The sequence below is a fragment of the Peromyscus maniculatus genome, chromosome 14 (assembly GCF_049852395.1).
Source record: "Peromyscus maniculatus bairdii isolate BWxNUB_F1_BW_parent chromosome 14, HU_Pman_BW_mat_3.1, whole genome shotgun sequence".
Taxonomy (NCBI): domain Eukaryota; kingdom Metazoa; phylum Chordata; class Mammalia; order Rodentia; family Cricetidae; genus Peromyscus; species Peromyscus maniculatus.
In genome coordinates this window covers 71,499,197-71,570,992 of record NC_134865.1, presented here as the reverse complement: position 1 = coordinate 71,570,992, position 71,796 = coordinate 71,499,197, and the positions used below count along the sequence as shown (strand labels likewise).

The window sequence follows — 71,796 nt, the reverse complement described above, 5'->3', positions numbered from 1 at the left end:
GTTTAACTTCTACCGTCATTGGATGCCTGTTGTGCTACTCTAGACACTTTTCTGTCGCCGCAGAAGGCTTTACTGCAGAGTCCGAGGTTGGGGGAGCGAGGGGTGGGGGTGGGGTGGGGGTGGGCTGATTCAGGAGCTAGCGTCCCCTCCTTCAAGAGTCCCCTCCTTCAAGAGAGCGGGACTTTCTGCCTTTCCCAAGTTCACAGCTCCCAGGGGAGCTCGGGAGGAGGCTCTTCATCACCTCCTGGGGCAGAGCGGCTCCTCGCTTGCAGGCAGAAACAAACCCTAGGAGATCCCAGAGGAGACAGGCGGTCGCCCAGCCCGCTCCCCTAGGAGGGAAGCAGAAATAAAGTTTGCCATTCCAATACCCGCGACCCTCGGCAGACCTCTGGGATAAGTACAGGTTCCCAAAAGTGGGGCCCACAGCCCTGAGCACCGCTCAGGACTTGGCTTTGCCTTGGAAACCACTGTTTTCTTCCTCCCAAGGGAAGACCTAGGAGATCCGAAATCCGAGAGTTCTGAAATGGATGGAAGTTACAGGCTGGGAGGGCCCTGTCCCCCGCCCCCAACTTCCACCCTGTCTGAGAGTCCCACAGCTTATGCAGGTTACCGATGGGGAAATTGAGGACCTGATTCCTGACTGCCTGGTGCCAAGGCCCGTGTTCTTCAACTCATACGGGTGGGAGACCGAGAATGACATAGACTGACCCAGGCTAGGGAAGCCGCAGGAGCAGGCTTGAGCTGGGGAGACTTGGAAGGGGAGATGGCTGGGTAGAGAAAGAAGGGCCTGCCTTGCAAAGCCACCTCTGCCTGAAGCCAAGTGCTGATGGGAGGCGTCCACCTGGGTGCTTGGGTCGCACATTTCCTAAGACAACCCCCCCCCCACACACACACACACACTCACACGCACACATGTAGAGCAACCAACATAAAGACCTAAGACCAGCCTCACGCTCCCAGTCCTTCATGCAGAGTCTCCTTCCTAGTTTCGTAGAACCCGGGTCCTCCAACTTGAGTCTGACTGAGTGGGCTCCCTGCTCAAGCCCTATTTCATGTTCCTGCACAGGAGGGCATCCCTCTGAACCCACTGGTCTAAACATAGGGCATCTTCATCCTGTTTTGGAGACTTTGCCCTTTGGCCACACACCAGCCGTGGAATCTGGACATGGTCTTATACCTCTTTAGATCCTTCCAGATCCTGGGATCCAGCCTCATAAGCAGGTGCCCAGGACTTGAAGCATGCAATGGGCACCCCACAGAGGAGGCCTCCTTCCCTTCTCAGACACAAACTGTCAATCAAAAGCACAGACTGGCAGTCATGACTGGATCTTGATGATTTTTTTTACACTAACTCACTGTACCCAACTTGTCTAGTAAAATCCTTGAAGACGGAGGGAAGATCTTGCTTGGATTCCAACTTGGAGCTGCGGTATCAGAATGGGGACCGATTCTGCCCTCAGCTGCCCCATGTCCCTCACCACCAAAGAGGGATGGCAGAGGTGGGGGGAGCCTGACATCAGGAGGTGAGGAGGTTGGAGGAGACGCACTTCTGGTGTATGATGGGATACCTGGCCTGTGGTTTGTCTGAGCCCACGAACCTGCTGCATCTGCAAAGGTAAATATGTTCCCTCTAGCCTCCTGTTCCCCATTCCCGCAGGAAGGAGTCAGACCAGACCATTCAGGGCATATGTCAGCACCAGCACTGGTGACCTCTGCAGAGAAGGGGGCACCTCTGAGCCCTGATTCCATCTTCCTAGGCCATCAAAGTCTCCACTAAACTCTACATGGACTATTAGAAAGAATGGCTAGTTTCAGGGGACACAGAGAATGGGGTGGGGGTGAGGATTTGACCCAAAGTCAAATTCCCAGGAGGCACTGGCTTAAAGAGGTCAGGAACAGTTTCAGAGGTTTCCAGATCTTACATTTCCTAACACCCCACCCCCACCTCCGGCAACCAACACAAAGGCCTAGGACCCTCCCCCACCTGCAGGGTTTGCTTTGATGTAGGGTCTCACTCCTAGCCTCATAGAATCCTGGCCTTCCAACTTGGGTCTGGCTGGGTGGGTTCCCACTCAGTCCTTATCTGTGTTCCTGCACATGAACCAAGGAAACACCATCCAGTGAGAGGAAGGCTGGAGTCCACCAGGGCTGCAGAATCAGCTTTTGATAGCAAGTAAGAAAAAAAAAGAAAGAAAGAAAGGACAAGAAAACAGCTTTCCCCGGGTGAACCTGTTTGCTAATGAACTCGGCAGTTATCCAACCTGCAGTCTGGTACCTGTCAGCCATGGAACGAGACCTTCATTTAATCCCTCACCTGACAGCCAGTCCAGCCAGTCAGACAGCAGAGGGTTTGGATCCTCTGGGTTGAGGACACATTGGGGTTGCCCTCCTTTGAACCAGAGATTTGGATGCTCCTTCCCTGACCCCAAGCAGTCCCATAGTTCCCATCCTCAGAGTGTTTGTCTTTCCTCCCCTCTGGCTGCTTCCAGCCTTTATCAGTGGCCTGTTGGCACAACAGACCACAGAGTGCTGTGGCTTAAGGATGCTTTTCCTTTTGTGGGCGAGTTTTCATTCTGACTGATCTCACTCATGCATCTGCGGCCAACTGGCAGCTCAGGTGTGGACTAGACTCTCACTCGTCTGGAGCCTTTGTTGCAACATCTGGGCTGACTAGGCTCTGTTGCATATGGTCTCTCATCCTTCAAGAGGCTAGCCCAGGCTTGCACACTCTGAAGAGACAGCCAGCTGCATTGAGAGAGCCTCTTACCACTTGGGGCTTCGCTCCATCACTTCCACTGAAGTCGGCTGGCATGGCCAGGGCCAAGGCCATCCCAAGGCGTGAGGCTGGAAGGAGCTGCAGAGCTCTGTTACAAAGGGAATGGATTCAGGGAGGTGCCTGGTGGAGCCATCAAAGCAGTTGGAATATGGCAAACACCCTCTTAGACTGTTGGTGTGTTTCCTAATCTGTGCATGCGTGGGCATGAGTGCTTGTGTGTGTGCGCGTGCGTGCGTGCGTGTGTGTGTGTGTGTGTGTGTGTGTGTGTGTGTGTGTGTGTGTGTGTCTTCAGCTGGCAGGCTTGGAGATGGTCCTATTGTACCTGTCTCTCATCCTCCACCGATCACTAAGCTAGCCTGAGTACGTCCCTATCATATCAATATTAGAGGTGCATACTCTGCCACTCAAGTACTTGTCAAGACTGCTTGTATCATCCTATTGGCCAAAACAGGTCCCATGGCTAGATTGGTCAGGGATGAGGAAACACCTCTCACTCACAGATGGACTTGCAAAGATCTATGGCAAAGATTGTGGACACAGAGAGAGGTGAGGAGTTGGGTCTATTGATGTCATCAATCTACACACTCCATGCTCACAATCCCATTTATCCAGGCTCTTTCCACTTGCTAAGCATCCCCATCACAGGCTCGACTACATCTCTAAAGTAAGCAGTGGCACCAAGCTCAGAAGCCACTCTATCATGCTGCACATCAGGACCAAATGCAGCTCTTCTTGATCTGGACTGCTATGGACAAGACACCCATTCCCCGCACCACCAGCATACATGCCCTACCAAGGACAGGACAGCCACAAAAATCACTGGCACTAGGGGGTGGGGGAAGACATACCCTTTCAAAAGCCAGCCTGTGGCCATTTTGAAATCCTGCTATGAAGATGCTTCTAGTTCCTGTACCTGGGTGTGGAGACATTCTCCAGTCAGTCCCAATATCTACTCCATAGCCATTCTCCATGGTGCCTGCCTCTTGAGATACCTTCTCTTTTCTGTCACCCTCTCTGACACTTCTTATATGATGTAAAACATCCTTCAAGCCACCTCTTCACGCTGCTGCCTAGCCAAAGTCATTTTTATATTTTGAACCTCATGCAATCATTCAAGTCCTTGTGACAACAGAGCTTCCTAGACATTCGGTGTGCGGCTGAGTCCATTGCACGCCATAGGTCAAAAGACATAACAAGAACAGTTCCAACTTTTCAGCCCCCTTTCTAATCGTGTTTGCAAACTGGGAAGCTGACTTTCTGAGTTTCTGTTTGTTCATAGCACCTTATCTACACTCTTTCAGCTTCAAGTTGTCTGAGAGTTTCAATATACTGCCTTGAAACCTCTTTGCACAAGAACAGAGGTGTTATGGGACTTTTTATGTTGTTGTTTGTTTGTTTTGTTTTGTTTTTTTGAGTCAGGTAGCTTTGTATAGCTTTGGTGCCTTTCCCGGAACTCACTCTGTAGCCCAGGCTGGCCTCGAACTCACAGAGATCCGCCTGCCTCTGCCTCCGGAGTGCTGGGATTAACCACTGCCCTGTTATGGGATATTTTGATTGCACTCTGACACTACTGAGACTGTCAATAAAGTTTACTTTGAATCAGAGCTAGCTAGCTATTCCTGACCAAAATTAGCCATAGAGGTTTCGGAGGACAGAGGACATATAGAGAGCCATAGGAAGTAGTGGGGTGGGGCTTAGAAGGACTCTCGGTCCTTTTGGATTGAAGAAGGAGAGAGAGAGGAGTCACTGGTTACTTCTCTGCTGCTTCTCTGATCACTCAGGTTCTTACCCTGATATCTGACTCCTGAGTTATTTTTCTGTTGTTGTTGATTTTGGGAGACAGGGTTTCTCTGTATAGCTTTTGAAGCCTGTCCTAGATGGAACTCACTCACTCTGTAGGCCAGGCTGGCCTCGAACTCACACAGATCTGCCTGCCTCTGCCTCCCAAGTGTTGGGACCACCGCCCGACCAACTCTTTATTGATAAAGATATTTCTCTAACTCCTTATTGATATTGATATTGATCTTTATTGATAAAGAATAATTAGATAGGTGCTTCACAGGGATTTATTAGATGTATGTTGTATCTCCCCAGTTACTCTGGCCAACAGTTCTACCAAATGACTCACCAGTGTGTACATGTGTTGCCATTGTTTTCCTGGTCTCCTGGAGACATTCTCTTGCAATTTATTTTTTCTGCCTCTTCTATAACTCATTCTACCATCCAGTTCCAAAAACTATTGCGGCACATTTTAGGTTCTGTTATGGCAGCACATCGCTTCTGGGTACCAGTTTATTTATTGATCAGCTATTGCCACATGATAAAATAACCACCTCAGTGTTTTGAAATAGTAATCATTTGTTATTTGGATCATCCAACTCCTAGCTGATCTTGCCTAGTTTTGCTGGTTTGGCCTGGACTAACTTGTGATCTAGGTTAGCTCAGCTAGAGATGACTCTGTTCCCTGTGTCCTCACCTCCTCCTGAACACAGTGAGCCATCTCAGGTGTGCCAATCTGAATGCGCTGACAGAGGCACAGGATGACAAACCCAGCAAGCTCTTCTCAAGTCCTCTGAAGCCATTGCCATTCATCCCATTGTCCAGAACGTGCGACTGAGACCAAAGTGCAGGGCTGATGGTAGATAATGCTGAGTATGGCAGTGCATGCCTGCAATCCCAGTGCTCCTGAGGCAGGGGGATGTCAAGTTCAAGGCCAGCCTGAACTACGTAGTGAGGCCCTGTCTCAAAAGCACAAAACAAGCAAACAAACAAAAAACAGCAAAGAGATGGGAAAGGGCCTCTCCTCCGTGATAACCAAGGAACTGAGGTTACAGGGCACAAGTCATAGGCCCAGAAAAGGGTAACGAAGGGGCCATCCATGTGGCCTGCGGCTGCTGACAAAGCAAACGTTTGCACCTGCTCTTCTCTCTTCCTGGATAGCCTCGTACACCAGGAGGGTGTCCTCATTACTTAGAAGAGCAACCTGACGCTCAGAGGTGTACTTCCTCAGGATGGCAAGGGCTAACGAGTGCCAGAGCCCACATTTGGACGTGTTCGGGCCCATGTCCCGCACTTACTAAAGCACTCCACGGCAACCTTCCACATCTGCAGCTTCCATACTCATAGATCACACCCCTGGCTTGAAAATCCTTGGCAGGGAAAGTGATGCCTGCATCAGATCTATAGACTTCTCCTTGTCATTCTTGACTAAGCTGTATAAAACAAATACCTTTACCTAGGATCAGGTACATCACTGCACACGTCGTCACATGCCAATGCCACGTCCCTTTATATATGGAACTTGAGCATCTCCAGATTTTATGGGGGGGTCCTAGACCTAATCACCCATGGACTGGGCTATGCATGAAATGGAAGGGGAATCATTCCTGTGATGGTCATTTCCATAGGGTTCTGGAGTTGTGGGCGTTAAATGCACACCCTTGGTTGGGAGCAAACCGTGTGAATCTCAGAATGGCAGGAGCGAAGGGAGAAACGGGGCTCTGGGGAGGGTGGGGACACCACCGAGAAGCTGACTCAGGCAGCTTTGTCACTCAGGCTCAGAGTCAAGCTCCTAGGGAGTCTGATTGGCTCAGCATGCAGCATAGTGCCCACCCACTGGGCAAGGCTTGGTAATGAAGCAGGCCAACCCAGACCTAAGGGGAAGGACTCTTAAAAGACACGCTGACTGAGAGCACCACAGAAAGAAGAAAGGAGGAGGGGCTAACTCGGGGAGAGCGCTCATTTCCTCTTAGGAGGCTGGACACGTTGCTGTTGGGTGAACTCAGGGTCCGACTACCTAGGTGTCCAATCTTGACTTTACCACTCACTTGTCCTGGCATATAGATTCTATATCTTTCTGTGCCTCAGTGTCCTCACTGGTAAAGTATTCTCGTGCCATTACACAACTAACTACCTTGCTGGAAGGTTGTGCAGGGGAGATAACGCGCTCTCAACACAGACATTACAATGTAGACGCGGTGGCCATTCTGTTTTCATCACAGCGTCCAGGGAGCTGAGACAGCAGAGTGATGCCCTCCCTAGAGACACAGCACAGATGTCCGTGTGGAGCCCCGCTGGCTGAGACAGCTGAGCCCCATGCTGGGCTGTGTCTTTTTGGCCTGGAGAGGCACAGAGGCTGCCAGGCTGGCCATGCTCCTGGGCTCTGTTTAAATGGAGGAACTTAGAGAATTCGGGACTCACTGAGTCACCCTCTCAAGAAGGTCCTTCAAAGAATGGGACAAGTGCATACTTATGTCTCCGAGTCCTGGGTCTGTTGGCATGCCACTTGGGGTCTTCTGGGTGCCTGCCTTTGTCCTCTGGGTCATGGTTACTTCAGCTGGTCTAGGATGAGAAGGCAGCATGGGATGCCCATCAAACACCACACTCTGCTCCAGCAGCTGCGGCCCAAGCCCCCTCGATGTGTGCACTTGACAATGCCGTCCAAGCTCAGTTTCACCTTCTGTCCAGGAAGAGGCTGGCCCAGGGTCTCCAACTGCCACAGAACTCCCTAGACCTGCCGCAGAGCTCAGCCCAAATCTACTTCTCTCCGCCCCAAGGCCCTGTTTCTGACAATGGCCAGGTGACCCGAGGGTGCCTGCCACCTTGCCTCTCTGCCTAATCAGGCACCAGGGTTCAATGAAACCAAAGCCTCAGAGACCCAGTTCTGCTTAGGTGAACCCCATAGTAAGACAACCTCCCAATGACAGGGAAGGGTGCGTGAGGTCAGACTTTGAGTCCCTGCCCTGGCGTTTCTGGCCACGAATATCAGGGCAGCATCGTGATGGGGTCGTGGGGTGTGAGTGGTCAGAGGATGAGGCGGGCCCACTTCGCAGGATACTCTCACAGTACAGCGCTCTCCGTCCGACAGATCGGCAAGAGCAAGGCCACGCCTCCGAGGCTCTGGCTCACGACAGAGCGCCACAAGCCACCGGCAGGTTATGCCCCGAGGCTGGCTGTTCACTCATAATCTCATCATCTCCAGGAAGGAAATCAGGTTAGCCTGGCAGGCTCATCTTTTATAAAGCGGCTTTTTTTTTTTTTTTTTTTCCTTTTAGGTTGGTTCTGTTGCCTTGGGTGACACCAGTCTGCAGTAAAGGAATATCCTGATGGAAATAGACTCTAGATCTTACCAGTTCCTAACCCCTTCCTTCTTAACCTACCAAGCGAGGGGGGCGGGGCAGGGGAGTCTGACAGCCAGGGTGCGAATCCTAGCTCTATCACTGAGTGACTCCGAGCCTGTCATTTAGCCTCACCGTGCCTCGGTTTCCCCATCTGTGTAAAGGACACAGTAATGCCCCATTTTTAAGATAAAGTAACAGTGCCAATAAAACTGTCAGGACGTTGCCTCAATTGAGTTAGCACATGGGGTGCTTATGGAAGCACCCTGCACATCCGGAGGGCTCCCCAGCTTCCAGCCCTGAACTGGCTTCTTTGCTGGAGTCTGTAGTATTCCTGGGAAAAGCACTGTGCCATCCTGGACGGGGACGAGGAAGTCTATAATGAGCACTTCAGAAGATGTTTCTGGTTTTGTCTTGCTTTGAGCTTTGTCTAGCCTGCCCTGTTCACACACTTCCACCTCGGCCAGCCCAACTTCTTCAGGCTTCAGATAAGCACGCCCCTCCCTCACTGTCTCCTCTCTCGCCAGGCATCACCTCTCCTCCTAAGCCTCACCCTCCAGGAATGAGACAGGATGTGACTACCTCCACAGGGCTCCCTTAGATGGCATGAGGGGATCATTTCAGGCGGCCGTTGAAAATTACTAGGCAAGCGTTTCCAAGACCTTAAGCATCCGAAGCTGAGAGGCTGAGCAGACAAAGAGTAACGTGAGTGAGCAGTTCTCCAGGAAGGAGCAGGGCGTCTACTCTGGGACTTTCAGCTGTCACAAAATGCCACAATTTTATGCAATTTTTTAAAAAAATTAACATATTAAGTTATATATAGCAATGGGGTTTCATGATGACATTTTCATATCTATATGTATATATATACATGCATTTTGATCGTAATATATATTGTATCTTGATTATATACACCCTTCCCACTTCTGTTGATCGCCTTCCTCTCCCGAACTACTCCCTCTCTATTTTCATATCTTTTGCTGTATTTTACCCAGTGAGTTTAATTGGAGTTGCTTAGCTGAGCCTCAGTAAGAGATATTTGCAGGAGCATTGGCAACATACCAGTGGCTACACCACTGAAGAAAACATCTCCCTTCCCCAGCAACCATTAACTGTCAATAGCTCTTCGGAGAGGGGCGGGGGCCTTAGGAGATCACCTCCACCCATAACAGATTGATCGACTCAATCATGTGGAGGGCTCATGCAGCCAATCACAGTTGTGTGATGTTTGTGTCAGCCTTGTGAGCAAGAACCTACGAAGAGAAAACTCAACTTCTTCTTCAGGAAGAAATTCACAAAAACGTTGTTTGCAACGTGTTAGTCTAAGAACGCTGTTCTGAAAGGCGAGGCTGCCTGCGTACATGTCAGGCTGACTTTAACATTGTGGCCTCCCTCACTTGTGTGTGGACATACGTGCACACTGAGGTTTCTGTCTACGCAGAACACACATTCAACAGTGGTCCCATGAGAGTATAAGGAAGCTCAAGAATCTCTAGGCCTAGCAGCCTCAGTGAAGTAATGTCTCAGCACAAGACACTGCTTGTGTCCTTAGAGATGCTGGTAGTGAGAAACCTGCCACCACACCAGCCATATAAAAGCATAGAACATCCAATTATAGACAGGGAAAAGTATACAATAGTGATAACAAACAACCGTGTTACTGTTTTATGTATCTACTCTACTTTCTAAAATGTACTATTACTGATTTTTTTTTTTAAAGGAAAACAGGCTGGGAGGTGGTGGCACACACCTTTAATCCCAGCACTGGGGAGACAGAGACAGGCAAATCTCTGTGAGTTTGAGGCCAGCCTGGTCTATAGAGCGAGTTATGGGACAACCAAGGATACACAGAGAAACCCTGTCTCAAAAAGCCAAAGGGAAAAAAAAAAGAAAAAAGGGAAACAAAACCACAAATCAAGTTCAGGGCTGGTGAGAGGCTTCAGTGGGTAAAGCTGCTTGCCTCTAGACCTGATGACCTGAGTTCTGCCCACATGGTGAGAGAGAGAGCTGACTCCTGAAGTTGTCCTCCGACCTCCATACGTGCACCATGTCATGTGATGCCCCCTAAAACCAATAAATGAGTTAATAAATAATCACGATTTTAAAAAGAAACAAGTGTGCAATAAAACAGAATGCCACACTGTGCCGACATCAGCCTCTCCCCTTTCGTGTTTACTGCGTCTCTGGATTGCATCATCCTCTCTTGGGCTTGGTTTAATTTCGGGTTGTTTTGTTCATCATGGCCTAGGAGCAATAGGTTATTACACACATACACACACATACACACACCCTGAGAAGGAGGGAGGGAGAGATGCTATCATGATCATCATATACACACACATACAGCCTAGATATATGACAGCTTATGACATATAGGTTTGTAAGTATACCCTGTCATTTATACAATGACGAAAATTATATAACATAAAATTTCTCAGAGTGTGTCTTGTCACAAAGGCCCATGTGGCCATTAAGTAAAGAAATAGGAAATCGCTAGCTTGTTGTTATCATCCGGTTCTACAAGGTTCCTCCTCAAAGGTCTGTGTGTAAATCCTTAGTTGCCAAACTTGGTTCCTATCGGGAGTTGGAACTTTTAGGAGATGTGGCCTGTTAAAAGGATGTTAGGGCATACCCTGGAAGCAGTTCCTGGGACCTCAGCCCCTTCCCGTCTCTTTTGCTGCTTTCTTGGGGTTCTGCCTCAGTGCGGTCCCCAAAGCAACCAGCTGTGAGTGGAGACCTCCGGAACTATGAACCAGGCTAAGGTCTTTCCCTTCTTAAGTTGAATGTCTTGGGTATTTTGTCACGGGAAGGGATGATTAAATAAAAGGACACGTGCTGTTTGGGCCTGGACATCATCTCCTTACGGATTTTCTCCTGGAATAGCACCCTCCTTTGTTTTGAGGGGCTCACTCCTCCACCATGGGTACAGTCGTGAGGGAGAGGGATGGCAGGCACAGGGCTCCTGGGTGAGGCTCTTGGCCTGGAGCCTGTGAGCGTGGCTCAGCCACATGGAGCATCTCTTGTGTTCTCAGTCCCAAGGGTGACCGTGGAGGGCATCACTGGGCAGTAATACTCTGCAGTAACTGGTTACATGCCTTTTGATGAGTCACTCAAGCTCTCTGGGGCTCCATTTTTCTTTTTTTTTCTTCTGGGAAGACAGCCAAGTGTTAAAACCACGGCTTTGAGTAAACGATGCTGGATACAAGCAACACATACTTCAGGGATCCACAGACAGACCCTTCAGAAAGAGGCAAAGTCTTTATGACTGAGGGGTAATATACACTGGCATAATTTGTTTTTCAAAAGGAAATGTGACCCAGAACATCGAGTACACACCAGGAGTCCTCAGCTACTCAAGAGGTCGGCCAGGAGTATCACTTGAGCCCAAGAATTTGACGCCAGCCCATGTAACAACACAGTGAGACTCCCCCATCCTGAAAAATTAAATAAAACCCAGGGATAAAAATCTCATAAAATCCTGGAGTAGTCAATAGGGAGTATGGATGGGAAGGGCTGGGGAGCTGATACCTATCTATCATTCTACATTGACCTAGGTTGTGGGTCACCTGGGCCTCTATGATTGCCACACTTGTAATTCCCAATAACTCTGTGTGTAAGTGTGCATGTGCATGTGTGTAGAGGCCAGAGATCATTCTTCAGTTGTATTTCACTTGGTTTTTTTTTTCTTATGGAGCAGAGTTGGAGTTTGATAAATATATATTGGAAAAAAATTTAGTTAATTTATTGTGTGTGTGTGTGTGTGTGTGTGTGTGTGAGAGAGAGAGAGAGAGAGAGAGAGAGAGAGAGAGAGAGAGAGACTGAGCGCTTGTATGTGTACCACATATGTGCATGAGCCCATGAACATCAGAAGAAGGTGTCGAATCCTCTAGAGCTGGAGTTATAGGCAGCTGTCAACCACCATGTGGGTGCTGAGAACCGAACCCGGGGCCTCTCTGAGAGAGCAGTAAGTGCTCTTAACTGCTGAGCCATCTCTTTAGACCCTAATATAGACTGCTGCTCAAGAGTTAAGAGAAAGAGAAGCACTCAAAAAGAAAGTAAGACGCACCCCAGAACACAGTGTGGGCTTCTCTGAGAAGAGTCTCAGAAAGGAAGTCACACCCATGTGTGGATATAGGCCGCTCAAAGGAGAATCACCCCACCTTGGTGTTTGGAGACAAGGTCTCTTGCTAACCTTGGGCTTGCTAGTCTGGCCAGCCAGTGAGTTCTAGAAACCCTGCCATCTCCACCTCCCCAGTGCTGGCATTACAAGCACACACCACCACACTAGGAGTTTTTACATGTGTCGTGGGGATCAAATTCAAGTCACATGCTCGCATGCCAAACACTTTACTGACCTGTCCCCTCAGCCTGTTACTCATAGCCCTTCATATTGTTTATGTCTTTTCCATGGGTCTGCTCTGAGAAAAATGAATGAAAACAAACAGTGGGTTTAAAGAGTCTTGTAAACTGTAAACTGCTGCCCGCTTTTAAAATAAATAAATAAATAAATAAATAAATAAATAAATAAATAAATATAATGAAAGGCTTCAGCTCAGTCCTAAGAGACTGATACGTGGTCCCCTTGGTGGGGCTTATTATAATGCAAGGGTCTCAAGGCCATGATCGGGCCTCTGGGTGAGCTGGAGAGCAGCAGACACTCTACAGTATACAGCAGCATCTAAAGATGGTGGGGCCTTAAAGCAAAGAGAGGCTTCCATTTAAGTCTACGAGGAGCCTCTTCAGAGAGCAGCCTTGATCTCTAGGCCAACTTCAAGCATCCTCCCTGAGCAATCCCCAATCCCCAGCACAACAGAAACATCCGACTTGTATAACCCTTGAAGAAATGAACGGATTTCCACGTCACGTGACAAGGAGCATGCATGGAGGAGCCAGGTTCCATAAATTGAGGGTGATATTTCTTAACTCTGTGCCCCAGAGAGAGCTACAGGGAGACGTGGCCTTGGTTTAGGTTATGGGTCTGGCATATGCTTTTTTTTTTTTTTTTTTCTGGAGCTGAGGACCGAACCTAGGGCCTTGCGATTGCTAGGCAAGCGCTCTACCACTGAGCTGAATCCCCACCCCCCTGGCATATGTTCTAACAGTCACCTATTAGGGCTCATGAACAATCTCTCCCCGCCTCTCTTTTTCCTTTAGGTTCATAATCCAGATTGTACAAGATAGAAAAGACCAATCTTGTCCGGCCCCCCTTGTCCCATCTTATGAAGGAGCAAACTGCGGCCCAAGAAGGCAGTATCTGTTCTTCCTTTTCTCCTTCTACCCACCCCCTACAAAGGTTAGCGCCCTAGAGGATGGGTTCTCCTGGGATCTGAGGCTCTCTTGCCTTCAGCTTCTGGAGTATGTGGGGAATCAAGAGCCCACAGACCATTTCCTCTGCTTCTCGACTCCATCTCTGGCTGGAAAACAGAAAAACACTGGAAGTTTCCTCCTGCCTACAGCTCCGTTCAGATGTGCTCAGCCTCAAAGTAGTACAGGCTTTCTGACGTTCTTAAAGAACGCGTGCACACCTTCCCCAGCTCACACCCTCCGCTTCTGAGCATCCTCCTCCGGCCAGCCTCTCTCCAAACGCTTGAGAACTGGGTGGGGAGGCACACAGGCCTGCCACAGGAGGAGCGAAGATTCTGGCTCAGGCAGTGCAGCTCAGTGAGCGGCTCTTTGCTCCTCACCTCAGCAAATGCGGCCTTATTTCCCTCTGCATAAACTGCCTCTGCTTGGAGCCAACAGGAACTTTGCAAGCAGTCCTGTTCCCGAGGCTGGTGATTTGCCAGACATTAGCAGTGACTAAGCTACACCAGCCTCTCTTTGTTCCAGGAGAGGGGACCAGCTTGTCTTGTGGTAAATCAGAGGCCCGGAGGCAGCCAGGGTGAGGGGCTGATCTCTGAGGTGTGCCTGTATCCTCCTCCTGCCTCACTCAGGCTAATGAGAACACTGGCGCACCATGATGCTGGGGCTTCTCTGTCCTCCTTCCATTCCCCTTGCCTTGTTTTCCAAACAAGAAAGAATCACAGTGGGAAGACCAAAGTCTGTGTTGCCAGCCTTTTTAGAAGCATCAAGATTTCCAAAGACCACGGAGACCCTCCGCCTCTAAGAACCGAAGGGAAAGGCCACTGGAGTTTGTGGACCAGTAATTTGCCCCAGCCCAGGCATGAGGCCACAACATGACAGATCCAACCTTGTGAAGGACCAGGCCTGGGCCCTGGTTTCAGTTTAAAGACTCGTTATTTGTCCTGGCAGACAGATAGGCAGATCTACTCCATGCTGTGATCAGAAGAAACAGGACCAGAGGCAAAATGTCAGGCATGCAAGAGGCAAATGTAGGGGCCCTGTCCAAAAGTTACTACGGTTTTCAAGATGGTAACAGGGCATTATGGTAAGTGTAGGTCCTTCTGAGCTGGTGGTCCAGGTTTGTATACCTGTGAAATCTGTTCTGGGAGAAGGCATTCATTCATTCATTCAGCAAACAATGAGGGACTTCTTTGTGCTGTCTAAGGAACAATATGTGAGGTTGTCCTCTGACCTCACATTCAAGGTGCACACCACACACACTTGTGCAACCCTACAAGCATGAACAGGCACATTCAAGCATACGCACACACATTGCTTCTTGCCTGAGCAGTTATGCACCTGTGGTTTGTCACTTGACTTGACCTTTGATTCCCATCTAACATGGAGACAGTGTCAGCGTTCCTCACAGTGACTGGGAAGAATCTGTGGACACTGGCGGGGGTGGGAGGTGTTAGGGGAAGTGGGGTGGCGTATGTGGCGCGGGCGGGGGTGGGGGAGGAATGTATATCTGTGTTGGTCGTGGAGACACCCTACTGTAGCCTGTGGGGGACATCCTGTGTAGTTGGCTGCTGTCCACAGCAGGGATGGAGGCATGAAGGCCTCCGGTTGGCTGTCTCCCACAGAGAAGCCAGCCATTGATGGCTGCCTCCTCCTCCTCCTCCTCCTCCTCCTCCTCCTCCTCCTCCTCCTCCTCCTCCGAGGGAGAGAGGAGAGAGGAGAGGGGATAAATGAGATGAAGGCTTGCCCTGTAACTTGCACGAGTCCACCCCCTCCCCACACGAGTCTTGATTGATTGTTTGAGGTGATGAAATCAGGAAGGAGATAGCAGCTGTGAATGCAGAACAGCCGGGCTCTGTTCCTGCTGATTAAAGCAGGGAGGGGCGAGGAGGAGGAGGAAGAAGAGACAGGGTCACAGACAGACCAAGTCTACAGCGAAAGACCTAGTTTCCAGGGAGGCATAAGAAGAGACACATGGTGGCCCCAAAGAGCCTGGAGTGGTTATAAAAACGGAGACCAAGCTGAGACAGAAGGGCTGCAGCGGCTGTGTCTAGAATATGAATAGGAAAAGAAAACAAAACTCAGAACTCCCGCTCATAGGTCCCACCACCTTCCTCTCCAGAGCCACAAAATCACTTTGAGGAGGGTGACAGGTAATTTGCATGGTGAAAGGGTGCAAATTAATATTAATTCCGTGTAAAAGAGGATCCGGCCACCCCTTGGGTAGGAGTCGTCCCAGCTGCTGCCATTCCTAATGCTTTTGTTTTTTTCTTCTTGTACATTTGTTTATTTATTCGGTGTGGAAGGGGGTCTTGCCATGTCAGGGTGCACTTGTGGGAGTCGGGGGACAGCTTGCAGGAGTTGATGCTTTCCTACCACGCTGTAGGCCCCAAGGAGGGAACGCAGGTTGTCAGGCGTGGCTGAACATGGGCAACCTCAGCCAGGCCAGGAAGTCCAACCCTCCCGGACTGGTAAAAGAAGGATGGAAAGGAACAAGTCCCGTAAAGTGAGGCTTACTTCTCCAGTCTGCCCCGCGCCCCGCCCCCGCCCCCCGCCCCGCCCCCTAGCCTGCTTTAGGCTTTTGTGAGTTCTCCTTCCTTCCAGCAGCCGGTGGAGTGAGATGCATAGAGCTACCACCCATCCAAGCGGGACTCCGATCCCTCCTGTCCGTGCTGCCTGGTGGCTTCCCAGAGATAGACCCAACACCACACACATTTTTTCCCAGAGATAGACCCAAAACCACATGCCTTTGGTGGCTTCCCAGAGATAGACCCAACACCACATGCCTTTGGTGGCTTCCCAGGGGTAGACCCAACACCACATGCCTTTGGTGGCTTCCCAGAGATAGACCCAACAACACATGCCTTTGGTGGCTTCCCAGAGATAGACCCAACACCACATGCCTTTGGTGGCTTCCCAGAGATAGACCCAACACCACATGCCTTTGGTGGCTTCCCAGAGATAGACCCAACACCACATGCCTTTGGTGGCTTCCCAGAGATAGACCCAACACCACATGCCTTTGGTGGCTTCCCAGAGATAGACCCAACACCACATGCCTTTGGTGGCTTCCCAAGATAGACCCAACACCACATGCCTTTGGTGGCTTCCCAGAGATAGACCCAACACCACATGCCTTTGGTGGCTTCCCAGAGATAGACCCAACACCACATGCCTTTGGTGGCTTCCCAGGGGTAGACCCAACACCACTTACCTTGCCGGAGCAAGAGGTAGGCTCAGAACTATAGAAACCCAGTTTTAAGCTTGTACAACTCAGGAGACTTTTCCCAAGGCCCTGTGGGGTTCCTTGCATGTTCACCTCCATACAGTGAGTGTCAGTATGAGGTCAGAACCTCAGCGTCCCCTGACTTGCCAACAGTCTCAACTCAAAGGCTCTGCCTGCAGATGGGAGCAAGACAGGTTCCCCTACCAAACCCGCCAGCCTGCCTTCCCCTGCTCCCCACAGAACCAGCACTGACTTTGACGGTAGTCATCAGCCCACTCACCAAACAGGCATGAACCCAGCCCGTACCACTCATGTCCTTCACCAGGCCACGTGCTTCTTGAGGGCAGGGACTGGGTCTCCACAGCCAAATGATCTGGAACAGGTTAGTCACACCCCCAAATCCCTGTTTTCCTCAGTTTCTTCACTGGAATGTTAGGAGAATAAATGGAAGATATGAAGAGTTAAGCATGATTTCTGGAACCAAAAAGGTGCTTAATAAATGTTATTATTACAATGTTACTGATTTCTGTTATTTTTCATATCTTTAACACCCAGCACTGTGCCAGACCCAAAAGAAACAGGAAATCTAAAGAAATAAAATTGGAGGAAGAGTGCCATCATCAGTCACCCTGCCCACAGAGCTCCAGCTAAGTATTGGCATCAGTCAGTTAACGTCACAATGGGCTGTGTAACGAGCTGTTTCCAAACACAAAGAATTCACAAAGCCAACATCCATTCTTACTCAAAGGACTGCAGGTCAGCAGAAGTGAGCCTCTTTCCCAAAGGTGTCTACTATGAGGTCTGGGATGAAGGACCTTCAGAGAAAGTGGCTGATGTGGAAATTGCATTAGGATGAAGGCAAACAGTATATCATCACTTTTATGCTGTTGCTATTGGTCAAAGCAGGTCACGTGGTCAAGAAGACAGGAAATCCCTGCACCTATAACGCTATGGCAAGAGCATGAGTATGAATGAACTGCAGGGCCAATCTACCTCATCTACCAAAACTCAGTCAATGGTGGCTGGGCATAGGTCACTCCACCTTTGCATTCCTCCCCAAAGAGAAGTGTTTCCAGTAAGATCTTGAAGAAGGCGTGGATCTTGCACATAAAGTGAAATATAATTTCGAGGCATTTTGCAAGTGTAAAACAAAGCATAGACAGACAAATAGTTCCTCTGACTTTGCTTGCTGCAGCCAGGGATATTTGCAAATCTGTCCTAACAGAGCGTTTAGTTTCAAGAAGCAGAAAATTGAGCTGACAACATGTTTACGAGCAAATTCTAGGATCTGGAGGTAAGAAGAAAGAAACCAAGCCCACAGACTGTTTTCCTGGCATCGATGGAGTCTCTGCTGCATCCTAACAACGCCCCTTTCTATCAGCAAAACCCTTCTCCCATTTTACTCCTCAGTGTGGATGGGGCAATCACAACAGAGACGTGGAAGCGCTTGTGGCTCCAGACGCTGTGGCTTGTCTCTGTGGGGCATCCTCCCTCTTTGGAGCTTGGGCCTCTGGGGACCCTGCATGGTGCAGGAAGGAAGGGCAGAGGAAACAGAGCTGTGGGCCGGGGGCGTGGAGGGAAGTCTGTATTCGCTCCCTTTTCTCAGCGAAGACTGTTTACCTCCCAGCCTGTGTTTTTCACGGAAATGGAGACCAGCAGAGGAAAAACGCCCTTGTGAAACATTTCCATGAATTTATGTTGTTCATCTGGAGCGTCACAGGACTTCAAAGAGGCCTCTGGGGTTTTACATGGCCAGGGACACAGGCTGGCCTGCTGGGGGCTGTTTAAGGTCCCCAGCTACCCGGTAACTGGCCTGCTGGGTACCTCACGGAGAGCGGCATCCAAGTGAGGTAACTGCTGCCACCCTGGGCTTGCAGGGCCTAGGACAGGTGCACATGCCCACACCACACACATTCAGACCCATCTGTCATCTGAAAAAGAAATACAGGAACACCCCGGGGCGGGGGTACAGGGTCATGAGACCCTGGACAAGTCACTGAAAATCTCTGAGTTTCAAGTTCATGTTCATACAGTGATAAAACCTTGAACTTTTCGGGATTATTATGGAAACTCAGTGAGAAAATGAGGCTCGTTTTATTTTCTTTATAAATGGTGCAGGACCAGGACCTGGGCATGGGCATCCTTTGGTGTGACTTCCTGGCTGAAATGATCCATGGAATAAGAATAGTGCCAGGCCAGATATGGTGGTATCCACTTTTAATACTAGCATTTAGGAGGCAGAGCTGAGTAGATCTCTGTGAGTTTAAGGCCAGCTGGCTTACTTGGTGAGTTCCAGGCCATTCAGAGCTACAGAGTGAGACCCTATCTCAAAAGAACAGAAAGCTGCCGAGTGAAGCCGGAGGCTTATCAGTGAGGTTCATGAACCACTGAGGTGAGGGACAAGAAGAGACCTGAATAGTCAGGGCAAATACATGGGAGAAGATGCCTGAGGAAGAGGGAGGGACTCGGAAGGTAAGTAGGTGCTGAGCTAGATAATAGCACAGATACATGCATGCAGTGCAGTCCATCTCCAGTGCCTGCAGACGTCTGATTCCAAGACCCCCCTCAGCTATCCAAATCCCCAATGTTCAACTCTCCTATGAAAAATGGTTAGTGCTTATATATAACATGCATGTACTTCGAACCATCTCTAGATGCCTTCATACAATATAAATGTTATATAAATGATTGTTAGACAACATTGTTTGGAGAGTAACAACAACAACAAATACGTGTTTGGTTCATGCACAGCTTGTCCTTGTGCCGTCCAGTCCCCCGTCCATCCGTCTGTCCATCTGTCCACCCCCTCCAGTTCACAGTTGGGTCATGCTGTTCATGTAGGAACCTCAGACCACAGCAGCAGAGGCCAATCCTTGCAGAACTCCAACAAACATCTTATTACTAGTCCCTTGCTCTGACTGGGTCTCCTACCTAAGCAGTAAAATGGGTTCCAGTCCCATCGCCTGCAGCAGCCTCAGAGCTGGAGACACAGGACAGGGTGAGCTGAGCTCAAGAGATGAGCATGGGTTCCCAGCCTTCCCTTACCCCACCCCCACATCTTCTTTCTTTTTAATTTAGCAAAAAGCTTTCACCTCTTTTTTTTTTTTATCTGCAGTAGCATAGAGGATTTAGGTATTTTGCATTCCAAATGTTTATTCATGCTTTAGTTTAAACCCATAAAATGAATTCATACTGCTCGGTGTTCTACAGAAACCCCCAAATCCTGAATCCTATCGGCAGTCAGCCTAGGCTTCATCAAAATAATGTAGCACAATAGGATTTGTATGAGAGTATGGAGTGGAAGTGGGGGGGAGAAAAGCAGGATGGTTTTTGAGATATTAAACTCTTAGTCTTTTCCATTTTGGATGGTTTCCATGGAAACTGGTAAGTTTTCTTCTTTGTTCTCTCCAACTTTCTGGAGACCCCAGGGCAGCCCTCATAGCTTATTGGGTAGGTGGGTTTGGATCAGAGTTCTAAGGTCCAGGCTTGGAAAAGGAACCTCATCTGAAGCTGCCTCCTGGGACCCCATCCCCAAGGGGACAAAGGCTAGGGACTGAACGTACCCCTCACTGATCTCAGCCCCCTTTCTTCTCACATCTGTCTGTGGACCTTTCTGTGGAGCTGCAAGATGTGTGCTTGCTGGAAGTTGCAGTAAACTGGCAAAGTCCTGCAGGAGGCATCTGGGCAGGAGCAGGCGGGAGCAGGCTGCTCCCGCCCACGGTCTACCGGCTTTCTGGGATGCCTGTCTTGGATGCTCAAGTTCACTGCTTGAACTTTCAGAGGTCTTGTTGGACAGCTCCTCCTGGGAACTCCCTGCCTTCTGGGATCTCTCTAGGTTTATCTGCTATGACTCTTTCACCACAATAGAATCATGCCGTGTTCAATTATTTTGTGTCTGGCTTTCTTCACTTAGCATGATGCTTTCAAGCCTGTGTGCATTGTTGAGTAACATTGTTCCCCTTCGGGGCTAATGATAATCTGTTGTAGGGATGAACTTGTTTTGTTCATCCTTTCAGCATCTGGTAGACATTTGGGTTGCTTCCACTTTGTGGTATCCCTTACTCTGTGGTCAGTGAAGCATGAGCCTTAGTAGGACTCCATGGGTACGATGCCACACATACCAAGGGAGAAAATGCACCGTCTGGTACACTAAGGCCCCAGACCCATTTCCTTGTTTGGGGGAGAGGCGGCAATCCCAGAGCCCAGACACTGAAGTTCTCACTCTGACGCTTGAGTCCTGTGCCCATACTGGGAGCCTCTCAACACATCCATCATGTAGGGATCACAGGATTCTCTCAGGGATCTCGGGTGTGTTTCTCTTACCTGTAATGCGCAGCATCAAGACACCGTGGCTGGATGAAGGGAGTCATGCCCCAGAAGCACAGATTGTGAAAACCCACTGTACCAAAATGTTCTTACCAGGTAAACCCACAGCAGAGGGCAAGATCGTGGTGTCCATGGAAGGAGCAGACAGTGAGTGACTACTCATGAGCACCGGGTTTTCTTCTGAGTGATGAAAATGTTTGGAATTTGATAGAGGTGGTGGCTGTCTAGCATGTGATACCAAACGCCACTGAGTCACACATTCCTTCTCTCTCTCTCTCTCTCTCTCTCTCTCTCTCTCTCTCTCTCTCTCTCTCTCTCTTCCTTCCTATCTTTCTTTCTTTTCCTAAGGCAGGGTTTCTCTGTGTAGCCCTGGCTGTCATATAACTCCTCAAACTCACAGAGATCCACCTGCCTCTGCCTCCGAGTGCTGGAATTAAAGGTGTGTGCCAGCACCATCCAGCAAGTCACACATTCTTTAAAAATTTATTTTTATTTTCTGTGTATGAGTGTCTACATGTACATATACATACCACATGTGTGCCTATTGCCCATAGAGGCCATAAGAGGGCATCAGAGTCCCTGGAACTGGAGTTACAAATGATTGGGGTGCTGGGAACTGAACCTCCAAGTTAACCCAGCTCCTTAACTGTACTTTCCACTAAGCTCGGAGCCCTGTATAAATGCAGGCAAAACAATGGAGGAATATTTTTGGATCTAGTAGTTTCATCTTTCACTTCAAAACAGTATACTCTGTATGTTTAGTGGCTTAGATCAACCATGATTTATTTATCATGTTACTTTGTGGGTGAAGAATTCATGCCTGGTTTAGCGGAACTTCTGAGTTGTCTAGAACCCAGCTACTTAAACTGTGGATTGTGTAACAGAATGGGGGAGTGGGGAAAATGGCAGCAAAAAAGGGTTTCTAAACACACAAGCACCAAAAATCAATTCAAAGTCAGAAGTCTGATGAGGGATATTGAGGTGGCTCGTGGGGTAAAAATAAATATTTTGTTATAGGTGTAACAAATCGGAGGTGTTTCTGGCAGAGCTCACCCTGGTTGCATCACATGACTCCATTGCAGCCTTGGCTCTGCATGTGCAGTTTGCACTATTCATGCCATTATGTCATGCAACACTAAACCAACACTTCCCAAAATGCCTCAGGTTATATGCCTGATTATTGCATGTTATGGATTGCAGTGTTTTTTTTTTACCATACATACAAAATTTTCTGTTCTATTTCTAGAAATATAATGACTTAGTTGTGAAAAATAAAGACATGTACTATTTTCCTACTTGTAACATGAAATCTAAATGTTCTTTTAATAAAAAAAACTGAAGTAAATGCTGAGAGATCAGAGAGACAAAGGACCACGTCTCACCTCGCCAACTCCATGAATCCTCTGACCGAATGTCTCTGAGTCCTCAGCCGAAAGCTTTCCAGCCAAAAAGCTTTAGTTCCTGTCTCCTCAGGCCTCATATACCTTTACTCTGTCCAGCCATATCACTTCCTTTTTAGTGCTGGGATTAAAGGCGTGTGTGCTTCCCAAGCAAAGGCATGAGATCTCAAGTACTGGGATTAAAGGTGTGCGCCACCACTGCCTGGCTCTGTTCCTCTCCTAGACTGAGTCAATCTCATGTAGTCCAGGGTGGCTTTGAACTTACAGCGGTCCAGACGGGTCTCTGCCTCCCGAGTGCTAGGATTAAAGGTGTGTGCCACCACTAACTGGCCTCTGTGTTTAATCTAGTGGCTTGTTCTGTTCTCTGATCTTCAGGCATATTTTATTAGGATACACAATATATCACCACCACACCAACTGTCATTCCCCAGCACATTTCACTCTTGGATATCTTTGGTTTGGATTGTGTGAAGATGTTTGATTTCTAAATTTTTAAAAAATTGCTGTTTGAGGCATTAACTTGAGTTTCATGACAAAGACTGTTAAACAACTCTTGGCTTGGGATTAGGATAGGGTTTCCAACAACTTCTGGAATGATCCTACACACCCTTCTTTTATATTGTACTATGTATTTATGTGAAGTAGGGTTTCTCAGCATTGACAATTCTAAAATCAAATATTGCCCAATCCCGAGAAACAGGAAGATGCTTCCAAAGATAGAAGTGGAAAAATCTAAATTCTTAAGGCTGGGCCTGGATCCATTGCTTCTTATAATAGATCTTATAACATTGCTAAGATAAAGATTTCATCTTTCAGTGGGAGACCAAAAGTTCTACACTCATCCAATACAAGTAGATCTATGCTTAACTCCTAATTTGATTCTTTGAATAGTGTCTTAGTCAGTATTCCATTGCTATGAAGAGACACCATGACCATGGCAACTCTTATAAAAGAAAGCATTTAATTGGGCTTGTTTATAGTTTCAGAGATTTAGTCCATTATCATCATGGTGGAAAGCATGGTGGCATGCAGGCAGATATAGTGCTGGAGAAGTAGCAGAGAGTTCTACATCTGGATCCATGGGCAGCAGGAAAAGGAAAGACACTGGACCTGACTTGGGGTTTTAAATCTCAAAGACTACCCCAGTGGCACACTTCCTCCAACAAGGCCACACCTATACCAATAAGACTACATCTCCTAATCTCTCCCAAGTAGTGCCACTCCCTGATGACTAAGCATTCAAATATATGAGCCTATGTAGACCACTTATTCAAACTACCACAAACAGCTTGTTTTAACATTTCTATTTCTTCTTGGGTCAATTTTCTGGGGTTTATATACTGTCTATAGTTACTAGCATCTACATTCAGGGGGTTGTTTATTACATTTATTATTTGTGTACGTGTGTGTGTGTGTGTGTGTGTGTGTGTGTGTGTGTGTTTGTGTGTGTGTGTGTGTCCTTGCACATATGTATGGGGCTTTGTGCCACAGCATATGTTTGGAAGTCAGAGAACAACTTGCAAGAGTCAGTTCTCTCCTTCTACCATGTGGGTCCTGGGAATCAAACTCAGGTCATCAGGCTTGTAGGCAAGTGCCTTTACCTGCTGCATAGACATTGGGATGGTTCAGTATGTTTTTAAATTCCTGTTTAACTTGTGATTATGTCCTTCCTTTGATTTTTAACACTTTTTTACTAGCATAGACTAAAGTTTGTCTAATAACCTTTATTAAATGAAATATTACAAATCAACTAGAATAGTAAGGTGATAATGATTAAACAATATGGGAATGGTGTAAAAATAAATGGAGAATTGCAATGCTTAAGAGAAAACACCAGCAGCAATGTAAGTGACTTCAGGGTAGCACCAGCTCCCTGTAATATTTCTTCTAACTCCTTGACTGTTTTTAGTGCTGGAATTGAACCTGGGGTCTTGTACATACAAAGCTCTACCAGTGAGCTACATTCCCTAGCCCTACTTCCTTGACTTAAAAATAACTAGCTGTGAGATAGGCATGGTGGTGCAGGCTTTTAATTCCAGCAGGTCTCTTGAATTTGAGGCCAGCCTGGTCTACATAGTGAGTTCTAGGACAGCCAGAACTACAAAATGAGACCCTGTTTCAAAAAAAAAAAATTGTTGGTAAAGTATATAATTTACTGTTTGGAGTGTCTAGCTCAGTGGTGCATACTCTCACTGCTGGCATCGCCATCATCTGTCCTCCGATTGTCTCCATCTTGCAAAGCTGAAGCTGTATAGTCTTTCAACAGTAACCTCCCATTACCCTGCCCTGGTGTGTGCAGAAACTGCACAGTCTCCTTTCTGTGTCTATGAATTTGACTACTCATGAACTTCGTACAAGTAGAATTATACAGCATTTGCCTTCCTGTGATTGGCATATTTCACTTACCATAATGTTTTCAAGACTCATCAATGTCAGATCATGTGCCAGAATGTCTTTTCTTTTAAAGGTTAAATAATAGTCTAGTGTGTATATACACACACATACACACCCACACCCACCCCCAACACACATACCCCACTTGTTTTTTCTTACACCCATTAATGGACACTTGGGTCCATAAAAATAAGGTTTGTGAATACTTTGAATTAAATTCCTATGAACACGGGTATGCAAGTATCTACAGGAGTCACTACTTTCAATTCTTTGGGGCATTTACTCAGGAGAGAAATTGTTAGATAACAGCCATATTCTTTGCCAAAATGTCACAGAAATGAACTCTATCCCAGTTGTCAATATTGTTCTGAAATCTCTGGAGCTGGGCCTCCATAGTCCACATTGCTCTTAGCACTGCCATCTTCCAAGCTTACTATGGTAACCTGTTAGGCTCCAGTTATAGGTTTCAACCACTTTCTTAGTTCAAAGTCCCAAATCTTCCTCATTTCTCCCAAAAACAGCCTGGTCAGCCTGTCACATCAATATGCCCCTCCCTCGTAACAACTTCTTAGTTTGCTTTTCTCTTGTTATGACAAAACACCATGACCAAGGCAACTTACAAAAGAAAGCACTTAATTGGTGCTGTCAGTTCCAGAGGGTAGTGGAGTCCATGAACATCACTGCAGGGAACATGGCAGCAGGCAGGCAGGCAGGTATGGCTGTGGAGCAATAGCCAGGAACTTACCTCTGATCCACAGCATGAGGCAGAGAACTAACTGGGGATGGCATGGACTATTGTACCCTTTAAATCAGTCTCCAGTGATGCACCTCCTCCAACAAGGCCACACTTTCTAATCCTTCCCAAATAGTTCCATCAGACATATGAGCCTCCTGGGGCCATTCTCACTCCAACTACCACACTATTTCTCTTCTCTTTAATCAACTGGGTCCTCCACTAGAAAAGAAACAGACGAGGAAGTACAGGATGAGTTCTCACATGGTTGCAGATGGTAGGCTGACTGCAAAGATCCAGAAGTGTTTGGAAAGCTGAGTTAAAGTATTTACCTTGTTTGAACAGCTGCTCCCAGACCAAGCTCCCTCCCTGCAAAGCAGAAGAGCTCACTATGACTTAGCCAACTCTTGGCTCGCTGCCTATGTCTGGGCTTTCCACAAGGTGTTTGACCTTGATTGGAATCAGAAGGTCTTGACTATTAAAGAATATCAAGTAGTTTTTTAAAGCTGAAGATTCAAGGCTTTGGCAGAGAAGACAGGCAGTGAGATGCGAGCAGATGGCTTCACTTCCCATGGTGCCAGAGAAGTTTGGGATTGCTCCAACCACACTAGAGAATCACTTCAGGCCTGGAGCTATAAGCATCTCTCAAGAATTAGTCAATGTCTGATAGAACCACAGGAGTCCCCAGAGAGAAGGAGCAGGAAAGGGCTGGTCTCTGCCCAGGGGTGGAACTTCTGGGTGAATTGCTCAGAGAGAATGGAGGCCTAACCACCAACCTCTTCCATGCTTAGGTGCCTCTATCATCCTCAGATATTACCAAGCCTTCATGTGCCCCAAATGCTGCAGATACTACATATGGACCCACCAAGAAAATGCACCGGAAGTTCCCAGGTGGTGGAGACTCTGCAACCCTCTCCATAAGCTTGGCGGAGAAGGTACCAGAATCTAAACTCTGGAAGCTTTCACTATTACATCTGAAGGAACCAGCATGAGTTAGATCAAACAAGCTGTCAGATGCCTCGTGTCTTCTATGGTGACACATTCACATTGTACAGTTGGGAGTATTTTTGTGCACCTTCCCATGGCTAGCTATTGCATTCAAACATTCTATCTCCTGATTTACCCTCACAGTCACCTTGTGAGAATGGGTTCCCACTTCTCAGATGGATCTCACAGCCACCTTGTGAGGAGAATGGTTCCCACTTCTCAGATGGACATACTCGAACACAGACGTGGCACTTGCCAGAAGTCATATTCCTGGAGAAGGCAGGCCAGGATTAGAGGTCCAGGGTGACCCCCATAGAGTCACAGCAGGACCAATGAGTGGGAATGAAGGGCATGCCAATCCCGATCTAGCAGCAAGTGAAAACAAGTTAGAAGCCAATGGCCTTTCTTAGGATGCCAAACTATAATAAACCAACACAGCCAGCTCCTAAAAACTAGAGAATTTGAGCAGGTGGAGAAATCTGCCCTCTCCAAAGTGAAAAAGAGGCTAGAACACGGTGAATACAGAACCTCCTTTATGTATCCAGTACAGACATAGTCATGGAGACAGAAAGCAGGTTAGGGCTTGCTGGGTGCTGAAGCTACGGAGTGTCTGCCAGTAAGTCAAGGTTTTCTCAGCTGGGGGATCAAAATGTTCAGACATGAGGGGATAGGAGTTTATCTCCATAGGAGAACACTGGAAAAGGGAAATACGTTAAAAAGAGGTAGTGGCAAGATATTGTTTCAACTACATCAATAACCATGTAAGCTATACGAATCCTATCTCAATACATAAATAGAAAATTACAACATATATGCAATTGTATATACTAAAGACTATTGTACTTCTTTTTAAAACTGCATGAAGACTCTGTGATGGGCATGGTGTTAACTGTCACCTTGACATGATCTAGGAGCACATGGGGAAATGGGCCTCTGGGTATTCCTGTTGGGGATTGTCTTCTATTGGTTGAACTATTAAGGCCACTCCACGCAGTTAAAAGGGAGGTTAATTTTGTGGGGTAACTCACAAGTAAAGGGATAGGCAACAGGGTCTGGGAAACGTGTAGCACAGTCTGACAGTGTTCTCTGGAGAACTCTGCTCAGTCTACCTCCAGTGTTCAGGGTCCAGGAACCAAGAGAGCTGGCCCATCCAGATCTCGGGTCTTCAGAGGGTCCTCTGGGGGTCCTCTCTTGGCTCTGCCTTGTAGGCGTGACAGTTACTGAAGCCTCAATGGGGGTGGCACTTCCAGGTCAAAACTGGAACGGCTACCCACTACAGTCTTCTGTTAATTAAGGGAAAAGGACACATCCACTATGGGTGACATCATCCTCTGGGCTGGGATGTTGGACTGTGTAGATGGAGAAAGGGAGCTGAGCACCAGCATTCATTCATAGCTCTCTGTTTCTGATTGTGGATGCCATGTGACCAAGCTGCTTCAAGTTCTTACACCCTTGACTCCCCCACCATGATGCCCCCTTGAACTGTGAGCCAGAATAAGCCCTTCCTCCCTTAAATTGCTTTTGTTGGGGTATTTTATCACAGCAACAAAGAAAGAAACTAAGACAGCCCCCAATAAGTAAACAGTATCTCTGAATCAATAATGGCCAGAGAAGATTCTGGAAGGAAATACAAAGTGATAGCTACAGTTTATATGGTGGTGGGTAATTTGATAGCACATAGTTTGGAGATAAGGTCTACTGTAGCCCATGCTGGCCTCAAACTTAAAATAAAGCCAATTGTTTCTACCTCCAAGGAACTGTGATTATCGGAGTGTGCTATCATATCCAGCTGGTGTTACAAATTTTATACAATAAATAGAATTTCTTTTAGCCTCAGAATACTTTTAGAAAGAAAAGATAATCTATTGATGAGTTCCTTGTCATTGGAAACATTCCAAAAAGTTTGAGAACCATCAGATAGAGACATTCGTGTTAGCAGGAAATTGGATTTAACATAAGGTGGCACTTTTAACTGTGATACTATCGTTTTATAACTCTCTCTCTCTGAGTGTGTGTGTGTGAGTGTGTGTGTGTGTGTGTGTGTGTGTGTGTGTGTGTGTGTGTGTGTGTGTGTGTGTAAATGGATGGTCATGGCACACATATGAAGGTCAGAGAACAGCTTTCAGGAGTCAGATTTCTTCACCATGATTTCCAGAGGTCAAACTCAGGTTGCTAGGCTCCTTGTGGTAACTTTTCCCAGAACCATTTATTTCACCAGGCCCTTCTCTCTTTCTGTCTCTGTCTCTGTCTCTCTCTGTGTAGGAAGTCAGATGTCTTCTTCAATCACCCTCTAAGCAGGGTCTTTCACAGAACCTGGAGATGACTTGAGGTCACTGATTCAACTAAGCTGGTTGGCCAACAAGCTCTAAGAACTCACCTACCTATCCCTGCCTCCCCAGGCTGGGTCACTGCGTCGCTGCACCTGACTTTAAACATGGGCACCAGGACCCGAACTCAGGTCCTCAAGCTTGCAAAGCAAGTCATCTTTGAATACGCCATCTCTCTAGAAGTCCTTTTTATAAAGTTCTTGGTTTAGTTTAAGATCTTTTTGTTGTTGTTTTTGGTTTTTCGAGACAGTGTTTGTCCTGGAACTCTTTGTAGACCAGGCTGGCCTCAAACTCCCAGGAATCCTCCCGCCTCTGCCTCCTGGGTGCTGGATTAAAGGTGTGCACCACCACAGCTGGCTAAGATCTATTTTATTTTTAAAATATATATGGGGGGGGTGTGCACCTAAATGTGGATACTCCCAGAAGCCAGAGACAGCAGATCTCCTGCAGCTGTAGTGACATGCATGCTGGGAACCAAACTCAGGTCCTCTTCAAGAACAGTGTGTGTGCTTAACTGTTGAGCTAGCTCTCCTGCAGGCCCATTAGTTTGTTTTTGAGATAGGGTCCCGTCGTCGTCCAGGCTGGCCTCAAGCTAGCTATTTATCTGGCCTGCAACTCCCGAATTTCCTGCCCCTACCTTCTGTGTGCCGGGCTTACAGTCATGTGCCACCTTGCCATAATAAGGGATACGTTTTCAGGGCCTCCTGGTGCACGTTAAGCACATGCCCCACAGTGCCACATATTTTCCCGTTTGCTTTTAATAATCCACTATCTTAAATCTTGATGCTGATACTAATCTGTCTGGGGGAAGAAAGCCTACATTTATTACAAAATGAGGAACTACAAAGAAATACTGCAGTGTAATTAGTATACTCAAACTTATAAAGGGAAAGAAAATTCACTTAGAAGTTAACTCTGTTTCTACAAAGCCAAGACAGAAAGACTATGTTTTGAGAAAATGCTCAAAGACCTCATGGGGTTGGGGACTGGGCTGTAAAGGTGTTTGCTGAACAAGCTTGATTTGTCTCCATCCCTGGGACCCACATAAGGTAGAAAGAGAAAACCAACTCTCCAAGTTGCCCTCTGACCTCTACTTGTGTGCACTGTCACATGTGAATCTACACACACACACACACACACACACACACACACACACACACACACACACACACTCTCATCATGTGTATGCGTGGTTATAAAATTTTTAAGGATTACCAAAGGAGACCAGGTTTTCTCTTAAATCCTTGTAAAACTGGAAGTAAAATGTTAAGATGCAACATTTGAAATACTATCTGAATGTGTCAGTTCAGTGACCCCAAAGGTTGCTGACACATAGAATGAGTAATTCTTCTAAGGGAAACCGGCCCTTTTTTTTTTTTTTTTTTCCCAATCCAAGTTCAGAGACTGTCAACAAGATGGGAATCCGGCCAAGCCAGCCTCAGGACTGTGTCAGTTTTGGGGTGTGGCTTGCTCTGCAGTGTGAGCCGGTTCCTCGCACTCCCCCAGAGTGGAGAGCTGTCAGAGAAAAGCAGTGTGCTCTGACAAGCTGTTTCCTTCCCTTCTCCGGCATCCTGAGTCACCGGGCGCCCAAGACAGTTCAGTGCAGCCTGGAAACGTGTACACGCTCAGTGTCTTGCTCTTTTCCACTAGGGCTGCTGACCAAGCGACCCTGTCAGTTGGACCCAACCTCTTCTAGGTTCAGTGGTGGCTTCTCGTTTCTGTGCTGGGAGAACGAAGCCACGTAATTATCCATTTTTCTACCCCAACGTGGCTTCATGGTCCTGACAGTAAGCTCAGCCTCCGTTCTACCCACCAAGATGGAGCCCCTGAGAATGTTGAAGTCACATTTGTCACCTCAAAGGACACAGCAACTCCTATGGGACTTCCCATTCTTTAGGCTGCAGTTTTGATTGATTTAGACACCAAGTGCCGATGCCAAACCAGATTGGTCAGAATCCCAGAAAGCCAGGCCCAGGTGCTGGTCCGATCATCTTATTTTGGGGCCGAGATGGTAAGGGACCTGCCCAAGGCTACACAGGGACAAAGCCAAATCTGAGCCAGGCCCTAATATCCCCAAGCGGAACTCTGGTCTTCAGGTGGTGTCTACAGCCCCATAGGTCCAGCCTGTGTGCACACAAGGGGTTCATTACGTGACCCTCTGGGGCTAGGGCTCAGCTTCCTTCTAGCCAAAGCAGGGGCTTATCCTGTGGTTCTTCCCTTCTTAGCCCTCCCCACGTCTACAAAGAATGGGGAAGTGGCTGGGGAGGGGTCTAAGACCCCTCTGAAGACGGGAGTTTAGGAGCTGGGATAGCGCTATGCAGCTGTGGGTGGCTTTGAATTTCTGATCCTCCTGCCTCTACCTCCCCAGTGCTCAAAGTGCCGGCCGGGATCACAGGTGTCTGTCACACACCCCGCTTAAGATACTGGTGCTGAGTAGTAAGCCCGGGACTGCATGGATGCTCCATAAGCACTATACCACCTGAGCTACATCTCCATCTGCCACCTCAAAGATGTCATTTTAAAATGTCCTTTGTTTTGAGACAGGGTCTCACTATGTAGCCTTGGCTAGTTTAATACTCCATTAGACCAGGCTGGCCTTAGACTCAAGAGATGCGCCCACCTCTGCTTCACCTCGCCCACCCAGCCTAACAACACACTTCTTAAACCCAAAGGGAGATTAACCTACCAAAAGTTTGGGCAACCCCGGAGATACTTAATGCTGGACTATGACGGCTTTGGGCCATCTGCGCTCTCTCTCTCTAGCCCACGTGCTCACCTGCCGCAGGGCCCAGGGGAATTCTACTCCGAGGCAGGAAGTCCGGTCTTGTATAGAGCAAAGGACTAGAAGCTATGAGTTAAAACCTACACAGTTCGCAGTTAAAGAGATGAAAGGCTGCAGAATGTTTATTGAATACAGTGCCAGGTTTATAAATAAAACTTATGTACAATTTCCACAGAGTTGGTCCCCCATCAGAGAGAGGTGGTTAAATCTCCAAAACAGTTTATCTCAAGATTTACAGAACGTTCAAGTACATCTCTTTTTTCAAACAGCCACAGTGAAGGGTGACTTCAAACAGGAGGACCACCGTCATCCTTGCTATAGGTGTTTAGTGAACATTGTAGTAGGTCTAGGGGAAGAACACACATCCCTACCTTACTCAAAGGGAGAGATAGCAGAGAATGTCTCCTACAGGACAACTTCAAGGGATATTTAAAAAAAAAAAAAAAAAGTAGGTGACTGCCAGCTGAAGGGGGTCAGTTAAGACACAACAGTATAAATCTGGTCGCTACCAAAGAAAGTATTTAGGACACACAATAAATAATTCTAAGGGTTAAGATAATGGAACTAATAGTCGACTTGCCCGAATTTAGTCTTTGTTCAAGAAGAAGTTCCCAGGATGCTGAGGGGCAAATGATAGATGCTATCCCTCTTGTGTGCTAGTGACACTAGGCCTACTGGACAGCCATTCATTACAATATGGTTACAAGTTGGACATGCACTTATAAAGAGAATATAAAACTATGTACAACAGCTCGTCTTCAATGTGTTTTAAGTTGCTCAAAGACACCAATTAAAGTGTGCAAAAAATTTGTCAAAAAATCAGAAAAAGCCTTCCCTGACAAGAGTGCACTGAAGCCCACCTGAACTACCAAGTCGTTTGCCTTGCTCACCAGCTCCCCCCGAACAGACGGAGAACACAGCTGGGAAGAGGTGTGCCAGAGAGTCGGCGTTTCTTAGGGCCAGTCTCAGGCTAAAGCAGGATGCCAGCTAACTAGTCACTTTATACATATATATATATATAAATATATGTATATATTTATAGAGTACTTAAGTGAGGGAGTTTACAGGAAAGCGCTCTCCGACTTCAGGGGGACAGCCTTGACACCCGACTCTTTCCCTTCACGAACTGCTGACACCAAGCCCTGGGCTGGTTGTGCCCCAGGGTGTCAGAAGAAAAGGCTGGGGGGGTAGGGGTGCTCTGCCTCCCCCAGCTCCAAACTTCAGTTTCACGTTCCCTGGGGGTTAGGGTTTCTGGTTCCCACGCAGGATTCCTGACCACACAAGAATCCCGTTTCGAAGGCAGCCTCTTGGGACAGGCTATGGGGCTGCTAAAAGTAGAGTCTACCCAGCTTCTACAAAGACTTGGTAAAGGTAAGAGATAGGAGGTAAGTTTTAAAAGTCAGTCACCTCCGACCCCCTTTGAAACTACCAAGAGGTTAGACCGCAAGCCTGAGACTGGGTCCTCAACTGGGTGATTTAATCCTCTTACAAGACACAGCCACTGCCACTCGCTTCTTCACACCTGCAGCCTTCGGTGCTCACTGGAAGGGAACCCCCAAGGCATTCTCGGGCATACCTAATGATTCAGAAATTGAAGTCATCTTACAGCTCACCAACCTGTCTGCCAACCACCCAGTCTAAGGGCGAGCAGAAGCACACAAGCAATGTCTTCCTCTCCACAGCTCTGACCCACCCCTCTGGCAGAAAAAAAAACAAATTCTAAGGAGCTACAAAACGCCAGAAAGGCAGGGAGTAGGAGAGGTGGAGAAGCCAAGGGTCTACACATTAGCCCGAGATGCACCCATTTGGCTGCCAAGGGCTTCTCCGAGCCTTGTTAGAAGCCTGCCACTGTTCCGTCACCCCCACACTCGAAGCCAAAGCTCTCTGCTAATCAGATACAACCAGTTAACACCCTGAAAAATGTTTGAGGCCCTTGTTTCAAAAATGAGCTCTGTACTAAATACACCACACTTGGGGGAAGGGGGGCTTTCTAAATAGACCAGTACCTTATCATTAAGACATGAAATTCACTCTGGGCTATAGTTTTTGGTTTTTTGTTTTGTTTTGTTTTGTTTTGTTTTTTTTGGGGGGGGGTCTTTTAAGCCAGAGGCTTAAGCATTAGCTCTACTTACGGAGAGGAAACAAAAGTCAATTTAAAAAAAAAGTATAAAGGCTAAAGGGTATCCTAAATTAAAAACCGAATCAAAGGTGACTGGTAGTGTCTCTGACTGGATACTGCTTTTCCACATACCCACGAAGATTGAAATAGACACACTAATCATGCCTCCTGCACACATGGCCTCCTGTGGTCAGCAGCAGCACATGAGAACTCCTAAACACACGCTTGGGAGCGAGGCTGTTCCCTCACTACGCTCTCCTCTGCCTCAACAGATCCTTAAGTGTGAGATGCGTGTGAGCACCTGTGCACGTGCACACACACACACTCACACACACAGAGAAAACATAACGGGACTTACATGGCCATAGATGATAAAGCAATCACTGTCTGCCAGGTTTCCCGAGTTGATGCTAGGGAACTTGGGAGGGGAATCCAGTTTAGACTGGATGGTGGGCGTGTTTATATGTACGCTGGCCTCCCCTCCAACTGCCTTGTCCTTGTCCCCCTTCAGATCTCAGCTTTACAAAGCATTTAACACCACTTTTAAGTTAATGGTCTTTTTATTGGAAAAAAAAAAAAAATAAAAGACTAGCATTTACAACTTGGAATGGACGTAAATTATCATTTCCTGAACGGCAATGTTGATGGTTGTGCTCAAGTCCACAGCCACAGCCTACTCTGCTGGCTCCGAGTCATGGTTCACAAGGTTTTAAAACAGAGAGTCCAAAGATGCTCCCTTGGTAAACATTTCTTATTAAAAATTTGTGTGACTTGGTGACAGCCTTGATGTTGACTTCACTCTAGTTCAATGCACACAGCGCTAAACCATTCTCCTCGGGCATGCCACCAGGGTGTTACTGTCACCACGGGGTTGGAGCACTTGAAGGACAAGAGGGCCATCCTATTTCTGGGGCTGTGTCTCAAAGTTTAGCCTTCACCCATTTTCTGTACATCATCCTGAGGTAAACCAATTTTAAATGTCTGTCTGCAGTAAACTGGCTACTGACAATTTACCCGAACAAATTGTGGAACCCATCTGAGGTTTTGAATTTGTTTTTTCCGTTTTTTTTCAGTTTTAATACAAAGGCCTGACTGTGCTCAATTGTCAAGCTGCATGCATGAGAAACTGGCCAGCCCAAACAGTGTATTAATCGTTAGCAAATGGAACGTGAAGGAGTCCACTAAGTGCTCCCTCATAAGGTAGTACGAGTATTGATACTGGAAAACTGATGTGGGGGCTTGATCTTTAGGGGACAGGACCACCAACCAATACATGCAGATTTTGTGTGTGGACAGAAGGTACGTTTGACATTCAGTTTTGCTAGATAGAAACAGAATGAATAAATGAACTTTTTTCTTTTTTCTTTTTTTTTTTTGTAAGAGGTAAGTAAAAGATTTCAATTTGATTCTTCTAGAGGGAAAAGTAGTTGAAAGTGGGTCTTCATTTTGCAGTCATCATCTGTACGAATTCTGAAAAGACAAATATCATTAAATTTATCTTTATTCCACAACAATCGCTAACTTGATGTGTACAGACCTGAGGGCCACTGAAAACCAGGCTCAAGGGGTTTAGCCTTTACCTTCATAGTTGACTTGTCCGTCCCCATCGATGTCCGCTTCTCTGATCATCTCGTCTACTTCCTCGTCTGTTAGTTTCTCTCCCAAGTTTGTCATGACGTGGCGCAGTTCCGCTGCGCTGATGTAACCATTTCCATCCTGTCAAGAGGCAGCGCTCGTTACCAGGTGACGGGGGACCGCGGTCTGGGAGAGCAAGCGGCTCTCCACCTCAGCTTCCAGCCCTCCCTCGAGTTACTGCCAGCTCTGCTCCCGTCAACAACACTTCTCCGGTCCCCAGTGCCCATCAGGCCAAGCCAGAATGCAGTTCTTCAAAAGCAAGCAGACAGGTACTGAACATGGAGACGGGACGTCGAGTCAACATCTCCCTCTGCCGGGCCTCATCTCAGCCATGTCAACAAATGAGAGGCTCAGACACTCAGGCTAACTCTAACCAGCCAAGTTACAACTTCCGGCAGCGACAGCACAGAGGGCCACATTATGCACCTCTCCAAGGCAGGTGTGCAAGCTTACCTTGTCAAAGACTCGGAATGCCTCACGGATTTCTTCTTCGCTATCTGTATCTTTCATTTTTCTAGCCATCATGGTCAAGAACTCTGGGAAGTCAATGGTGCCATTCCCTTTAACCAAAAAAGGAAAATGCTCACATAAGATAAGCATCACACTGACACTCCTGTGCAGTAATAATCCCCGAACGCTGTATGGGATGCTCAGGCAAACGCATTCAGTGGGATTCAAGTGATAACTAAAATGACAAGCTATTATTTTCTTACGTCAACCTTCTGTAGCCAAAATGTTCAAATACCTCACAGAGCAATGTCACATGACTCAAGCTACTAGGCAATGCCCAGCACAGCACTTATAGGTGCAAAGCTGAGCCTGCATTCAGGATCATGAAAGTAGACTAGACAGTTCAAGGGAACGGGAAGCATGCAATTGACTGTCCAGGGAGAACACTCAGGCCTAACATGTCCTAGTGATGTACAAAATGCTTTAGTGTGTGTGTGTGGGGGGGGGGGCAAGAAAACAGCCTATCCCACCCTGGCCAGTCTCCCAAGTCTCCTCCAGCTGCACTTCCAGCCCTGCTATACAGGCCATTAGCCATGCTCCTACCCAACTTGGCATTTTGTTTTTGTTTTGGTCCTGAGGACTGAGCCCAGGGCCTCTCATATGCCAAGCACACACTCTGACTCCCGAACCCCCGTTCAGCATCTTCACTTTCCATGAAGGGAAAAGCTCAGACGCCATTTTCAGTTTAGGATCATTAATGCTCAGGAAACTGTCAGGGGAATCCACTCCACAGCCAACATTCCAAACGACTCCTCTAAAGCTAAGAGATAAATATTCCCAAAGGCAAATTCCAGACTAACACTAGCTCAAAGTAAATGGAAATAAAATTACAAAAACAAAAACAAACGGTAGTTATTTACAATTCATTTTCACTAGAACATTTAAAACAAATAACTTCCAAGGCTTGTGTGGATGGATGGCTTAATGCTCTGAGTTCAATCCCCACATGGCATAACAATGTAAGTGAATACAACATCAAAAATCCCCGAAGTCTTTGAAGATATTTATGTAAGACAAAAATAAATGACTGAGTGCTATCTATAAGCATGTGAAGATATCCTTAGGTATCAAGACAAGGCTTGATACAAACTTCTCCTACCGTGCCTCATACAATCTGACAGTCAAATATACTCTCTCTCCCGAGCCTGGCTTCCCAGGATTTACATAAAACAGAAAGGCCCAACCCATGTTCCCATATGGTTGATCAACCAGACAGAATTATGGATTATGTTTCCTAAACAGTACTGAGGAGGAGAATGGTCTTTGGTGGTATTTCAACGGGCACAGAAAACCCAAGTCTATCGCCACACTTGATGGTGCCCTATTTTCCTAAATGGCTCTCCTCTCACAGCGATCGTCTACAAAGTACAGCTTAGAGCCAGGCTCTGCCTTCTGAGCTCCTTGAAAATCGTAATCTACAGTCTTAAGGGATACACGTTCCTAGACGTATGGGACTTTTCAGCTAGGGGAGAGCACCTCCAAATCAGTTCGCTGACAGAAGGGGCCATGAGCTTTGCTATCTACTGTCGTCCTCTGGAGAAGAACAGCCAACTACTATGGGGAGCTGCTGGGTCTTCCGGCCCTGAGCCTTACACAGCTTCCCTTCTCTTAGATTCCACAAATGCAGTCTTCGGCCACCACTCAGTTCTGAGCTAACGGCAAAGGATGGGTACTCCCTCCACCGTCCTCAGGTTCCGCCTCCTCTTAGAAACAATAGCTTCTTTAAAAGGCAGGTTCTCAATTAGCAGGGAGGTGGTGGCGCACGCCTTTAATCCAACACTCAGGAGACAGAGCCAGGTGGATCTCTGTGAGTACGAGGCCAGCCAGGTCTACAGAGTGAGATCCAGGACAGGCACCAAAAACAACAGAGGAACCCTGTCTCGAAAAAATATAAAACAAAGAAAAAGGGTAGGACTTGGTGCAGCCTCAGGGGCCAGCTGATAAAAGATTAGAGCCGTAGGTCCTAGGAAGCAGAAAAAAAAAAAAAAAAAAAAAAAAAAAAAAACAACCCACGATCCGATCCAGGAAACGCTCTAGACCACAGCAGAGTAAACTCAACAGCAAGCCCACAATCTTCCATTCTGATGTCAGGAGGCTCTGAGGCAACCAGAGAAAGGAACTCTGCCTATCTGCTTTGCTCTAGGGACCTGAAAGACATTCTGTAACAAGCCTGAACTTGAATTACACAACACTGGCGTTCATTCGCAGTTCTAAAGCCCTTACCGTCAGCATCCACTTCGTTGATCATGTCCTGCAACTCAGCTTCCGTTGGGTTCTGACCCAGTGACCTCATGACAGTCCCAAGTTCCTTTGTTGTGATGGTGCCATCACCATCTTTATCGAAGAGGGAGAAAGCTTCCTTGAATTCTGAAAAGAGAAGCTGACTCTTTAGAATCAATGTTTTTACCCAACACTGCTGTGAGACACACTTCCCTGGGGCTTGCCAAAACAAGCTGTCCAAGTTATCAGAAACCACCTGGCCTTTATCTGCCGAAATAATGACCACAATAGACCTGTCGGTCTGGCCAACACACAGTGGCCCAGAAAGCAAACACTGTCCTGGTAACCACTTCAATAAAGCCACAATACCCTATTTTTTAAAGAAGCTAGCTTGAACATACTGAAATTGGTCGTCAGGTGCAATGTGAGACTGCCGGTTTACCAGTCACAGTAAAGTCCCTTCAAAGAAAGTCCTTTCGCATCACACTTTTATAGCCACAATGAACCCGTTTCATAGCAACATGGACACTAGAAAGGTTCCTTCCCAGGCAGTCAGCATGTTCTTCGTCACCTTGAGGATGGTTTTCAGAATCCCGGGTTTATTTTATGTGTGTGAGTGTCTGCCTGCATCTATATATGTACATCACATTCGTGCCTGATGTCTGCAGAGGTCAGAGGACAACATTGGATCCCTCGGAACTGGAGTTACAGGCCACTGTCAATTAACGCATGGGTCCTGGGAGCCTAGCTTGAGTCCTCTGCAAGAGCAGAAAGCATTCTTCTCCACTGAGCCGTCTCTCCAGAAAACATTAAGATGGAAACATTAAAAAGGTAAAGTTGCTGGGCATGGTGGCACTCTGGAAGTAACTGCAAAAGATCCCCGAGTTCAAAGCCAGCTTACTCCACCTAGCAAGTTGCAGGACAGCAAGATTTACATGGGGAGACCCTCACCTCAAAGCAAAAACAAGTAAATAAAACCTGACCCCCCCCCCAAAGAGTAAAAACTAAATTAATGTGACTCATTTCCCAATTATTGCAGCACTAATTTACCCGTTTTCATGTATTTTAATGTAGCAAGCAAAACCTTTCCAAGTAGATCACTAAGAGATGCGTGGCCTACAAACAAACACTGGAGTAGCAGCCTCGATGGATCTGGTTCCATGCACTGCTGTGCACACCAGAGTGTGTGACAGGCAGGCAGGGTCCACTCCACCTCATCTCTAAAACACCTGACCTCACTGTTTCTGCTTTAGCATTCTTAGAAAACCACGCAGACAGCAGAGGGAAGGGACAGCAGAGGAGACACAGAACCCAGTCAGAACCCAGTTCCAGGTTCCTGGGTGGGGCCTCCCCAGGCTTCAACTTACCAGCAATCTGTTCTTCAGTCAGCTGATCAGCCTACACGGAGAAAGAAAAGGTCATATTCAATCTAGGCAAGTGTGGTTGATAATAACCTAGCTTTCCTAATTATACTTTAAAATTGTGGATTTTTTTTTCCAAATCAGTATTTTAAAAAAACGAATGTTTCAAAATCATAAACACTGCCGTTTAGTAAAAGTTACTACAATAAAGGAAAACTGTTCAGGCTCGCTTAACAATAAAAGGCGACAAAGAGGTGACAGCATCTGCTGGCTTCATTGGCCAGCACTGCAATCCAGCCAGTCGTAATGTGGGAAATGGCGCCTCTAGTGGTCAAAGTACCACAGCACCAGCTGCAGCTGCAGCAGCAGCCCGCAGAGAAGGAAGAGCGCCACCTACTGCGCCATAAACACTGCAGTCCCTGGTTCCATCCAAGAGACCCAACCCAATGCCACCGACAAGGCAGCCAGCTCCAGGATCCTGTCCAGGGGCAGGCTTTTAGTGCACCTTGAGCATAGCTTTGGGCCCTCCAAAATCTCCACACTGGCGTTACATAATGGTATTGGGTTGGATTATCAAGCTTTTATACCCATTTTATGAGAAACAATTAAGTGAAAAAAATATATATACAGTAATGGGTTACCCAACCCAGTTTCATTTCTATGAAATGAATGCTTTCCAATCATTTAAATTAGGCAGTTATTTGCTAAAAGCCCTACCATTTACAATGGCTAATGCCTTCGGTCAAATTATCCTCTGATTGGGAAGCTAGGAAAAAACTGAATCTTAGGACTATTACGAAACTGCAGAAATGAAGTACACAGAAAAACACACTTTTGAGGCGATATGGTAGCCCTTTCCCCCTGTACAGGAGCAACTATTATTATTTCCCGGTATTAACACTGCCCATCTTAAGAACGACAAAAAGCTGCTTATTACCAACATTTCCATGTACTAAATGACCACAAAGTAGTTTTCACTTGCACTATTTATTTAGCCTCTGCACCCCTGAACCTGTGCCTCCAGCCAGGGGAACTCAAGATCTCAAGGAGAATATGTATTTTTATTTTAATGAAGCCAGTTACAAAATTAACTCTAAGAGAAACCCGATGGCACTGGAGTCCATTCTTTTCCGTGGAAACTCGCCTTGTATATTGATTTGGGAGAGGAAGAACTTTCTACTTTTTGTATTTTAGATGGTCTTCCCTTCCTATCCATTACTGGAAGCTACTTTTAAGGCAAATGGAGACACGATGATTTATGTAATGCCCAGCCACACCTCGTAGGAGAAACTGTCAGCTCACCAGGGAGAAGAGTCCCACCTCCTCGAAAAATTCTCTGACTAGAGGCCTATCAAGTGCATCTACCTTCCGGACAACGACTCCCCCTACCCCCAAGTCATTCTGGCCTTGGGTCAAAGGCGTCCCAGAACCCTGCCGGGAACGGTATAGCAGCCCCGCCAGGGCAGAAAACGCTGCTGGTGATGTCAGCTCTGCCTGGCGAGGGAGAAGGGGGCCATGGCACACGCACCCGGCCAACCGCACAGTCGCATCTGGCAATCCAGAGGCTGTAGAGAAAGCGGAAACGTGGAGATGGGCATTTCCCTGCCGCCCGGGGAGTGGCGTGAACAAGGGGCACACCGGGCGAGGGGCCGGACTGGGGTGCAGGCCCAAAGGGGCCCCAGGACGGGGGTGCTGCCTAGCCCCGGCACCTCCCACCGCTCCTGCTCCCCCAGGCACTGAGCCTGCCGCCGCCTCCTCCCTAGCAGAAACTTTGCGTCTCTAATGGAAACCGTGGCGCGCGCCAACTCTCTCCTCCCCCGCCCCGCCGCCCCAATTAGCGCGAGCCGAGAGCCTCCCGCGGGAAGGGGCCTCCCCGCGGACCCGGGCGATCGAGCCCGCCTAGCGCCGCACTAGGATGGGGGCCGAGGTCGCACGGCCCAGCCACGCGCGCGGCCACCCCGCGGGGCCCCGCCCGGGCGCAGGGCGGCCGCTTCCGCCCTCTCCGCCCCCCAGCCTTCGCCTTCCTGCCCCCAACCCCACCCTTCCCCGGCTCCTTCCTTCCCAGCTCACGCCCGCGCCGCGCCCCCCGGGAGGAAGGAGGAGACCGCAGACGGGGGAGGGTGCCCAACTGGGTCGGCCGGGGGGCTGAAGGTGGCCGAGGGCACCCCGGAGTCCGCGGTCCAAGCCCTGTGCGCCACCAGCTCGCCCCAGCCCATTCATTCTCCGCGACTGGGGACTGGCTACCGGGACGTCGCGGCCTGCCCCGCCCGGTTCCCCCGCCCCGCCGGCCCCGGCCGAGGCGCTGCGCTGCAGGCAGCCCGGGTGCGGCGCGCTGGATGCAGTGGGTGCGGGGCTGGGGGAGGGGGTGGATGCGGAAGGCCCCGGTGCAGCTGTGGCAGCGGCTCCAGCCCGCGCACAACCCACTGTAGAGTCCAGCCCCAGAGGCGTCCAAAACTCAAGAGGAGGATACCCGCAGCCAAAGCGGAGATGCAAACCCGAAATGCATCCTTTTTAACCGCAGCCGCTGCGTAACACCCGGTCAAGAGGGGTAGGGATTTGGGGTGGGGGGGGAACCTCAGCCTGGAAAAGGGGGAAACCCCACCACTCAACTACAGATCTGTGAAGAGAGCTTGGGCAGCTGCTACGCCTGCGACTGCCGATCCCGACCTACCATGGTGCGAGCGAAGGAAGGAAGAGCGGAGCAGGCGAGGGTGGCTGCACCAGCGCAGGGGCTGTGACCGCCGAGGTGCCTCCGCGGCTGCTACTGCTGCTAACGCGCTGCCTGCGCTGTGCGCTGAGCCTCAGCCGCCGCCCGACTGCGAGTAACGGCACCACGAACACGAGACTCCCAGCACCACTGCCGTAGCGCGAGCCTGTGCGCCGCGATATATATACGGTGCACCGTATCCCTCCGCCGCGGCAGTACCGCCTCGCGCAGGGCGGCGCTGCGGCAGCCGGGCCTCACCGCAAGGCCCCGCCCCCCCCCCCCAGGCGCGCCCGGCGCGGCCGGCCCCTTCCGCGGGCCGGGGTCACTGGGGAGTCCGGGACTCGAGCGTGGGTGCTGGCCTGTTGCAGCGAGGGTCCTGTGGCGATGGGATGCTCCCGTAGGGAGACCTGGGGCCGCCTCGGGCCAGTCACCTAGCCCCACTCCACCTGTGCGTCCGCCTCCCACCATTCCTGGTGGTGGCGGGGTTGCAGAGCCACCCTCCTGGGTCCCCACCCGCCGCTTGTTGCCAGAGCTGCGGGAGGTCTGGGGCGGGGGGCTGAGGACAGCCACGGCGAGGAGGGGTGGGGATCAGCCTCACACTTGGTGCTGCAGAGGAGAGGGCCCTTCCTGAGGATAAGGTGGATGGCCTTGAGGAAGAAACTGGTCGCATGTTTTACTTTTCTCATTTTTGGAGAACCGTCCCAGGCACAGTTGCTAGGTCTCTATCATGTTTACATGCTCAACCAGTCTAGTTTTCGTGTTTTTACATTTCCACTAAATTTTTAAAGATGCTTGAGGATTTGTCCCCTGCTGGCTTTGTTCTTTTTTTCCTGAGGCAAATTCTATCCGGCCGGCTTCGAAAATTAATGAAATTAATGTAGTGAGCAGCTTATGTAAATCTTAAAACCCATGCTTTGAGTTTTTCCTAATTGTCCTGGTCCTGAAAATTCGTAAATTCATATACACAAAGGAGGGAAAAGATACTCAGAATCCCTCTGATTACAGCTGGAACACGCACAGCCAATTGAATCTGGTAGGGAGCTAGACTATCTTAATTACAATCTTAATTATAATCCTTAAATAATGTTTTAATCTTTAAATTTACTATTCTCCATTCTCTGTAACCTGGGGGTGGGGGGACAAAAACTATTTCAGGTCTTAATTTGGAGCCTGGGACTTAAAAAAAAAAGTCTTAACAAAAATGCTGCAGTTTCTTTTCTTGCCAAGACAGAACACAGAATTTGATCTTTTGTTTGCAAGGCCAGAACAAGTTGCAGGTTGTTTATTCTTTCAGAAATTGTGGCAAACGTGTGATTAGCATGCCCTGCTGAGAAAGACTTGTGGTTATATTTCTTCCCTGGCTTTGGCAGAGTCTGCAGATAGGTGTTTTAAAATAATAGAAAATGTCCCTGCACATTGCAAATGCCAGAGGACTTCTTAGGATTGCCTCAGACAGGATGTCAGCAACTGTGGGACCGTGCTTAATAGTGTTCTGGAATGCTCCAGAAAGGGTGAACCTGCTGTTTAAGGAGAAGCTGTATGTAGCAGCAAGTTCCGGCTTCCCTCTGCAAATGGTTTAAGGACCATTCACAGACACACATACTATCCCTATGTTCGCAGAGAAGAACAGAGACCAGTACAAAGTGAGTTCAAAGCAGATTCAACAATCTAATGAGTTATAGGTCTAGATGGCCAAGCGCATTATTATAACTGTTTCATTTCCTAAGGGAATTTGTTTTGTTTTCTTCTATCGGGCTTTTCATAAGGTAGTTAGCTAAATGCATTTTAACATTTAAATAATGGCCTACAAATGAAATATGTTTAATTATTGAGGAGCCTTTTGTTTCTGGTAGTCTTACCATCCCTTATTTTAGTTACATAGTTAACAATCTATGGTTTTGCAAAACCAGTCAAATATTTTCCTGTGTCATTGAACTACTTCACTAAATAAAACGCTTTGAAACATTTTCATGACTTTGCTTGCTAAGCACCATTCATCCTAAAGTTACTTTAATCATCATAGAACAATTTTCTGTTTGTTCACATTTTACAAATGAGTGCTCTTTTGGAATTCTTTAACATATCAAAGCACATATTAGCTTTCAAGTGTAGTGGGTTTGTAATGAGGTCATGCTTTACACAGTTTTACGGCTAGTTTCACACACTGAAATATAAGAAGGTCAAGTGACTTGCCCAGGATCTTCCTGTGAGTCGGTGATTGGGCATAAACTAGAGCGTGAGTCTTTGCTCAGGGCTCTAATATTAGATTGTATATCAGTGAAATCAGTATCTGAAAATTTAAAGATACAATGTTAAATATTTGCCTATTTCAGAGGTCAGGTTCTTTGGCTGACAACTTCGGTCCACCGAGTGTTTGTGTCCCAGGGAATTAACTTCCTAATTTATGAAGAGGTCAGCAATTTTAAAAAGCCACATTATGGTAATACCATAATGTACCAAGAACCCAACAGCCTATGGAACATTCTGTGATTTTATGAAAACAGTTCTACGTGAAATTATCTAAATCAAATAATGTCAAATAGAAGTAGAAAGAATGCAGCCCCGGGCCAGGAATCTCAAGACTGCCCCGTGCCAAGCCCCAGCTTCTCTCCATGACCCCTTCAATCCAGCTCTCATGCTGCCAAAACCAGTACCACGTGGGAGACTCAAGTATTGCCAAGTTTGGCTGCCAGCTTGAGACGCAGCCTTGGCCCCTCTGGACCACAGCTTCTGTGGTGCTGACACTGAGGAAATACTTCCCAGAAGGTTTTTGCTTCTGCGATGCTGGTGTCTTCTTCATCATCACTGAGTTTTCTGTCCCAGATGAGTAGCGCCCATTGTTCAAGTAAAACAAAGATTTCACTTGCACAGATTCATTTCTTTTTTATTTTAGATTTATTTATTTTACCTTATGTGACTATATGTGTACCAGGTGCTTGCCTGTTGGATCCCCTGGAACTGGGGTTACAGGTGGAGGTGAGCCACCATGTCGGTACAGGTGGTGGTGAGCCACCATGTCGGTGCTGGGAATTGAACCCAGGTCCTCTGCAAGAGCAACAAGTGCTCTTACCTGCTGAACCATCATCTCTCCAGTGCTCCCACAGACTCCTAATTCAGATATATCACACAAACAGCTCCAGTAGCATCTCTAAGCGACTCCCAAACTTCCCTCTGGAACTTAGAGGCCAGGCCTTGATTATCTGCATTTTTCCCAGTAGTTTTGTCTTCCAAATTCTTACAAAAAAACATCCCATTAAACTCTGAGAACTCAACAGCTTTTCCAGGTCAAAATTCCAGATGCTTCCAGACCTTCCCCAAAGCCAAACATGGTCAGGTTCATCACAACAAAAATCCCTCTCTTAGGTATCAATTTCTGTTCTGTTTCTGTTGCTGCAGTAAACACCATGACCAAAATCAATTTGGAAAGGAAAGGGTCTATTTCAGCTTCTAGGTTATATACTTCATAACGAAGGATGCCGAGGCAGGAGCTCGAGGCAGAAATCAATGGAGGATGCTGGCTACTGGGATGCTTCCTCCCGCCAGTTACCTCAGTGCTCAGCCAACATTCCTATATGGCCTAGGCCCACCTGCCTGGGGATTGGCACCAGCCACAGACGGTGGAAACCCTCCTACATCAATTAGCAGTTAGGAAAATGCCTCCCAGACCAGTCTGATTCGGCCAGTTCTTGAGTGGCAGTTCTCTTTCCAGGTGAACCTCAGTGTGTATCAAGCGGACAGCTGAAGTGAACTATGGCACCACCCCTTTGCCCATGGTCATGGATATGCCACACGACAAGACGGAGGCCGGGGTAGGGAACTGGAATGCAGAGAAATAAACGGCCCCTGACTTGGACCTCATTATCTCCATGCTTTCATCAAACTGGACTCTGAAGTCACAAGCAGCCGGTGGTTAGAGACCTGGGAACTGAGTGCATGAATGGAGAGAGGAAATGCCCGATGGGATAAGATCATAGTTTTGTGCTTCAGTTGTTTCCACTGAACTCAGGCTCCTTTTTTTTTTTTTTTTTTTTTTTTTTTTTTTTTTAAGATTTATTTATTTATTATGTATACAGCATGTATGACAGCAGTCCAGACGAGGGCACCAGATCTCAATTCAGATGGTTGTGAGCCACCATGTGGTTGCTGGGAATTGAACTCAGGACCTCTGGAAGAGCAGTCAGTGCTTTTAACCTCTGAGCCATCTCTCCAGCCCCGAACTCAGGCTCCTTTAAAAAGAGGCATCGGACGTGTTGTATAATGTAGCGTTTTTGTTTTGTGTTGTTTTTGAGAGTCTTGCCATGCAGCTCGGGCTGGCCTAGAATTCTCTGTGTAAGCCAGGGTGCTCTCGAACTTACTACCCTGCCGCTGCCTCTGGATTGCTGGGATTAGGGCTATGCTACCAAGACCAGTCCTTTAAATCACATTGTTTTGGAAATAATTAAGCCACCATTTTCCTTATAATCTAAAGGCCAAATGCAAAATTACCTTTAATCAGTATTCAAATAGTAGTCGGCGACTTACCGTGCCTACCAAATGTGCTGGGGGTGGGGTCTCCATAGCCCAGATTTAAGACAACAGGCTCTCAGTGATTGTTTAGTTAGGGGAGGGCTGTGTGACCACAGTCAGCTGGCATGGCAGGTGTTTTTGGGTGACTCAGTTTGCCTAAAGAGCAGAGTTAGGGACAGGCGCAAGTTGGGGTGTCACCAAGGCCTTGATGGGCTTAAAACTGAACTGTAATGCTAAGTTAGATAAATTGATGCTGAGTGCAGGATGTATCAAAGAAACGGCCTCACCAATTCCAGAAGAGTTAAGATCCAGTTAGCAGGAGCTAGGGCGATGGCAAGGTGGGCGAGAGGACTTGCTGCACAAACATGAGGACCTGAGTTTGAATCCCCAGCAGTCATGTTAAAAGCCAGGCAGAGCGGCATGTGCCTGTGATCCCAGCACTGGAAGGCAGACACAGAGAGACGCTGGACCTCACTAGTAAGTCAGCCAGCCAGGCAGGCTGTTAACAGCGAGTTAAGCGAGTCTTAACAGAGAGTTGCAGAAGCCATCCTCTGTGTGTTCCTGTGCTCCACACAGGTGTTTGCACTCTCATGTGCATTCACAACACACACACACACACACACACACACACACACACACACATACACACACACAATCAAATAATAAACATAAAAGGATCGAGTTAAGTAACAGTGTGATTGGGTTTTCATTCACAGTGAATAACCTTTGTCCTTTCTTCTGGAGCTGAGCTGTCCATTACAGTAGCCACCAACCACGTGTACCTATGTAAATCAAGTAATTTCAATGAAAAAATACAGTTCTTCAGTTTCGCTAGTATGTATTGCATACTCCCGTGCAGAGGTCGGTTATTGTATTGGACAGTGCAGGATACATCCAACGCTGGAGAAACTTCTGTTGGGTGATCCCATTCTAGAAATTTTTAAAAAGGCAAGATGGATCCATATGTGGCCCCCAACATCTTAAATATCACATCCGTGATTCTTTGTTTAGCACAACGGACCATCGCCTTCCTAATCCACAGAACATGCAAGTGCCAGGTAGGTTTCAATATGTCGCACCCCTGCTCGGCACCTTTAGTGGCTTCTTTCCATTCAAACCTCCTCAGCTGTCATAGCTCCGGAAGTCACCGTCCCATACCCTGAGCTCGGTACAGTCTTAGCTCAGCAAGTGCCAACAGATTATTGAATCAGTGTATAATGCAGTCACTTCCGGCACTGGAGAGGACGGAAGTGGAAATCAAAGGGAACAAGGCAAATGATATCTCGTTTCATTGACAGCCTACCACCGGAATCACTCTTCCCTAATTTGGTGGCACCCCACAGGCCCCAAGAACACACTGGACTGTCCCTGCTTTGACTCTGACCCGTGCCCTCCACTGCCCTAATGGATACCCCAGAGGCTGATCTAGCTTTGTCTGCAGCTCTCTCTGCAGGAGGTTACATAACTAGCTCCGATCCTTGCTTCCTATAATGGAGGAAATAGGGCCAAAGGCAAGTTGGACTTTGGAAAAGCTATTTTTCTGCCCAAATCCAAGAGGCTGCTGGGATTTTATTTATCTTAAGTAGAGACTCTGAGCTATTGACAAATAAACAGACTCTAGGCATCGCAAGAGCATGGCTTTCCAGTGTCTTTTCAATTGTACAATGGAGTACGGCTGAACCCCTTCCTTGGCACATCCTCTTCTGTACGCCGAATGATGTGCAGAAATTCTGCCGTTCCAGTGACGGGCTACTCAGGGCTTTGTTTCATTTAGTTCTGACAAAGAAAACAGTTAAGAACGTGATTGTAAAGTAGCACTGTCTAGTCTACAAGGCTGCTTGCTTCCTTTGTGTCTCGGACCCAGCCATTTAATCTGTGACGCTGGTATAATGGCAACTTGACACCTTTGGGCTCGGTGTGAGGGTTACATGAGAGGGAAAACGTGTCGAATTAGTTTGCAAATGATAAGCTCCAGAGACAAATATAAGGTGTGCTTGTTTGTGACATGTGAAAGACCAGTCTGCTAAAGAGAGCAGAGTGGGTCAGAAGTTGATTCAGAACCAAAAAGCAAGGAGGGAATCTAAGTGGTCAGCAGTGGAAGAATTAAGGAGGTCTCCCTTCACTTAGCATCATCAACAGGCAGGTTCCAGGGATCAGAAGCCCTCGGCCGCCTAGCTCCTCACCATGCCACCACTGTTTGTTTGTTTGTTTGTTTGTTTGCTTGTTTGTTTGAGACAGGGTTTCTCTGTGTAGTTTTGGAGCCTATCCTGGATCTCACTCTGTAGACCAGGCTAGCCTCGAACTCACAGAGATCCGCCTGGCTCTGCCTCCCAAGGGCTGGGATTAAAGGTGTGCACCACCACCACCACCACCACCACCACCACCACCACCACCACCACCACCACCACCACCACCACCACAGTCCGGCCATGCCACCGCTCTTAAGGCAAGCTGCTGGGTCATCAGTGCCTTCCAAATCCCAAGAGATTCGTGACTCAAGGGAACTGATTTATGGTCTCATGTCCCCCAGCTCTGGCTCTAGCTGGCCACACACATGGTTTCAGGGTAGCACCTGTTTCACACCAAGTTGGAAACCTAGGAACAATTCAGACCTGTAACATGAAAACCTATTGTAAGTGGTCTAGTGAGTGCTTCTAATAGAGGCATTTCTAATGTTCCAATTTTAAAGAAAGGTGGGAAAACAAAAGTATTCAGCACTGTGTCTCTACTTTGTGGTCTGCATACACATTGTAAGCAATGTTCTGGATGGCAAGACCACAGGCTCCTGCCGAGCCATTCCTACCTTCTAAACCTTTGCTGAGTTAGGGAGTTGGGGTGCTGCTAGGCCACGAAATGAGCACTTTGATCTTGGAAAGAGCACAATATGCTAAACCAGTCCAGTCATACCTGTTTGAACCTCTGGGAAAAAAAATTTAAGACACCAGCTAGAAATTGCATAATGAAAAGAAAAAATATAACCATGAACTTTTGACCCTCCTGTGTATACCTCCTGTGCTGGGATTACAGGTGAGCACTGCCATGTTTCATTTTTTCATCCAGGGCTGGGGTTTGAACCAAGAGCTTTCATGCATGCTAGGCAAGCTCTCTATCAACTGAGCTACACTCCCACAGCCCCTTTTCTTTGTCTTCTTTTCCTTTTCATCCTCCTCCTCTTCCACTCCATGCTCCCAGTCTCTTTATGTAGCCAAGGCTGATCCCAAGCTTATCCTCCTGCCTCAGCTTTTTTCTTTCTTTCTTTCTTTCTTTCTTTCTTTCTTTCTTTCTTTCTTTCTTTCTTTCTCTCTCTCTCTCTCTCTCTCTCTCTTTCTTTCTTTCTTTCTTTCTCTCCTTCTCTCTTTCTTTCTTTTTCTCTTTCTTCCTTCCTTCTTTCTTTCTTTTGGTTTTTTGAAACAGGGGTTCTCTGTGTAGTTTTGGTGCCTATCCTGGATCTTGCTCTGTAGACCAGGCTAGCCTCGAACTCACAGAGATCCTCCTGGCTCTGCCTCCCAAGGGCTGGGATTAAAGGCGTGCGCCACCACTGCTCGACCTGCCTCAGTATTTCAAGCACTGGGAAAACGAGTGCATATCACCATGCACCATTTATTATTGTTAGTTATTAGCACTTCGCCATACTCTAAAAGTCACTTCAGGATTTTATACAACTGGTCATTGGTAGCTACATTCTTTTGTCACCCAGCTCAAAAAATAAGCTTCTCTGTATACTTCTGGGATTGAGGAAAGGAAATAGAGCCACCCTGAAGAAGACAGAAGCAAAGAAAATATAAAGCTTAACAAAGACAGTGTCAGCAACTTAGATGAAAGGCCAAAGATTTTAAGCAAGCAGTGTAGATAAGGCCTAGCTGGGAGAATGCACAGCCAGTTGTTAAGTGAAATAACAAAGTCCAAAGCAAAGTCTTCTTAGAATTTTCCACAATCACTGGGAGGCCCTGAGAATGATAACACCCCGGCTTTCCTTATTACAACTGCTCTTTGATTACAATGTTTTCAGAGGTCGAAAGTCAAAGGGAAGAGCAATGTCATGTGATCCTAAAGCCTGTTCCGTGCCCTACTTCTCACTTCTCAGGAGTTAGTGTTCTTCTCGGGAAAATGGGAAAGTCAGGCCAGGTAGTCTTTCTCTGATCCCTTCTGGATTTGAAATTTCATAATTCTAAATATTTTGCTTGTGGAATTTGTGAGGAACTTGTGCAGAGTTTCCTAAGAGTTAGGAGACTCGTGGAGACAAAGATGTGAGTGAGGCCATGCTGGCTTTGACTCAATAGTTTTGTCCTTTTCCAAATGTTAGCCATTCAGAGTATAGAGTGCCACTGTGCTAAATCACACTTGAGTAGTCCAGAGTAGGCCATGTCTACTTGATAAGTGATCCTGTTATCTATTCCTCCAAATTACCAAAAAGAAGGAAAGGAAAAGAGGACCACCCAAAGCTGTGGGGGGACAATTCCCTCTTCCCAAAAGACCAGACAGTGTGGTAAAGCTAACGATTTGAGCGACTCAGATTTTTTTAAAAATAAGTTCCTTCTAAATCTTAGTATTCTTTAAAAAAATGTAATACATACAAAAGAGAGCTTAAAAATTAACCCTGATATTTCAGATTTATGGTTGTTCCATGCTGTTCCTTAATTAAAAATCAAAAGTTAGCCGGGCGGTGGTGGCGCACGCCTTTAATCCCAGCACTCGGGAGGCAGAGGCAGGCGGATCTCTGTGAGTTCGAGGCCAGCCTGGTCTCCAAAGCGAGTTCCAGGAAAGGCGCAAAGCTACACAGAGAAACCCTGTCTCGAAAAACCAAAAAAAAAAAAAAAAAAAAAAATCAAAAGTGAGCTGGGCATTGGTGGCACACGCCTTTAATCCCAGCACTGCAGAAGCAAAGGCAGAGGCAGAGGCAGGCGGATCTCTGAGTTTGAGGACAGCCTGGTCTACAGAGGGATGAGTTTGAGGCCAGCCTGGTCTACAAAGGGAGATCCAGGACAGCCAGGGCTACACAGAGAAACCTTATCTCAAAATAACATCAAAAACCAAAAGCGGAGATAATGCACGAAGACAAACTGTACCTTCTACATCACAGATGTTCCATGAGTTGATTTTTTTTTTTAAATTCATCAGATCAGTTCTAGATTCTTCTACCACTGACCTGGAATGGATTAAAACCATTCCTTCACTCCTTCAGTAAGACCTTCACTGGGTTAGAATGCAAAAGCAAATTTACTAAGTATAGAGAATATAAGCACATATTGAAGAGGCCCTATCTCGAAGGAGCTCACAACTCAGTGAGCTAATTGCCCGATCCTGGGGACAAAGCCCAACAACTTTTCTATGTCCTAGAATTGAAGTAATATGCTATAAAGAATATTTCATATTTCATATTTAGATAAACCAGTGACAGGCTTTATAGACGATCTAACTTCTTTGAAAATGCAGACCCTCCCTTCAGAAATACTTTGAAGACTGAATTTGAAAAGAAAGTTAAAAGCGACTTTGAAAAGTTGAAAGTACTGTAAACAGAGTTCTAAATATGACACAATTGGGTTGTGGTTCAATTTCTTCACAGCAGAATCAAATATTAGAGCTGGGAGGCAATCTGGAAATCATCTAATCTGCTCTTCTCATTCCGCAATTGAGAGAGCAGAGGTTCCCGGGATAGAGGAACTTACCCAAGAATTCCTAATTCGTGTAGCACTCTCAGATCTCTTTTCTCACATCTTGATCTGGCTTGATGCAAGTAAGTCACAGTAGATACTTCCTATTCCAGGTACACCGCAAAAGAAAAGTCATGTGTCCTTTCTATGGGCAGATATTTCTGTGGTGAAATGCCGCACGTTAGTGCCTAGTTATTTGCCCACTTGGTAAACATTTTAGGAGAGGGTACTAAAGGTCTTCAAAGAGAAAAGTCACAGCTTTTCGCCTCTCTGAACATGACTTTGAATTTAAGAAATAGCAATCAACCATTGGCAACTACAGCTTTGGAGCACAGAATAAGTTTCACATGAAGGCAACGCAGATAGCTGAAGGAATGTTAGAGAGACTCATTAGAGCATTCTCTTCTCTCTCTCTCTCTCTCTCTCTCTCTCTCTCTCTCTCTCTCTCTCTCTCTCTCTCTCTCTCTCTCTCTCTCTCTCTCTCTCTCGTTTTTCGAGACAGTGTTTCTATGTGTAGCTTTGGTGCCTGTCCTAGATCGTGCTCGGCAGACCAGGCTGGCCTCAAAACTCACAGAGATCTGCCTGGCTCTGCCTCCTGAGTGCTGTGATTAAAGGAATGTGCCACCACTGCCGGGCTGCATACTCTTTTAAGAATGATAGTGCAGCAAAATCAGATCATCTAAACCCTCTTGTGTCAAAATCAGAGATGTTTGGAGGTTAAATGGCAGTTTTAAGAAATCCACAAATTTCGCTTTCTTAGCTGGATTCTTGCAGCCGTGGTTATAGCCAAGGAGCATTTCTTCCCTGCAGCTTCTCTTGATTCCTAGGCTGTGAAGTTCCAGTTCCTCCGCGCAACCTCACAGCTGTTAGTTCAGCTCTAGAAAGTGAGCTAGCTGTACCTGGACTTGAAACCCAGCTAGGTCTTGATCTGAGCTCTGTTTCTCAAACTGTGAGTTAAGGCGTGGCAAGAGTTTATTCAGTGCTTAGGCCGACTATGGTGAAAGAATTGACCATCGTCTTTTTTTTTTTTTTAATCAAACCCTCACCTCTAGACCCTCGGGGAAGCCCTGCCTTGGGAGGGACGCTGGTCCTTCTAGAAACAGAAGTGCCCATGGGGGTGCTTCTCTGAGGGTTGGGGCTCCTGAACCCTGAGCACAAGAGTTCCTCCCCGGCCAGGTTTTTACATGTGAGGAGCGTTTCTCCTTCTTTGATGGCAACTGTTTTCACTAACGCGCCTGGCAACCGCAAAAAAAAAAAAAAAAAAAAAAAAAAAAAAGCGCCACCTGCGAGCAAGGGAACCAGCGAGGATCGCTCCAGATCTTCCCTTTAAGGGACACTGGACACGGCACAGGACCTATATTATTTTGGGGGCGTTTCAGAGGGTTCCAAAGCCCACCTAGAGGGGAGGGAGAGGAAGCACGCCAAGCCTCCAGTCCTGATGTGCGGCGGGCGGGGCGGGGCCGGGCGCGGGCGAAGGCACTATATCTCTCCGCGGAGGAGCACAGAGCCCCGGCGATACACGCTGCCAAACGCCGTCTGGAGCCGGTTGCTTAGTTGGCGCTGCTGAGGTTTCTTTCCTCGTTGAGTCTGACAAGGGCTCTCTGATTGGCCAGAGGGACCCTGCAGTGGTTGGCCGGAAAGAGTCAAGCTGCCTGATTGGCCGCTCCGCACCTGCAATGCGTCAAGCCACGGCGGGCGTGGAGGGCTCCGCGTGAATGGCCCTGGTTGGCGGGGCAACCCGCGGATTTCCGGAGGGAGCGGCTCCGCCTAGGGCCGCCATCTTTACTAGGGGCAGCGCGGGCAGGCCAGCTCTCAGAGCGGCTTTTCCGCGTTTTGACCAGTCGAAAACGGCTCCGCGGAAGAAGTTTTGGTGGGGGTTTTCTCCTTTATTTTTTCTTGGCCGTGGGTTGTTTCTGCACAGGTCCCAGGGATGTGTCTGGAGAGGGAAAGCTAAGGGTTCCGGGCTGGCGCTCAGGGCAGAGTTGGCTACCGGGGAAGGAGGGCGCCTGAGGAGGGTTTTTTGATATCGCCCTGATAAAGCCGCTTGGTTTGGGTCCTGAGCTGGGCATCCAGGGACACGATTCGGTTCCGTTTCTACAAGCAACAATGAGACTCGCTGTCTTGTTCGAGCCGGAGGGTCCTTCTGGAACGCTCGCCCGAATACGTCACGATTTTTGCTCACGCTGTGCGCGATCCTGCGGGCTCCTAATGCGTTTTGTTTTATTGCAACTGTATCCCAAACGGCCGTGCTGTCGAGTGTCCTGCAGGGGCAAGGCAGTTTGCCCAACACGCATGCTACGAGAATGAGATGTTGACCTTATCAGTTTATTTGCCTTTTTTAGGCAAATGTTTACGTGTATGTGCATCCGGTTTTCATCCCTCGATGATGCCCACTCCGCTAAAAAGGAATCTAATTATCCAAAGAAGCCGCAGTTCAGGACTTAGATTCCTTTCTGTGGTGAAAGAATGAAAAAAAAAAATGAAATTCCCTAGTTGAATTATAAGTCTGGGAAACGGGAAAAGGTCACGTTGTTTTAGTTCAGTGGGTGGCGATATCTCGGTTTTATTTGAGCTGCGTAGGTGCACACTCGGTGGATCCTGGCTATCCAAAGGTGAATTCTGGAACGCCTTGGTGTGGGTGTTGCCATGGCTACAGCGGCCGGGGGGGGGGGGGGGGGGGGGGGAGTCAATGAATTGTGAGACCAATAAAGCTGACAAGGCCTGGCCTCTGTGTTGCCTGAATCCTTGGTAATTGGCTGCCCTGGTTTGTGTATCCAGGTTTTCTCCATTGCTGTGCTCCTCTAAGATTCCTGGATTGATCGACATCTGCATACATAGGTGTGTCCGTCCGTTTGTCTTTGACTAACACCAGTGCTCTCACCAAGTGTAGATTTTCCGATTAGATGATGCATCTATAAGCAGTTTGTTTTTTTTTTTCTTTCCTTTTTTTTTTAACCACTTGCCATACATCCTGATTTTCAAGTTATTGCTATTCTTAGCCTAACTAATTTTGAACAATTGTTGACTTGCACCCCTTCTAAGAATATGTAAACCATCATCACCTTAACTGAGCGCCTATGGAGATAATGCCAGAGCGCTGAGTTCATGGACATTGCAAAAGAAACGTGGAGCTTTGCATAATCTCGACATAGCAACAACCACTCCTGTCTCTAACATACAGTCAGTGTTTGGCAGCTGACGCTTGGAGCGTTGCTGCGTGAAGTAGAGCAGAGGAGTCTTCAGAGCCTGGAATCCTTCAGTGTTTCACACAGTTCTGAGGATTGCATGCTCCGTGAATGTGGCAGGACTGTAGCACCCCGAGCTTGGGGTTCCCGTACCCTCTGACCTTTAAAGAGGAAGACTGTCATCCACCTCGTGAAAAGAACAGATGAACAAATCTAAAATAAACCTCAAATAATATTATTTTTAAAATTTCTTTTTATTTTTATGTGTATGAGTGTTTTATCTGTGCACCGTGTGTGTGCCTGATGCCCCTGGAGGCCGGAAGGAGACACTAGATCTCCTGGATCTGAAGTTGCAGACAGTTGTGAGTTGCTCTATGAGTGCCGGGAATCGAACTGGGTCCTGTGGAAGGAGATTAGTTAAGAGTAAGTGCTCTTAACCCATGAGCCATCTCTCCAGCCCTGACATTGTCTTTTTTCTTTTTTTTGTTTTCTTAATTTTTGTTTGTTTGTTTGGTTTGGTTTTTGTTGTTTTTGAGACAGAGTTTACTCTGCGTAGCATTGGCTGTCCTAGAACTCACTCCGTAGCCCAGGCTGGCCTCGAACTCACAAAGGTCCACCTGCCCCTGCCTCCTAAGTGCTGAGATTAAAGGCGTGCGCCACCACGCTCGGCTGTTTTCCCTAGTGTAAGTACATTTGATATAGCTTTATACAGTCTGATTTGATGGGCTCATAGAGCAGTGAGCTTTACTGCAGTGTCTTTCAAACTCTCCGAGCTTCAGCATTTGCTGTGTCTGAGAAAGCCCTCTGTCCGAGGCACACCAGACAGATGATGGAACCCCTTTGAACTGTTTCCAGTGCCTCGGGTGGGAGGATGAACATAACAGAAAACAAAGGCAGAGGACTTGGTGGTGTTTGGGTGCCTTGCTGCTGGAGTTTGGTGGGCACAAGAAGTGCACACACTTCCAAAGTCCACCTGATGACCTTGTCTGTCCTTACTGCTTTTTCTTCTTAGTCCCGGAACATAGTTTTGGGCTTTAAGTTGTTTTTTGTTTTGTTTTGTTTTTTGTTTTTTACTTTGAGACAGGGTTCCTCTGCTGTCCTGGAACTCTGTAGACCAGGCTGACCTCACTCAGAGACCCACCTGCCTCTGTCTCCTGGGTGCCAGAATTAAAAGTGGCCACCACCACGGCCAGACTAAGATCTGAAAAACGTTTTTCCTGTTAAATTACTATTTTTGTTAAAGACGTTACTAAATTTTTAGTCTATTTAAGACCAGATCTTGTGTAGCCAAGACTGGCCTGAAACTTGAAGTTTTTCTTCATGGCTAGGATTACAGGTATGGGCTACATGCCCAACTTCTATTAGTCACTTCCGAATACTGTTTTCTTATGCTGGCCTGATAAAGCTGAATGCTAGTGGACTTTGCTGCCGAGTCGTAATTCATGCAGGCTGCATTTAGAGTTCAGCTGAAGGCGAAGTGCGTCTTTCTGTCCTAGTTCATGGACCCCCTGAATTCTCTCCACAGAGTGCAGGTTAGAGACTAGTCCCCCTCCATTTCTCCATGACAGTTCTCTCTCCGCTTTGTCCCGTTCTGTGTTTTCTCACCTCTGCATCCTCTATAGTTCAACAACCCCTCACTGTTGTCCCTATCCCAGGCCTTATTGGTTTGTTGTAGTTTGCTCTGTGTACGGCAGATTACCACCAACGGGTGATTTTTAGAAAGAGCAGACATTGTTTCCTCACAGTTCTGTGGCAAGATGAAGGCACCATCAGACTCTCCGAAGGCTCAGCCACTGTTTCCTCCTCACTCAGTGGGAGGTGGAGGGGCAGAAGGACACACAGATGTGCCTCACGTGGCAGAAGAGATGACAGGTCCAGGCAGCTCTGATGTCTCTTTTATAAGGACGTTGAACCCATTCACCAGGGCAGCCCTGGGTAATCACTTCCCTCATCTCTTTGTGTTATACGTTCCAGCATGACTTTTGCCTGGATACACAATCACATTCTGGAACTTTCCCATCCCTGATTCTATCCTGTGTCCTCAGCCCAGCGCAGTCAATCAATCACATCTAACTGGATCATTGACCTGCTCAAACACCACTTGAGTTTCTCACTAAGCCCAGGGTTCTTTCGGAATTCCTTCGGAGTCCTCCATAATCTGGCCCCCTTTCAGCCCTAAAACCCACCCTTTGCACCTCTCACATTTCAGCTGAATAAATTGTCTTTAAAAAAATCTTTATGCTTCGCCTCTTCAATCCTTTATTCATGTTGCTCCCTTGGTCCGAACTTTCCATTTCCATCATCTTTTGCTCAAAGTTCTAAAATCCTTAAATTCAAATATGAGGTCAGCTCACCTAAATACTTCCTCCCCTAGGTTCCCCTGGCACTTAAATCACACTATGCCATATTCTCCTTCAATGGGTCTCTGAATATTCATTCAGTAAATATTTGTGATATCATGAATGTGGCTCTGGACTGGAGATCAAGATGATGAAAAGCATAACAAACCTGGCCCTTGGTTTTTAAGGGACTCTTCTTAGCTGAAAGAAAAGTAAATGTAAGCAACTCATTTTTACAAGGTAGGAGATGATAAGCCACTATGTCAGGTGTCTAGAAGCAAAAATCAGTTCTTTTGGACCTGGCCTGGTTTGGAGGATCAATAGCCTATATGGATGTCCCCAGGGAAGGTGTTCTGCAGGGAGGGAACACTGGGAACGTAGGCCAAGAGGCTGAAAAGAACAGGGTCATGGAAGGGGAAGAAGTTTAGTTTGTAATAAAGGCCCATCAGGAAAGAGGAGGCTGCTGCTAGAGTTGTTAGGGTAGATAATGCACTCAAGTGGGAGAAGACAGTCAGTCCTGCATGCCTAGAATCCATTCAAGAGTTTGGGAATCAATTGACAAAACCAAAGGTATTCCAGGTAAGGAGATGAATGAAGTGGTAAAGAGAGGAAAAACTGCAGATGTGGAGCATGTCCTGTGGGCTGCTGCAGCTCCCTCCCTCCCTCCCTCCCTCCCCTCCCTCCCTCCCCTCCCTCCCTCTTTCTCTCTCTCTCTCTTTCTTTCTTTCTTTTTTCTTTCTTTCTTTTTTTTTTTTTTTTTTTTTTTTTTTTTTTTTTTGGTTTTTCGAGACAGGGTTTCTCTGTGTAGCTTTGCACCTTTCCTGGAACTCACTCTGTAGCCCAGGCTGACCTCCAACTCACAGAGATCCGCCTGGCTCTGCCTCCCGAGTGCTGGGATTAAAGGCATGTGCACCACCACCGCCCGGCTCGACAAGGTCTTTCTATGTAGCCCTGGCTGTCCTGGAACCCACTTAGTCCAAGCTGGCCTCGAACTCACAGAGCTCCATCTGCCTCTGCCTCCCAAGTGCATGCTGGGATTAAAGGCGTGCTCCACCATGCCTAGCTTCTGCAGTTTCTTTGCTTCCACTCTCACTGTTCACTTAACTCAGCCTGCTCCTTTTGACAAGGAAGGAAGTTGAGGTTTATCGAGGACAAGTAACTTGCCTCGGTTCTCCCATGGCAACCGACCTGGAATTAGAGCGCATTCTAATGTCTGTAAGTAGTCGGCCTGAGAGTTAACTGTAACTCAAAGATGTTCATGAGAGGAGGCGCTCGACTGGAAAACTTAGTCTTAAAAGTCTTAAATTCTAGTCTCTCATTTCTTTCCAAATTCGTGAACTATTTGTGAATTCTGTTAAGAAATAAAGCCCTTGAGATTTTTTTCATAAGATGGTTTTTCATGAAATTTAGTGCGATTGATGTTTCGATGTTTGCTTACAATCTTAAGAAGTATTTTTATTGAAGAGAAGGAGCAGTGAGTTCTTTTCAGAGCGGTGTACCGGTGGGTTTTGGAGGACTTGTGTGGCTGGTCCTAACTCACGTCAGCGTGTGCTGAATTTTCTGGCAGAAAGGCTGGTGACGAGGAACATGGCTCTCCAGGTCCACCTTCGTAAATGTAGTCGTGAATGTGTGTGACATGTGCACATGAAAGGGAACATAGAAGGAACAAAGCAGTCATTTGAGAACTGCTTTTTTATGTATAAAACAATTTTTGATGGAGGGCCAGAGAGATAGCTCAATGGGTATAAAGCACATGTACAAGCCTCAAATAGCATGAGTTCCACTCCCAGAATTCACAGCGGGGTGAAAAAACTGACTCCCACAAGTTGTTCTCTGACCTCCACACATGTAACACACCCACCACACACACACACACACACACACACACACACACACACACACACACACACACGTTAAAAAAAAATTATAGTCGCCGGGCGGTGGTGGCGCACGCCTTTAATCCCAGCACTCGGGAGGCAGAGGCAGGCGGATCTCTGTGAGTTCGAGGCCAGCCTGGTCTCCAAAGTGAGTTCCAGGAAAGGCGCAAAGCTACACAGAGAAACCCTGTCTCAAAAAAACCAAAAAAAGAAAAAAGAAAAAAAAATTAAAGTATACAGCCAGTTTGTTGGCATTTGCTTACAACCCAGTACTCTGAGGCTGAGACAGGAGGCTTGCCATGAGTTTGAGGCCAGCCTGGGCTACACAGCAACACCCTGTCTCCAAAACAAGAGCAGGCTGGTGGGATGGCTCAGCAGTTAAGTGCATTTGATGTGCCATCATGAGGACCAGGGTTAACATCCCAGTTCCCAGCCGGGAAGTGGTGACGCACACCTTTAATCCCAGCACTCAGGGAGGCAGAGAGGCAGGCAGATATCTGTGAGGCCAGCCCAGTCTACAGACTGAGTTCCAGGACAGCCAGGGCTACCTAGAGAAACCCTGTCTCAAAAAACAAAAAACAAAACAAACAAAAAAATCCCAATTCCCTATGGGCTGGAGAGATGGCTCAGAGGTTAAGAGCACTGACTGCTCTTCCAGAGGTCCTGAGTTCAATTCCCAGCAACCACATGGTGGCTCACAACCATCTATAATGAGATCTGGTGCCCTCTTCTGGCCTGTAGACATACATGCAGGCAGAACATTGTATACATAATAAATAAATCTTTAAAAAAAAAAAAAAGATATCTCTTTAAAAAAAAAAAAAAAAAAAATCCCAATTCCCAAGAGACAAGCAAATGTGGGTAATTCCAGCCCTGACCCTCTTTCTGGCCTCCGTTTGTACACAAGCCTATACACCCACCCACGTCCACATACTAACACAGACACATATACAATTATATCTTAATGGCAAACAACAGAAAGACTTATAGAAAAATCTACATAATGTTTTAACTACCTCTTTCCCCTCTGAAGTACTGAAAATAGAACCAAGATCGTTTTTAGATGTTAGATGATTTTGGGTTTTCAGAAGTGGAAACATATACAAAGAATTCTCATGTACTTCTCACTTGTATTTCCTGTGTGAAATTTACTCCATTGGAATGTGTGCACGTGTGTGATCTTGCTCTCCCTCTCTTTTCTCCCCCCTTGCTCTAATATGATGCTCCCTTCCCTAAATATTTCCATGTGTAATGCCTTAATTCCACTACAGTTATTAAAATCAGGACAAGGTAAACTACCACTGTCTGGTATTGTCAAATCTATAATCACTGGGACTGAAGAAATGACTCAATGAATAAGAGCACTGGCTGCTCTTCCAGAGGACAGGGGTTCGATTCCCAGCACTCACATGACAGCTAACAACTATCTGCAACTCCACTTCTAGGGGTACCAACAGACACCCTCTTGTGGCCTCTGTGGGTGCCAGGTACATACATGGTACACTGACGCGGACACAAACAAAACACCCAGTCACTTCAAAGTAATTATTTAAAAATCTGTAAACTCCTCACTCAAAATGTGCATTATTTTTATGTTTTCAACAGGGAAGGGAAAAAAATCTCAGCTTATGCACCTAGTTCAGATGTCTTCAGTGTCATTTGATCTAGATTCATCCTTCAGTCTTTATTTCTCATGATTAATTTACTTTCTGACCAGTCCATGCTGAGAATTCTTAAGGAACTGAGTATATTTGCAGTGAGTGAATTAATCACTGTCGAGATGCCCAAGGAGACGCTTAGGTCCCACTCTCTCATTCTATTCATTAAAAAGTCAGGTCCAATGAGGGTCGTGGCACATGCTCTCTGGAGGCAGAGGCAGGCAGCTCTCTATGAGTTTGATCAGCCTGGTCTACAGAGTGAGTTCCAGGACAGCTAGGGCTATGTGAAGAGACCCTGTCTAAAACAAACAAACAAACAAACAACAACAAAAACCATGTCCAACAGAATGGTAGAACAAGGGGTGAAACAACTTAGAATTCTAGATTCATCCTCCCTGTCCCCATCACATATTAACTCAGCCTCTTCTTCACCGATGACAGAAGAGATCAAGGTTTGATAAACAGTCCTGCAGCTCTCCAGCCTCCAAGATCTCTGTGCTTTTTCTCCTCTGCATAATCCTTAATACACACACACACAAAAAAAAAAAAAGTTCTATGAGCCTCTAAAACTAGCACCTTGGGTTTATTTTACTAATTCTGTCCACTGTGCTTGATCTCCCCACAATTCTGGCTAGCAGCGCTTTCTGTTACATATTCATCAGATGTGATAGTTGATACTCGACTCCTCGCATTATTTTTTTTCACAATGTGCCGAGTGTCATATGTAGAAGCTAAATGTATCTTAGGACCATCTGCGTAGTATTTTGATAGCAGCGTGTTCTTTACCCCAGGATACAGTTGTAACGTGACCTTGTTGTGAAGGTCATGGAAGACAGTGGGAACCTTTTAACGGGACCTCTCTGAGCTTGCACCAAGTGACTTCCTACTGCAGGACCGTGGGAGTGGCTTGATCCAGTCCTCATAAATTCCGCAGGTTTTTGACGCTCGTGTATTTCATGTTTAAAATTCATACACATGCATCATGTATCTTTCTTCTAATTAGAAGATCCCCCTTCTCCCCCCAAATAAGCTGCTTATTCTTCCTGTGGCTTCTAGTGCCCGCTTTATAATCCTACAGCCTGGTCTGAGAAGTACGTGAGCTAATTTATCTAGAGAGTTGTGGGATTCCTCACCTGAAGCCCAGAAGGTTCACGGAACTGACTCAGGTGTGACTCTCTGATAATTCAAAGGCAGTGGTGGGAACACAAAGGTGGCTCGAGCGGTGAGGTAGAACAGGGCAGTCAGTAGCTGGGCTGTGATGCCGCCATGGCAACTCGGACACATACTGTGGATGTTGGGACTGATGCTGACTGGGAGGAGGGAGCCACGACTTCACTACTTTTCTCTACTGTTCCTTTTTTGGCCTGTGACTTTGGGCAAGGTTCTGAAATTTGGGCCCCGGTTTCCTTGCACGAAGAAAGAACCAAATAGGTAATCTCGAGTTTCTCTAGCTGTGACTGTTGCTTGTTTTTGTTTTTGTGTGAGTGTGACTCATTATGATTGGTTGTATTGGCTAAGTAATAGGGATGTGTTTCATGATTTACAAATACAGCCTGACAGATGCCTCCAGAAATTACCGCTATCCACAGACTTCGGAGACTCTCCAGGATCCGTGCGAAGACCACAAGTCTGTTATTGTCAAACATCACTGTGACATCTAGCCCGGCCATCTGTAAATCCTGAATGATGGAACAGGTTAGAGTATCTGCTAGTGTTAGGAGGTAATTTTTACACAAGTCAAGAGGACACCCGCTCACCAAAGATGACACTTCTTTTCAAAGAAGTTTATACAGTATATTGAATTTTATTTTCTTCAATAACTCTTTTTGTGGCAGTATGCTGAGATGAACGCAGGGTTTCAAGTATACTCAGGAAGTGTTCTTAACTAATGAGCCATCTCTCTAGCCCCAAGTCCTTATAATTCTTAATTTAAAAATCCTTGGAAACAAAGTAAAAAGACACCCCCCCCCCCGCCCCAGCAGACATATACCCTCAACTTTGTTCATTGATCCTAATAATTATCTATTATTGAAATGTCTATAATTACAGACATTTCATTTTCTAAATGGCTATAGGTAGGTCGTCCCCCTCGGCTTCTGAAATGTTTCAACCCCCACCAGGAAGTGCTTTGAAGGAATTGTGTGGCAGTGCTGGTTCACACAGTTCATCAAAGCTGTCATCGGTCGCTCAGCTACGGCTGTGGGTTGTAGCAGTCTGCTTTGTTCTTTTTATATAGTTGAAAAATGATGGCACACAGGCGGCCTGCAGTCCTCCTCTGGAATCCTCCATCATCCCCTACTGATAGAACTGAATGTTCCTCTTTTGCCACCTGGATGACGCAAAACACAGGACTTTTGTTCATCATAAACATGGATGGAATTGGGCCATAGGAAACATTTGATTTTTCAGCTCTTTCAAAACTTGAGAGCAGCCAGTAAAGCATTTTGCTACCAAGCCTGACCACCCAGGTTCAATCCCTGAGACTCACAGAGAGAACTGACTCACAAGTTGCCCTCTGACCACAGGCATGCCCTTGGGTACCTACTCACCCCCAACCCCAACCCACATACCAAGTAAGTAAATGTAATTTTTAAAACTGTAATAAGGGGCTGGAGAGATGGCTCAGCAGTTAAGGGCACTGACTGCTCTTTCAGAGGACCTGAGTTCAATTCCCAGCACCCACATGTCGGCTCACAACTGTCTGTAACTCCAAGATCTGACACCCTCACATAGACAGACATGCAGGCAAAACACCAATGCACATAAAATAAATAAATTTGAAAAGAAAAAAAAACTGTAATAAAAAAAAATGAAGGCTAAATCATTGTGATTCCCCACATGAATTTTGGAATTTGTCTCAGTCATCCTTTGATACCAAACCAGACTTAAATATAATTATTTTGTCTCTTTCCCATTCAGATAATCGGAGACACCAGAGTATGTGAAAGATTGTTTTAATCCCCCACCTCCCAGTGCCTAGGATCATATCTAGGACCTCAGACATGCTAGGCAAGCACTCTACCACAGAGCTACAAGGCCAGTCTTCCACCCCCCTTGCAAAGGATTGATGATGGGCACTCTGACATTTCATCCCATGACAAATAGGGTCGTTCTCTTTAAAATTGCTGACTCGGGGATGTTTACTAGACCACATTCAGTCGCCACTGGCTTTCAATTTGCTTTCAGTACCTTTCATTATTCATGGAGGTTTCAATCCCCTTTGAGTTGGAATGGAATTACAGCATCGTGGAAGGAAGCGTTTGGACTGGCTGGTAACGTGAACACTTACTCTAACTCATTTTCTTTGATGTGGATCCTTATGTCTGCACCAGACCTCAGCAGGGGCTATCGATCATAGAGAACTGAACTCTAGGAGTTCTGTCGAAACATCTGAGCTTCTCTGGGCTCCCCTCACCCAATTGCTCCCTTTTTAATTAATTTTTTTTTCTTTTTTGCTACCTGGAGATCCTGGCTGAGATAACTTCATTCCTGCTCTCTCCTGGAAGGCTCATGCTTTTTCTTATCACCTCATGATTTAATGAGCAGATTCCCTTCCTCTAGAAAACCCTCTCCTCTGGGGTTGACCTGGTCATGCCATTTGTTTTCAGGGAGCTGTGTAAAGTTTTAACATTTCATCCCATCAGAAGAGAGTGACCTGCATATTTTCCCATTTCTTTTGGTTACACATGTGAGAGTTTTACGAATATTTTAAATGCTTTAAACTTCTAGTTAAAGTTAAAAGTATTCTTTTGTGTGCCGGCTCTGCTAGTTTACTTAGCACATACTTGACAAGTTTTTGGAGTTTATTTCCAGTGGCTTAGATCATGTTTCAAAATTGCTGTCACGCACATTTAGTTTTGTTCTTTAATTTTTTTCTCCCATTTATTCTGTGGCTATGTTTAATAATCCATAGACCATGGGTCTCTGGGACCCAATGGATGCTGACTTCTTCAAATGTCCTTCCATCGGGCATTCATTAGCTGATTAAGTGTTAATACCCATTCAATGTCTTCTACTCTTAAACTATTCAGTCATTAAACTGAATGTCCAAACCAAGTGCCAGGATATACGAATGGTACTTGTTCCCAAAGGGAAGTTGCTGTAGGAAAGAGACTTCACAAACAGCTCTGTAAGGTTCAAGTTGCTCAGAGAAGGGTAGGCTTTGAGATAGCTGGAGCTGAGCTTCGGGAAGGACTTCAGTGGTGCAGTTTCCATGTCAAAATATAAAGTTGAAGCTGTCTGTTTGATTGTAAGACAGTCTATTTGGTTTGAAAGTTTACTCCACTTTCTCATTTGCCACATGAGGGCTATAGCACTATAAATCCCATTCTGTATTCCCATGCTGGGATTATAAGTGCCCACCATAGTGCCTATTCTTGTTGTTTGTTTTATTTGTTTTTGTTTTTAGTGGGTGCTGGGACTTGAACGTAGGTCTTCATGTTTGTACGGTAATTTGTTTTAGATATACTTATCTGCTGCCTGTGTGTCTGTGCACTACATGCCTGCCTGGTGGCTGTGGAGGCCAGAGAAGCATCTCAGGTCCCCTGAAACTGGAATTGCAGACTTTGATGGGCTACCATGTGGGTGCAGGGAATTGAACCTGGGTCCTCTGTAAGAGCAGCAAGTGTTCTTAACCACTGACTGAGCCATCTCTCCAGGCTTGTCATTCCTGATGGAAGCCATTCTTACCGGAGGAGGGTGGACTCTCCCTAAGTTTGAATTTGCATTTCCCTGTTAACTAAGTACATTGAACATTTCTAAAAATATGTATTGGTCATTTGCATTTCTTCTTTTGAGAAATCTCTATTTTATTCATTAGCACATTTATTGAGTGAGTGATTTGGGTTTGGTGTTTCATTTTTGGAGTTCTTTATAGATTCTAGATATTAACTCCCCACCAGGTTTATAGTCGGAGTTCTTTATAGATTCTAGATATTAACTCCCCACCAGGTTTATAGTTGGCAAATACTTTCTTCCGTTCTGTAGGCTGTCCCTTTGTTATACTTGTTTCCTTTCCTGTACAGGAGCTTTTTAGTTCCATGTGACCCCATTTGTCAACTCTTGTAGTTACTTCCTGTACTCTTGAAATCCCAAATGGAGAAACTTGCTGCAAAATAATCTACAGTAGTAGATTTATTTATTTATTTATTTGTTTGTTTGTTTGTTTGTTTGTTTTTACTACAGTAATAGTAATCTGGTTAGAAACTCTGGCTGAAAGACCCACTGGGTTGAAATCTTTCTTTAACTTCTCTGCAGAAATGATGAATCTTTGTTGTCAATTTGCCTGGATTTGGAATCACCTAGGAGACACACCTCCTGCTGTGTCCGAGACAGCATCTCCAAAGAACTTTAACGGAGGTTGGAAGACCAACCCTGCACATGAGTGGTTTATCCCACCGACTGAGGTCCCAAGCTAAATCAAAAAAGTAAACACGGAGAGAACGGAACACCAGCATTCATGTCTGCTCTTTGACTGCATATGCAATGTGACCAGCTGCATGGGGCTCCCAGTACCACAGCTGGGGCCACCCAGGCTGCCAGACTTTCCCATCATGGTGGACTGTACCCTCAAAGTACCAGCCCAAACCCTCCCTTCTTGTAGTTGCTTTTCGTTGGTATTTTGTTACAGTAACTAGAAAGATTGCTAATGCAGGGTTAGATGTATTGTTGCTGTGATCAAATACTTGGTCTAAATAACTTAAAGGAGAAAGCATTTGTCTTGGCTCACGGCCTCAGGGCTTTCAGTCCTTGGCTTTGTTGATCCAGGGCTTGTGGTGGTAGTGGGTGGGAGTACATGGAGCATGATGACAGCAGGAATGTGTAGACTTTTCATGGTGATCAGGAGAAAAGGGTCTGGGATAACATACAGTCCCAGGGACATATTCCTAGTGACCTACTTCCTCAAGCTAAGCCCTATCTAAAGTTTCCGGAACTCCCCAAAATAACATCGGCCATCTGGGGACCAAACACTCAACCGTGATCCATGGAAGACACTTCCATATTCAAACCATAACAAATTATGTGCAAGCCCATGAAATACCTGCAAACACGATTTTCTCAGGTCCTGTTCTCAAACAAAGGAACGCTAAAGAAAAAGGACCTTGCAGGCCCAGAGTGTACCCATCCAGGAATCCGCACTTAGCCTGTGGGTGGCCCTTCACCACAGAGAAAGCAATTGACCTGCATGGAGAGTTTATTAAACATGCCGTGCCGACTGCCTGAAAATTACTTGTTTCAAAGCCCTTTAGAAATCAGTGGTCCTGTGAGCTTAGCTTTTGGACCCGCCACCCACCTGCAGCAGAAAGTAATTACAGCTGTCAGCAGCAAATAATCGCTCCAGCATCTGAACGAAAGGGAGTCTTCTCTGGGAGCCATTACGGTTGCGGTTGCCAATGAGCTGCTCAGCTCGTGGTCTCTGCCTTGGTTGCTGGCAAATTGGGCCATCGGTCTCAACCAGTGTGGAAGCGAGAGAAGGGCGAGGGAGTTTTAATTGGTGGACGCGAGCCAGCGCTTAGCCTCTGCAGGGCAGAGTCAGCTGCTCTGCCGAGCGAATTGAGTCTCTCCTCTACTGGGCTCTCTGGGTAGCTTTCCCAGCCAAGGTCTTGTCACTGGTTCTGTCCTAGGACACTGAAGTTCTGACCTTTTCTTCCCATTCTTCCTCGGTGTTCATTAAACTTTACAAAGGAGTCTAGTGGGCAGGCATCCCTAGCATGCAGCTGGGTAGCAGTATCGGGCCTTCAAGGTTACCATTTACAAAGGAAATGGATGGAAAGGATTTGGCAAGGACAGAAAAATCAATTTATAATAGAGGGGGAAAATTCAGAATACTACATACTGTAATTTCTTTCCAGTAATAGTGAACCCCCTCCCCCAGGTGTTCAGGGGTCCTGAAGGACCCTGCCTGTATCTCCAAAAAAGCTAGCTTGGCTTTGCTAATCATTCCAATCTTCGGCCCAGGTCTTGGGTCTTTTGCGTCTGTTTCATCTTTATCAAAATGAGAGAGGCAGGGTGGTTGTTGTTTTAAAACTCTCCTTGTTTTAAAATCCTACTCTGGGTTTGAGGCACAGCTGAGCAATGTGGTCTGGATGCTGATGGGATGCTGTGGACAAGAAGCCTAGAGGTGAGTTTCCAGTGTTGTTTGTTTTTGAGTGCTGGTAATTGGACCTACAGCCTCACACATGCTAAGCAAGTTCTCTACCACTGAGCTATATTCCCAGTTCTTCTTCTTCTTTTTTTTTTAAATTAATTTATTTTATTTTATGTGCATTGGTGTTTTGCCTTCATGTATGTCTGTGAGGGTGTTGGATTTCCTAGAACTGAAGTTATGTGGTGCTGGGAATTGAACCCGGGTCCTCTGGCAGAACAGTCAGTGCTCTCAACCCCTGAGTCATCTCTTCAGCCCTATTCTCAGCTCTTTAGTGATTCCCATCAGAAATATAATTGAAAAGTGTTTTTAAACTTTTCGTCTTAAATTTTCTCCAAGTCTGTGTCTACATGTGGTGTATGTGCACATACATACACACCTATGTACATGTATAAGGGTCAGTAGAGGATGTTGGGTCTTCTCTATCACTCTCCACTGGCTTGCTTTTGTTTTTTGAGGCAATGTCTCTCACTGAGCCTGTAGCTAGCCTACTGCTCAGCAAGCCTGAGCCAGCTTCCTGTCTCCACTTCCTAGGGGCTACCGGTACACAAGGCCACACTGGCTTTACTGGAGGTCTGGAGGTTTAAACTTAGGTCCTCATGCTTGACCTGCAAACATTCTACTCGGAACCATCTCTTCAGCCCCACCTGCAAGGTGTTTTAAAGGCTTTTTGCTCACAGGGCCAAGGGCATGGTTAAGTCCTGGGGGAAGTTGAGATATAACCGGACCAGTATTTGGGAGGGAGCTGCGTACCTGGATGCTGGGACATCATTCATCATACTGATACCCAAACTGACTATTGTGGATGCATTATTTAGGATTTGTTCTTGGGGGCTAGAGAGATGGCTCAGGAGATGGCTGTTTCTCCAGAGGATCCAGGTTCAATTCCCAGCACCCACATGGCAGCTCACAACTTTCTATAACTCCAGTTCCAGGGGATCTGGCATGCTCACACAGACATACATGCAGGCAAAACATCAATGCACATAAAATAAAGATAAACAGATTTTTAAAAACTCTGTTTTCTCCCCTCTCCTTTTTCTGACGGGGTCTTGCTCTGTGGCTAGGCTGGCTGTGAACTCTCAGTTCTTCTGCCTGACCCCTCTCCGTGGCTGTCACCACAGGCGTTTGACACATTCATGCTTGCTTCTGGTTATGTTTTATTTTCAACTCGCTGCTCTATCTTCACAGTATTTTAAAAACTTTATTACTGTTGTGTATGTGTGTGAGAGAGAGGTGAAAGTGAGTCCACACAACACACACACGGCATGGCATGAGTGAAGGTCAGAAAACAACCTGTGGAATTGTTTTTCTCCTTCTGTGTAGTGGGTAGCCATTCCAGCTTTGACCTGGAAGTTCCAACCCCCATTGAGGCTTTGGTAACTGTCACGCCTATAAGGCGGGGCCAAGGGAGGACCCTGAAGACCTGTGATCTGGATGTGCCGGCTCTCTTGGTTCCTGGACCCTGGACGCTGGAGCTAGACTGAGCAGAGTTCTCTAGAGAACACCGCCGGACTGCGCTACACCTTTCCCAGACTCTGTAAACTATTCCTTCACTTGTAAGTTACCCCACAAAATAAACCTCCCTTTTAATACGTGGAGTGGCCTTAATAATTTCACCAATACTTCTGTCTTTATGTGGGTTATGGGGATTGAACTCAGTTCACAGGGCTTTTAGGGCAAGCATTTTGCCTTTACTGGGTGAGCCTTCTGTGGTGGTTTGAAAGAAAATGGCCCCCAAAGGGAGTGGCACCATTAGGAAGTAAGGCCTTGTTGGAGGAAGTGCGTCACTGTGGGGGTGGGCTTTGAGGTTTCATACATGCCCATTGTCTCAGACCACTTCCTGTTGCCTGTGAGATAAGATGGTAGAACACTTGGCTACTTTTCCAGCACCATGTCTGCCTGCAGGCTACCATGTCCCACCATGATGATAATGGACTAACCCTCTGAAATGTAAGCCACCCCAATTAAATGTTTTTCCTTTATAAAAGTTGCCAGGGTCATGGTGTCTCTTCACAGCAATAGAAACCCTAAGATACTCTCTACCCTTTAATGTGCTGTTCTCATTGGTTTGTTTTGTTTTTTAATTTTTTATTTAATGTGTGTGTGTGTGTGTGTGTGTGTGTGTGTGTGTGTGTGTGTGTGTGTGTGTGTGTTTGGTTGGTTGGTTGGCTTTTCGAGACAGGGTTTTCTGTGTAGCCCTGGCTGTCCTGGAACTTGCTTTGTAGAACAGGTTGACCTCGAACTTAGAGATCCGCCTGCCTCTGCCTTCCAAGTGGTGGGACTGAAACTGTTTGCCACTACCACCTGGCCTCTACTCTCATCTGTAAGTGTCAAATGCCACCCTTTGGTGAAGCGAGTGGGATATGGAAGGACAGAAATTGAGGTTGGCATGTTTCTGTTTTGGAGAGCTTTCTTACTCCGGTACCTTGGAGAGCTCTTTCTTTTTCAAGGTGTTGATAGTATGCAGACAACTCTCACTTGGACATTTATTTATTTATTTATTTATTTATTTATTGTTTTTTTTTTTCTAGACAGGATTTCTGGGTATCCCTGACTGACCAGGCTGGCCTCAAACTCAGATATCCACCTACCTTTGTCTCCCAAGGGCAGGGATTAAAGGTGTGAGCCACCATTGCCCTGCTGGACATTTTCCTTTTTAACCCTCCTCCCCCATTCAATTATTTGGTCTTCTCCATCTCTAGACTGGTCTTGACCTTGGTCAAGTGGTGGTTGTGGAGAAAGGGCCAGAGAGTTGCCCCAAGTCTGAGAGCGTTGAGTGGAGAAATGGGAGTAAGAGTGATTTGGCTGCATAAAGGTGAGGAGATGGCGTGGACTGCCAGAGCAGAAGCCGCAAGCCTGTCTCCTGCTGGATGGAAACAGCAAGATGACGTCACTGTACAGAGTGGACTGGTGGAGGAGACGGGGTGAGGGACAAGTCAGGATGCTGACTGGCCATTCCAAGAACATAATGGCAAAACTGATCAAAGTGACAGAGTCAGTCTTTTTGGAGAAGACAACAGTGGATTCATTGAGAAGAGAATTGTAGTTATGGATCTTCTCCTTAGGAAAAAATACACATTGCATGTTCCAAGGATGTAGTTTGGGGGCTTAGGGGTCCTGGTGGTAAAAGAAATGGATGAATTAGTAGTCCTATGCCCCAAAGAAGGAATAACTGTGCTGTGAAGCTGGTGGCAATCAGTAGGGTGACTTAGAAGAGGTGGCAGTGTGAGGAGAGTGGCTGGGTTTTGTTCCCTCCACTAGGACATGAGGGGGTTGTGTTTTGGGCAGCAGAGTTGGAGGGGAAGGTGTGAGTCCTTAGATTGGATCATTAGAGCATTCATTTTGAGAATGAATGAACACCAGGAATCTACAACAATAGCAATAAAAACCAATGAGGGAACGTCAATGCGAATGACATGGACTATGTCTATACAGATACCGTTCCTAGGACTTAGGATCACTGTGGTTAAAAACCATTCATAAAAATGCTTCACTGATATATTACAAAGCTT

General features: G+C 46.8%; 1 protein-coding gene across 1 annotated transcript; it reads right to left on the bottom strand.

The window, feature by feature from the left end:
* Window positions 1-34,029: 34,029 nt before the first annotated feature.
* Window positions 34,030-42,117, bottom strand: Calm1 (calmodulin 1). Its single transcript, XM_006991805.4, has 6 exons — window positions 41,886-42,117; window positions 39,221-39,251; window positions 37,857-38,000; window positions 35,577-35,683; window positions 35,069-35,204; window positions 34,030-34,958 (listed from the first exon to the last, which is right to left on the bottom strand). Exons 1-6 carry the CDS (start codon window positions 41,886-41,888, stop codon window positions 34,930-34,932), a joined length of 450 nt encoding a protein of 149 aa, XP_006991867.1. The 5' UTR covers window positions 41,889-42,117; the 3' UTR covers window positions 34,030-34,929.
* Window positions 42,118-71,796: the final 29,679 nt, after the last annotated feature.

What these genes read in the sequence shown, in the direction of transcription:
- Calm1 (XM_006991805.4), bottom strand. An exon ending in CATTCCGAGTCTTTGACAAG is followed by an intron (nt 35,205 to 35,576) that starts GTAAGCTTGCAC and finishes GCCTCTTGACAG; the next exon opens with GATGGAAATGGTTACATCAG. An exon ending in CGGACAAGTCAACTATGAAG is followed by an intron (nt 34,959 to 35,068) that starts GTAAAGGCTAAA and finishes TTGTCTTTTCAG; the next exon opens with AATTCGTACAGATGATGACT.